We start from the raw sequence: 72089 nt of genomic DNA, 5'->3' as shown, positions 1-72089 counted from the left end.
AAAATAGAGAAGGAAAACAAACTAAAGAGAAAAGAAGGAAGGGGGCTCCCTTTTCAGGTTCTTTTCACAATCTATTTATATCATAGGATATCCAGGAGTTTGGCTAGGTTTTCACTAAAAATTCGACTAGACAGGTGTCCAAAACGCAGTTTTGCAGATCCAGCCACGGGCAGGCTGCAGCGTGGCATTGTAGGCCGCGAGCAGGAGGCGGAGTGGACTGTTTCTTTGCTTATTATTGGCCTTGAAAGCCAAGTCGTGGAGTGGCAGCGGGATAGTTTCCTTTGCTCGTTTCGCGATATAAGATCCTCCTAGGAATGAGTATCTCTTTGACATCGTGCTTGACCATGAACGACTCTACAAACATCCTCGCTAACGCCTAGCAACTCGAGCCAATTCCTACAAAAATAAAACAAAACGAACCCGAGGAGAGAAATATCGAAAACAAAAAATAATAGCTCTAAAAGATTAAAAATGCGAAGATAACATGAAAATAACGTATATATATAGCATATAAAATGCATATATTATTACGTTATCATTCAATAATTACTTTTTGTATAAATTAGAAACTTTATTTATTATTATTAATAAAATTTATTGCGAGATGTTATTAGAGGATTACAAAAAAAGTATAAAATGTAAAATTATAAGATTATAAAATTATAAAATTATAAAATTATATTAAAACAAATAAAATGATATTAATATATTTGATAATAAATTATTAATAAAATAGACCACAAAAGAATTGTTTCCACTAATATTTTCTTTTTTTAATCCTTTGTTTGGGAGTAGAGGGAAAATGGAGGGAAGAAAATGAGGGGTTGAAAGGGAGGAGAAATTGCTAATAGAGAAAAAAACGAATTTTCTCCCCTCTCACTCTCTTCCTTCCCCTCTTTACTTTTATCACAAACAAAAGAATCTTTACAAGATAACGACCTTTAGCTGCCACTACCTTCTCTCTCCCTCTAACCACCACTACCATCTTACACTGCTACTATCTATTAAATGGTCTTTCCACAAGGATCCAAATTCTTTAATGGCTGATGCAAGGTCTCTAACCTTCTGTTCTTGCGTTCACCCTCCTAAGCCCATTCTCTTGCCTTCTCTTCCTATTTCTTTTTCTTCCTCAAAACGCACTTCTTGTTTCTCTTTCAAGACTGTTTCCACTCCTAAAACTACTACTTCTTCTTCTTCTTCTTCTTCTTCTCTTTGTTCATCCCGAGATTCTGTTTCTGGAGATGTTGATATCATTTCTACTACTGGTATGCTTCACTTTCATTGTTTAATTTCCTTTTTGATGGTTATGGTATGGCTTGCAAATGCTATGCTGCTAAAGAAATTACTTTAAATTTATATTTGGTACTGTAATTCTTATCCAACTATATACTTCAAAATGTTAAACAGAATATGTATTTTTTGTCGAAGTTAACTCACTGTAGAATTCTTTATCTCATTGAAATGAAAATGGTGTTATTTATGGCAGAACACTCGGATGGCAGTCTCCTTTTCCAGTTTGGAGAATTAAATGAGATTTCTGAGAATGTTAAAATAGGAGAATCAAAAGTTACTCTTAAAGATGCTGAACTTGAGAATGCTGATGAAGAGGTTAATAATCTTTCAAAAGAGGAAGCTACATCCTACAGTGAATTCGTTGACGGTGTTAAAGAAATAGGCTTGTGTGGAGAAGGTTCTAGTGACAATGCCAATGGTTCGGGCGAAACATTATCCGCAGATGCCGTTTCAGATGTTCAATCGAGTGATGAAACACATATACCTGAGATGATATATTTCAAGATTTTAACTCCAGTTAATATATCTGAGCTTGAATATGTTGTAAAAGATGAAACTAGTGGGAACAGTAACACTACTTCAATTTCTGTTTCGGGGTTAGATATGGTTTCTTCTCAGGAACTTTCTCAAGAGGAAAGCGAGGGTGAAATTGTAAGTGATATGGTTGAGCCAGATGTTAAAGTGCACTCTAGTTTTGCATCTCAAGCTGATACTACTACTAAGGATCCTACTGTGCAGCACACAGAAGAAAATTATAAGATTGATTATGGTGGCGATGGTGAAATTCATGAGGCGGTTCCTATTTCTAGTTCCTGGGAGGCTTCAGTCATTCTTGATAATGAACTAACTCATATTGCAGTGGATGAAGAAACTGTTGAGGAGCCAACTCATAATGCTGTAGATGAGAAACCGACTGAGAATGCAGCGGTTGAGGAACCAGCTCATACTCTAGAGGATGAGGAACCAGCTCATACTCTAGAGGATGAGGAACCTGTTGAGCAACCAACTGAGAATGTGGCAGATGAGGAACCGACTCATACTGTAGAGGATGAGGAACCTGTTGAGCAACCAACTGCTAATGCAATGAATGACGAACCATCTCATACTGCAATGGATGAGAAACCAACTCCTAGTATAATGGATGAGGAACTGACTCAAAATGAAGTGGATGAGGAACCTGTTGAGCAATCAACTCATAATGCAGGGGCTGAGGAACCAGTTCATGATGCACTGGAGGAGGAACCAACTCTTAATGCATCGCATGAGGAACCAACACTCAATGCAGTGGTTGAGGAACCAACTCATAATGCAGTGGAGGAGGAACTAACACATAATGTGGTGGATGAGGAACCAACTAATAATTTAGTGGATGAGGAACCTACTCATGTTATAGTGGAAGCAGAGTCTGTTAAAAATGAAGAAGTTGAGGACTTGAAGATGGTTAGTTGTGATTGCCTTTAATTTTAGAAACTAATATTTATGCTTAATGCACATATATATTTAGCATCTTATATACTTTAGTTAACACATTGTAGCTTACCATACCCAGATCAATTATGATAGATTATATTGTCTCCCTGTGGTAACATATGAACTATCATAATCTTAAGTTCTTTTCGTTATGCATGTGGTGGATTTGGTGTTATATTCGTTGCACACTTTTTGACCTCCTAAAAAGTTGTGATTCCTTCTCATATTACCTCTGCTCTGTTGCATCACTGGTTAAATGGAGAGCTTTGCATACCAAATACATTAGATGGACATGTTATGCATTTACAATGTCATGGCAGCTGATAATTGTCTCTTTTCTCTCTTCTTTGGGTTTATCTGTGAGACGATGAAATGGGGGTAGTCCTCCACTTTACAAAACCTTGGAATCCTTTGTAGCAGGTCTTAAACTTAGGATGCCCAAGTTGTAATATTGAGTTTTAACCAAAGAAGCGTCCCCTTGAATCTCATTTTCTTTCCAAGACATCCTTGAAGTAGTGTTATCATATTACCTCTTGAATGTCCTCCTGTTGTGAAGTTTATATGACAAGTTCACCATGATATTTTTCTGAATTTATAATCTATTTTGTGGTGAATGGCTGTTATTTTCTCTTTAAACCATAAATAAATGGCTATTATGTGCTCTTTGAACCATAGATGCTTCCTGTTCTTCAAAATTTAAGGTTCCTTTTGAGCTTGTAGCAAATGAACTATAAAATAATCCATGGGACATTGATATTTAAAAGTAAGACTGCTGGGTGATTTTTTTTTGTTTTAGAATCACAATAGATATCATTCTTCTAAATCAGATGTTCTATTTGTGCATCTCTCTATTTGGAAGCCTAAGGTTCCCTGAGGGTAAAAATATTGCTTATCAAGGAAGCACACATTTTAGTAGTAGATATGCTAGAACAAATATATACACCAAGTGACCTCAGGATTTAACCTTTCATTTTTGTTGTAGTTAGCGCCTTCATCACATTTGGTAGAAGAGACAGCTGAAGCAGAAGCAGAGAACAGTAGTGATGGGGATGTGTCAAATCCTCATGCAGCAGAAACACGAACAATAGAAGCTACTGAAACTCAGTATGCTACTTCCGTTTTCCTATTTTACCTATCACATATCTTACTTCCAGTCTTCTCTAAATTGTTAGTTAATATTGTACTTAGCATGAGCAATTTACTTCTTAAACAAAATCCACCTTAAATTGATGCAAACAGTTACCGTTCTTTTCCTCCTCACATCCATGATTATTTATTAAGTTGTCCCTCATTATTCTTATTGCAAGTAATTCATGGTGCAGAATGAAGCAAACTTTTTCACACAAATCTCTTACTCTCTCTTGCCCTTTAGTCCTTGTGCAGTCAGATTTCTATTGCCTATTGAACAAATTCATGGCATTTCTTACCTATAACATCTTATGCTTAATTCATCAGGTTTTAATTTTTTCCATTTTCCTAAATGTCAGAATCTTCTTTTTCTTTTTCCAGTGTTCGGGAAATGAATGAATAGAAGTTCCACTTTGACCTCTCAAAAACTATTTATACAATTTTTATAATGCTTTTTTTTTAGTATTAATATTCCTTTTATTTATAACAGAGAGGAAATCTCAATGTCCAGATTTTATTTGTATTCTGGCTCTGCTTCAGTGGCACATCCCTCCAAGGTATCTCTATAATATTGCTAGAACCCCATCAGATTTTCACTACTCTTAATTCTTGTCGACACATTTGACAAATCCATTTCATGTAGGATTTAGACAATTAATATTTAAAGTTTCAGACTAATTATTGAGACTATGATCAAAGTTCCTGAGCTCCCTAAATTAGGCATTGATTTGAAGTTTTTTCTTCTGGATCCCCATGCAGTAATTCTAGCTTTTTGCTCTGTTTGTCAAATATTTAGATTTGCATTATACTGCAGTAAGTTAATGAAATAACTATAAATTCATTGGCTCAAGTTTGAAGGTAGATTTCTAACCTTCACAAGGGACAAAACAGAAATGCTTGCTCTTTTAAAAGGTGAAACAGGAGATACTATATAGCCTTGAGACTTTTGTTTCATGGATGAAGCTGATGTTCAGGGTAAGTAATTGAATAAATAATAAATTCCAGGCATTGACAGGTGGAGAGGATGCATATTTTGTTGACCAAAACTGGCTCAGCATTGCTGATGGAGCTGGACAGTGGTCATTTGAAGGTATACCTTGTCACAATACTATATATAAATATAGCATCTCCATTAGGCTTTCTATATATTCTGCCAAAAGAAGTCCTCAGTCTCAAATATTTAAAGGCTTGCCAGCTTATTGCATGTCCCATATCTCTTGCAGTGATTTATCCCAAAGCATTTAACTACATATATTTGTTTTCTACATTTTTCCTACTCTCACATATACATTTCCACCTATGATGAGGAGGAGAGCTGTGCATTAATATTTAGCTTTGATCGTTTTGATTTTGCATTTCAAATTTACATAAGGTGATCTTTTGGTGCATGAGGAATTGAAATCCATTGCCAAACTACGAAATTCTATATGAATGCTAAATGATTGGTTGAATTTATTAACAATTTTTATACAAATAATTATTATTATCTATTATTTCCAATAATTTCCAATACTGTAATTGTTTTTAGTCTCTATTCAACAAGTGCTCTTAACTGGTTTTGCATAACTGCATCTGGGTCGTAGAAATGGCAGTCCAATTCAAAGCTTATGCAGCATACTTCTGAAAAACTGATGTAATGGGATTTTAATCTTTCTACAGCTAGTGAAAGACAGCTCTGATATCTGGAAGTAGCAAGGTGGCTGCAGAACACTGCATTAGGCTAAACTTGTTCTCTAGGCTATATCTCTTAGGACTAGATTTCTGGGAATTTTTAAGGATCAAAATCTGGTTCCAGGACCAACAAAGCAGAAAGATTGGAGTTTTCAGTTAAATTTTCAGTCTTGAAATAAAGAATCTAGTGCCCCTGTATAAAATTCTTTTAATGCTATTCTTTTTAATGTGGATTGCCTTATTTCTGAGTAATCTAAGGGGGTTCCTCCAGAGAATTTGACTGAGAAGCAAAGCTACCCTGGAGTGAAATGCTCTGAAGGACCAACCATCATGCACATTTAAGAGATTGCTGAATCAAGTGCTTGCTAACTACGTTATAAAGTTTCTCCTTGGAAAATACAAAACAGATAGGTTAATAAAACTTCCATCTAGGCTATTGTTCAAGGACCCAAAAAAAAAAAGAACTATTAAAGAAGCCTGAGAGTTTGGAATGAGGAGGATAAGGTATTATCTTTCCAACCAAAAAACATTTCATACTTTGGTACAATTTTCTGGTCTCCTTCGATACTGAGTTGAAATGCAATATTATCATCCTCGATAATGCAGTCTAGGCTGGATCACAGTTGTTTACTTTATGTTACAGGGATTACTGCTGGACTATATGCTCAAGAGTTGATAAAAAATCTTGGGAAAATTGTGGCTGATAGCAAAAGCAATCTGATGACTGATCCAGTGGAAGTTCTTGATAAAGCTGCAATGGAAACACAATCTAGTGGATCTTCTACAGCTCTGGTGGCTTATTTTGATGGTCAGGTAGGCTTGTTTGTAACTTGATTCCTTTCCTTGAGTGTAACTTTTCAAACTGGAGTGGCACGATTTCCCATTTCATATGTGGCAATGTATTTGAAATGTGAGACAGGCTATTTTTGATACTCAATACAACATCAAATTAATAGTGGTATTATTTAAGAGCTGAGAATGTAATTTTTCATGGTTCTTGATCTAAATCCTATCATCTATTCATTGACACAGGCTCTCCATGTGGCTAATATTGGAGACTCAGGAGTTCTAATTATAAGAAATGGCACCATCTTTAAGAAGTCCTCTCCAATGAAACATGAATTTAACTTTCCATTACAGATAAAGAAGGGAGATAATCTCTCTGAACTCATAGAGGTATGATAGATTGAATTTCTTGTCCCACTGAGACTTTTGTTTTGTTGTTACATCCATAAAATTTAATCAGAATAATGCCTGAAATTTGTCTGTCCCTGTGCTTTCTATAAATGATAGGAGTGGTTTATATGCTACTTGCTGGCATGTAGCATCATAAAATCTATCTTTACATACTTTTAATCTTTCATATTACATTTTTTAGACTCTAGTAAAACATAAAATGATTCACTCATAAAGCAGCACTTGTTGATCAAAGACAACCATACACTTCGCTCATTAGGAAAGAGAAGCTGAACTTCTATCTTACTCATTTTTCTATACATACGGATTTAGTTTATGCAAAAAGGAGCTTGCAGTTATAAAGATCTTTCAGAATGTAGAAAATTCTGTCAAGGGGAAGGAAAAAACCAGTATGAAAATGGTGAAATATGACTGCAGTATCCGAGTCTTTCATAGATTTTGATTATACTAATAATCTTTGTTTCCAGGTATATGCCATTAATCTGGATGAGGGTGATGTTGTTGTCACTGCTAGCAATGGACTTTTTGACAATTTGTATGAGCAAGAAATAGCTTTGATCATCTCCAATTCACTGCAAGCTAGTTTGAAGCCTCAGGTGCTAATTCTTTAGACCCACTTTCCGAAATTCTTCTGGGCTTTTCTTAAAATGTAAATGTTGATGAAAATGATGTTCAGCTGCCTTGTTAAACTTGAGCTTGAGAATGGCTTTTTAAGAATAAATTGCATCAGTATCGACAGTAATTATGTGGATGGCCATCCATTGTCTATTATCTTTTCATGATGTACATACTAGATCTTCTACAATGGAATCAGTTCTATTTATCCTTACAACTTACAATGACAAACTCAATTTCTTGACTGTATAAAACTGTAAATTTCTCCCAAGTGAAATTGTAAGTGCTCGACTCAAAATGATAAGCAAAGCCCCGACATGTTGCTAGCAAATTCAGGTAGCTTTTCTGTTGACTGTATATGGTCTGCACTCTGAAATGGTATAACACATGTTTCTTTGTGTTTATGGTTCAGGAAATAGCAGAACTGTTAGCCAGGAGAGCACAAGAAGTGGGGCAGTCGACGGCTGTGAGGTGTCCATTTGCTGATGCAGCTCAAGCTGCTGGTTATGTGGGATATACTGGTGGAAAACTTGATGATGTTACTGTCATTGTGTCTTTGCTACATAAAAGTTCAGCCTCTCAAATGCAATAGGTATTATCCTATATATATATATATATATATGCCTAAAATGTAATATTTAATTATTATTATTATTATTGTCTATGCCATTTCTACTGCTTATTTTTACCAGATTTCAGCTCAACTCCTTTGATGGTAAGTTGGTGATTCTACAATGTTGTGGTTTACACTACTGATCTTGATTGATCTTTTGTGGATTCAGGAGCACAAGAAGAGGAACGCCTTTTGCAGCTCAAACCGCAGCAGGAAATGCTCGTTGGTTAACCGTATTTTGAAACGCGGGAAAAAATCATTAGCGAAATGTTATGTACATGTTGGTCTTTAATCAAATTATCTATTTTAGTCAAGTTAGAATTGGATTATTAGGTCAATTGAAGTGAATCTCTTTTAAACTTCCATAAACTTGTCATATTCAGTAAACATATTTTGTTTATAGATCATCAAAATCAGCATGACCTTATTATATAAGGACTAATTTAACACATTACTTGTTAATGATAAGTATCACAAGCTTTGTATTATAGCTACTTTATTGTGCACACACACAATGTTCATCTCGATTCAGTGTATTATATATATTTATATATATATAACATTTCATATCATAATTATGATGAGGAATCAGCTTCAATTGAGCATTGTCATATATATATATATATATATATATATATAAGCACATAGTTAATTAATGGATTTATTCATAAGATGGGAACTTTTATTTTACTTCAGCAGTAAGAAATATATTTATATAATTCCTCTACTAATGACATAAATTATATTTATGATAAGTTTGAGATGAAACAAGAATTTTTATAATATTTCGTTATAGTTAAATAATTAAAAATTAGAATTTATTATATTCTAACAACATAATATACATATGTAAATTAGTGTTTATATATTATTAACTAAAATGATAAAAATAAGTAATATTTTCTCTATCTAACTTTGACAGGTTATTTTTATTTTATATAAAAAGTAAAATTATATTTTTTTTTCAGAAAAAATATTAATGAACTTTCAACTTATTTATAATTTTTAAAATTTAAATAAAAAATTTTCTATTGGAATTCAAAAAAATTCTATAGTAATTTACAATTTCAAAATCAACAAGTAAAAATTAATTATAAATGTTAATATTTATGTTAATAAAGGGCATTTTAGATATTTAATCTTTAAATTAACAATTAAAAAAGAAAAATGACTTGTATTTTTAGACGGACTAAAAAGGAAAAATGATAGAATAAATATTTTTTTAAGAATATAAATTATAATATATTTTTTTTCTACTTCTTTTACTTTTAGATTTAAAATTCATTTCCAGCTAAAGATTGGCATCTTTGAGATTAGGATGGGTCCCTAAAGAAAACATGCCAATCCAGCATGAAGAATCAATTTTTAGTTTGGTATGCCACAAGGCAAATGGAGAGATCATTACATGATTTTGTAAAACTCCTCTCATCACCACCAAAAATATAAAAAAATAAAAAAATAAAATAAAAAGTGAGAATATTTTAAGAAAAGAAATTCAAAAAGTATTCCCATGTTAATTTAATAAAGGCCATAGAAATTTTTGGATGATGAATCCACCAAGGCAACTGCCCCCAAAAATATGCTTTTTCATCTGAATTTTTATTTTGAATAATTTTTTGAGTGTTAAAAATTATTTGTAAAAATAAATAAATAAATATTTTCTAAAAAATAAATTTTAAAAGAACAGTGTATCAAATATTAAAATATTAAATTAAAAAAGAAAAAAAAGGGTTGCTATTTGATTTTCTTATGCAAGCAAAGCAAAGGAGTTGATTCTTTACCAAAAATGGGGTGGCCTACATTATCTTTTAACAGTAACATGTAACAGTCTTATTTATTGTGGAGAAAATCAATAGCAGAATCCATTACATAAAAATAGAAAAACATAATTATAAATACTTCTTTAGAATTTGTCCCATTCTACATTTTTGTATCTTTTCTGTTGAAAATATGGATTTTGATTTCCTCATATTTATAGGGTACTCTACAAAATAGGTTTTATGTTGGTCATCCATTAGATAAAGAATACAGAATTGGTTAACTTAGTAAGGTGTTAAATCTATAAACTTTTTAAAAAAATTTTAAAATAAATAAAAAAATATAGTTTTTATTGTGTTAGATTTTTTTCAAAAAATTATTATTTTTACTGTATAAATTTTTTCTTAAAATATTTTTTTTTAATTTTTTTAAATATGATATGGTTATTTTTTTAGTTAGTTATTTTTTTATTTTTCTTTAGTTATTTTACCAAAAAAAATAATCAATACCGTATTTTGAAAAAAAAAAACTTAAAAATCGTATTATTGATAGTTTCACACAGTAAAAATAAAAATTTACATTGTATTTTTTATAAAAAAATAAAAATAAAAATTTTTTTACCATTATTTTTCCTTAAAAGTAAAAATAAAAAAATTTACATTGTATTTTTTATAAAAAATAAAAATAAAAATATTTTTATTATTTTTCCTTAAATTTATTAGAAAATTTTTTTTATATTTAGATATCAATTCTCTATATAAAATAACATACCAGATTTCAAACTGTAAGATAATATATATATCTAATAGTATTATAAAATCGATCCTCTTATATATAACATTAAATAAATTAATTATTATATTATTTGATAATTAATCGATTTTTTATAATTAGTAATTATTAAAAATATTTTAAGAAAAACTAGAATATGAACAAATAAAATAAATCTATTTGTTATTCATTTAGAAAAATGTCAAAAAGTTAAATTTTAATATTATTTATTAAATTAAAAATTAAAATAAGTTAGAATATAAGTCCCTTAAATATTGAATTAGAATATAAATCCCTTTTTATATAATAACTCATTAATTTTAAATCTATATAATATAATAATAATTATTTAAGTTTTCGATTATGTAGAAGTAATAAATGAATACTTCTAATATTTAATAATTTCTTAATCTGTAAATTATATTAATTGTTTAAGGATGAACTTTAGTTGATATATAACACTGACGTCTATAAGAGATGACTCTCTATTGACGTGGAGTATTAATTCGAATGGTAATTGGTAGCAAAACCATCAAAATATTATTATTACAATTTATTAAATTTTAAACGCGAGCGAGCACATAATTATTTTATTTTATTTTATCTAAATTTTTAATCTAAATTTTTTATATTTCATCTTATTTTATTTATATTTAATAAATTTAATTATAAAAATTAATTAAATTAGACTAACTTATTATTCTATAATACTATAAAATTAATTACACTGTACTAATACAATGATAAAATAATAAAAAATTAATGATATATCGAATATATAAAAATAATTAATAATTAAAATTTTCATTTGAAAAAATATTTAGCATGTAATAAATAGAATAATATTCAGAGTTAAAAATCACATTTTAAATTTTTTATTTATAATTTTATTCATGCCTCTTCAATTGTCTGGATGCATAATCCACTACCTTACCATGCTGCATCAGAACGCAACCCAAACTCACTTTGGAAGCGTCACAATACACCGTGAATCAGTCCTAGATGGTAAGATAACGCCGGAGCTGAAGTCAAACAGTCTTTCAGCTTCTGAAAACTTCTTTCACATACGGTAGTTCATTAGAACCTGACATTTTTTTAAATAAACTTAGTCGGATAGTGGTAGCAAAATAACAGTCAATTCACACTTATCAGATAATAGATTTAATCATTGACAAGTTAAAAGAACTATTTTATTTAAAAATTTAACTTGTTAAATAAAATTTCAACATAATATTATATCTCTAATAAATATGCATAATTTTAAACTATTTTCTTCCCGAGAGTTCAATTAATTATTTTATTTTATTTGTTCTAAAAATAGATGATGAAATTGTGCAATTGCAAGCGTATGGAAGGAACCAATAAGATGGGTCCACATGAGTATAAATTTAAAAGATGTAAATCTCAATAATAGCAAGACTGCATGCCTTTAAAGACAGAGAAAACAGGCGGAAAGAGAGAGAGGGGCCACAAATCAAAAGGTAATTGTCATTAGGGAGACTTGCTATAATCATTTCTTTTCCATTTGAAGGGAGGCTTTTTGCGGCCGCTAGTTAGGGTTTTTGATTGAACTCAGTTCAAAGCTTTTTCAATCAAAGACTATTATCTTTTTAATTGACTGGAGGAACTACTTTTCTTTTTCTGAAAATATTAAAAAATATAATATTATATAAAAAAAGTCAAAAAGTAGTCACCATATTTTTTATCTTTTTTTTAAAGAAGTTTTCTTTTAGTCTGCGTCATTAGTTTATTCTCGTAAAAATTGTGACTGTTAATTTTTAATTATAAATATTTTATAAAAAAAAAATTTTCAAAATTGAAATTTAGCCGTTTTATCGTTTGAATTTTTCTCTTTTTTAAAAAAAAAATACATACTTCAAAATGTTGATATTTGAATTATTACATTCATTGATAATAAAAATATATTTAAAGATAATAATAATTTTAGTGATTATCTTAAAAATATTGGTAATTGTATTTTTTAGTTTGGTGAGAGATTAATTCTTATATTCATTTTTAAATTATTATATTTTACTACTAAATTAGAACACTACATGATAAATTTAATTATTTTAATATTCTTGAGTTATGTCAAATTATACTAGTAAATCATTATATTCTTAACAATTATTTTAATATTTTTAGCTTTTAACTCCATTATACATTATTTTTTTAATTCAAAAATAGATATTAAATCTGAATAAAATGTTTAATATACTCTTAATGGATTAAATATTTTAACATCCCTGATTTTTGTTAAACTATACTAGTAGGTTTTCTTTATTTTCATAACTAATTTTAACATTCTTCTTGTTTTATTACGATAAACTATTACATCATTCAGTTAAAGATAAATATTAAATAAAATTATAATATTAATTTACATTCACTAATATTACTATATTAGTATCACTGGTGATAATTAACTCTAAGCTTTGTATATATAATTCTTTTATAATTTATATGGTTAAATTATAAATTATTTGAACTTAACTTAATATCAATTAACTTGATTAATTATAAAAAAAATATTATTTCTAAATTTTTTACGTAATTTTATATAAGAAATTTTCTTTAGTTAAAGTATAAGAAATTTTCTTTAGTTAAAGTATCTCGTGCAAATCTTGATTTCTTTAAACTTTTTTAATAAATTATAAATTTAACTTTTAAATATTGAAATATCTAAATTTTAAATATAAATGTGTCAATCTAATAAAATTTAAATTTTCTATTTAAAATTGTTAAGATTATAAATTATACCAAACAAATTCTGACCTTTCACGTTTTTAACAAATTTAGCTAGTTATTTCAAAATTTTCAAAATTAGACCAACTCTTTTAATTTCTTAATAAATATACCATCCAAAATTTTTTTTGAAATTTCACGGTGAGGCTATTAACGCAGAATGCTGACAGTATATATTAAAAAAAAAATATTTGAGTCGGCAAAAGAAGCTCCTAACTCACCACTTGACGAAACAGTGTTGTTTCTTTACAAAAAAAAAAAAACCTTTATGAAAGGATTAAAACTCTTCATCTTATAAATTTTATTTTTTAGATTTTGTAAAGTTATCAAAGCTCGAGTCTTGATAGAAACTAAATATCGAAAGGAAGCAACAAAAGTCATAGTTTCTCTTCCATAATTCATCATTTCCTAGGGCTGTATGCAAACATGGACCCTGCGTGTTGCTTACATCGTAGACCCTGTATGCAAACCCAGGTCGAAAGTTTCTTCGATGTCCAAATTGGCAGCAAGTGAGTTTGTTAGTCGCAGTTTTAAGTTGTTCGGTTATTTAAAATTTTTAACTGATTTGAGATGGTTGTTTTGAATCTTTAGCCTGGAGATTGTCATTTCTTTGAATGGGTCGAAGACAAGTTAACTGACAAGATGAAGGAAGCTTTACTTAAGTTGGTGAGTAACAAAGCAGTCTTAGATGAGAAATTAAAGTTTGAAGAAGCAAAGAAAAACGTACTAGAAGAAAATCTTAAAAAGATTGAGGCTGAGAGACGAGCAATAATATGCGAACTGTATGCTGAAAATGAATCAAAGGCTCTAATGAAGATTGAGAGAAATTAGTTAGTGATGGAAAATATTAACCTAGAGTATCAGGTGGATAAACAGAAGAGAATCTTAGAGTTTGGGAAAATGTTGATAGTTAGGTTAATGATGATACTATTTGTTGTATTAGTTAGTAGATAAGATAATGGTTCCCTTAATGTATTGTTGCTGCCATAATCAATTTGCTCCTCAAAGTGTAATTTGCCAAAGTTTGATGAATGAAATCAATTTCTATGTTATTAGCAATATGTTGTACTATAAAAATTATTACCATATAAAACTGGCAAAAATATGAACCACTAACTTAGTTGCATAATAAACCATAAAAATTGTCACAAAAGAGAGGCAAATAAATGCCTATGTTGTTGGATACAAAAATAAACTGGCAAAGTTGCCACAAAAACCTAATTCAATTTTCTACTATATTGCAAGTATCATTGGCAAACATGCCACAAAAAATATTTCTACCTTAATTAACTTGTAATAATTGTTCAGTTTACTTGGTAAACATGCCACAAAATAACATCAACACTAAATCTTCATGTATTAAGCACCACATTTATCTATTGATCATTGATTGCTTGTTGTTCTTGCTTTGCATCTTTAGTCACCATTGATCGTTGACTGCTGATAAAGTTATCTACTACATGTTGACCTAATCCTCTAGTATTATTATTGCTTGGAAATAATTGTCTAGCTAGCGGTCTTATCTTGATGTGGGTGGATTGACCTGTAGGCTGTGTTGATACATGCTATTGTGGATGTGGTTGGACTGATGTGGAAGTTGTAGCTGTTGCAACTGCTCTAACACCACTAACAGTCCTTACCCTTATTTCACCAAGCATCTACAACACAAGGTCAAATAACATCATAACCATATCAGCCACATACAATGTTAAATAACATTATAAATAATCATAACAAGTCCTATACTTGCTCTTATGAATACATTCCTAAAGTCAGAAAAAATTCTCACACCATAACCTTGTCTAGTCTCCATGGAGAAGAAAATAAACTTAAGTCATTATACAAGGTCATACAAATACTTCATTTCTTGGAATCAAAAGCACCACTAACAGTAAAATATCAAATTCCTTTCTCTAAACTCCGCTGCCACTTCAGGATCAACTTGCCTTTCTAGTTTTCTACGTCTTTGGTTGGGCATTCCTTGGAACTTCTCTCTTGGTCTTAGGTGTCACGACCCACTCTGTGGACCCGTGACCAGCACTAGGGAATGGGTAGGCTTAAGGCCACCGAATCCCGTAGTAAGCCTGACACTCACTAACTCAATCAAATCTCATCTCAAATTAATATTATTAAAGCCATAAATTATCTTAATAGTTACATTTTACATAATTATTTCGGTCTGCCAGAAAAATTAGGCGAGACACGAAACTTATAAAATTTACAACTGATACATCTACTATTACTACTGCGGAGAATCTAAAATTTTACAATTAACATACCAAATCAAATACATCACCCAATGATGAAGGAGTCGGGTTACTAAATAAGAGTCGCGGGAAGACTAACAGTCACGCATCTGAAAAAAATAAATAAATTGAGACTGTCAGTCTCGAGAGTGAGTTAAAATCAAATAATCTAGAGATTATTGTAGTCTTCACGGAAAATATTAATTATTCGAATCAGTATATCAAACCATGCACGTAAATACAACTCATATCATGATCATACCAAATAAATAAATAAATAAAATATATTTTTACTTTTACGGGACGAGCGGCTCAGTAAAACCCTAATCCCTAAATTCTAGTAGCCTTTTGGCTCTCTTGATCCAATAAGACTGGCGCTCAGAGAGCAATGCTCGACCAGGGACCTTACCTCCAGTCTAGTCACTTAAGTTCCAAATAAGTCGGCGCCCAGAGAGCAATGCTCGACCAGGGACCTTACCTCCAGTCTAGTCACTTAAGTTCCAAATAAGTCGGCGCCCAGAGAGCAATGCTCGACCAGGGACCTTTACTCCGGCATCTCATTCCAATAGGACTGGCACCCAGAGAGCGAAGCTCAACCAGGGTCCTTAACTCCAGTCCGGTCACTTAATATTCAAATAAGCCGACGCCCAGAGAGCGAAGCTCGACCAGGGTCTTTTACTCCGGCATCTCACTCAAATCAGCCCAGAGAGCCATGCTCGACCAGGTTAAAACTCATAATAATTTTATTACCGCAATTTACTCAAATCAGCCCAGAGCCATGCTCGACCAGGGCGAACTCATAAAAAATCTTATTACCTGTCCATGATCATTACCGGTGCGCACGCGGTCCTGATGTAACCCATCAGGTGGCATGTTCTATGAAAGCCACATTTCTCAAATCGCAATCATCACATTTAAGAAATATCATTGTCTAATTAAATCATCCAAAACATTATCAAAATAAAGATTAAAAATTTAGAGCAAAGCAACGTGCAATTCGTAAGGAAAAATAATAACGTTTGTATTATTATAACATTACTAATAATAATATTTATATTATTTTCAATAATTAATTTTCAAGTGAAATCATTTATATTGCGATACTAATAATCATATTAAGCATAAATTCTAAAATAGCATATTAAAATCAGAGTTAGCAATAGTGCAATGATTAAATGACTTTAACTCACAGAATTGGGCGACCTCCTAGCTCTACTCCGGTGCCTCGGTTGGAGCGAGCCGAACAGACAGATCATCTAATCACAGAAAATAATTTATCAAAATGCTGAAACAATCGATCATTAATCCTAGGTCTAGACTCCTAGGACTGACTGTCTAAGAATCTCGACTCGGGAGAATTCTACCAAAAATCCGGCAGAAGCTCCCCTACAACACGGACACTACCCCCCGTAAAAACGGGTCCAGGACCTGCCAAAAAAACACTTCATATATTCAACAATTTAAACAATGGGAGTCGAGTCCCCAAACTTCACTATTTTCCCGACTCCACTATACAATACAAAACACGAGGCAGGCAAACTGACAAACAGTTATTTTTGACTCACAAATATCATCAAATACTCAATACAATCAATAGACACACAAATTAAATCAAAGAATTCCAAAATTACGGGCCAGAGAAAAATTATCAAGACGCTCGGTCGACTCGCCTCCAGCAGCCGGAGTCCGATTGACGATCCGAACTCACCATCAGACTCGAAACGACGCGCTGATGACGATCCCCACTTCCGATTTTCCGATTTGACACCCGATCATCCGAAAAAATTTGCGGATGATCTCGACCGTCGATTTACAAACGAAGCCCGATCGCCACAAAACCGGTGCCATGCGAAGCTTGAGCTGAGGAGAGTCGGGATACGTCCTCCGATCGTCCATCCTCACGGGAGCTCACGGAAAAGCTGGAAAATCGAACTCTCTCCTCCGGTACCAAAACCGACGCCGCCACCTCCAAAATGAAGCTCTCTTCGAGGGGAGCCGATCGCCACCAAGATTGGTTAAAAGGCTAGGAAATGGCGAACGCCTTGGCCGCCCTCATTTTTTCCTTCTTTGCTAACGCCGGCCATACTTCGGCCCGATGGATGAATCCGCCGACTCTTCCTTCCTCTTCCCGACGTCTCCCTCTCTCTCCCCGCTTCTTTCTCCTTAATCCTTCTTTCTTTCTTTCAATATCGACATTTGACCCCTGAACTTTTTCTTATTACAATTTGGTCCCTCAACTTTCTTAATTACTTACAATTTCATTCTGCAGAAATCCAATTTAACCCCTAAACTTCTTTTTTAGCCTTTCAATTTAGCCCCTAACTATTCAATTTGGGCCAAATTAGAATTATTGAAAATACACAATTACATAAATACTCCCGACCGACATATTTATTTATAAAAATACCAAACTCACAAATTTCCATTAAAACTCCATAAAAATAAAATTATACTTCTAATCCTTATTCCAAAATAAACTTCCAATTAAGTCCTACACACAATTAAATTAAATAATCAAATTACTAATTATTTTCCAACTTAAATTTTAATACCACTAGTTAATTAAAATACCAATTTCCCCAGAATTCTTTATAAAAACATCCTTTACAATTTCTTCCAAAATTTTTCAATATATATAATTTTATTTATACGATACATATACATTGGGAAAAAATTAGAATAACCAAAAATATATTCTACCCTTCAAATAATTTACTTAATTAATTCTTAAAATTTCATCTAATTGGGTATAGAAAAAGTAATTCATTCAATTGACTTATATTAAAATTTCCATTGAATCTTTTCAAATTAAACCAAATAAAAATAAAGCTAAAATTAACTTAAATAGAAAATCATTATTAAATATATAAAAATTTCGGGTATTACATTAGGTGCTTGAATTGATCCTTCCTTTCTTAGTCTCCCATGCTTACCTTTATATCCATGCCAATAATTAAAATAGTATAATGTTTAGTTCAACACAGAAAAAAATGGAAGTAGTTTGAAGTTGCTACATACTAACCTTTAGTGCTTTTGCAATATGACTCAGCAACAAGTGCTTTACAGCTTCATTTATTATGTCCAATTGAAAGTATTTTGACTTGATTCTTTGCTCTTTGACAGCCCTAACAATTCATTTGAAGCTTTCAGAAAAGTAAGGAGTCAAAATCAAGCCATTGCTAGCCTTTTCCTCATGGAGGGACGAGACGAAGCGCGCTACACTAGTCCAGACTTTCAGCAGGTAGCATATGGAACCCCTCGCTCGCCTAGGCCTGCTGACACAATAAGTGAATGAGGGTTCCAAACCTGCTTATGCAAGCAAGGACCGCTCAGCTAGGGTATGCCAGAGGAGCATAGCCACTCAACCAGCACTTGAACCTAGCCCTCGGAGCAATGAGGATAGGCAGCAAGCCTTGGGAAGGCTTTCTTCGTATGATCGGTTCTTGCTGAGCCAAATCTTCTTCATGTAAAACCTGCTTTATTTAGATCGGGAAATTCATACACTTTTATGAAACCATGTGCTATGGCTCAAATCCGTAGTCAATCCTATTTCCGATAGGAGCAGTTAATAATTGAATTCAATATTTTCCATTATTTTTTTATCTGTAATAGTTTGGAAAGCACTAAATGACTTCTATGACGTGGCAGAAATGATCACCGTCAAGCACAAGAGCTGCAATCTTCCTATTCTTGTTAGTTGGCACAGAGCATCCTATCTTGTTGATTCTCCTTTTCCACTGCCTTGAGCTTTCGCTTTTAGGGTGGATACAAAAGAATTTTACTATGTAAATCTACATGATCCGTTGCTCACGCATGAGACGAGTTCGAAATCTCACAACCTCCTATAGTAAAAGTGTTTAGTATGTATAAAATTAGTGACGAAGCCGGAGTCATTTTTTTACAGTGAAAGATTCTCAAAAGAAAGTGATTCTTCAATCAATCCTCTTGAAGTTGTCCTTTTTAGGCTAAGGCTAGTTTAGAAATGGAGGCATCTTAGGCTAGCACGACAGTTCGTCTGATAGCGGGTTTGGAACCCTCTAGATAAGTAGTGGAAGATGGAGTTGTTGATGGCGGTCTAGTGCTAAGTGTTTCGATATTGGTCCATTGTAGCTTCATTGCATTGATTTTGAGTGCTAAGGTAGCTTTAGGGAGTGCCCTTCCATGTCATTCTATTCCTTCTCCTTGCAAGCTCCTCGGGTCTTTATATTAGTCACTTCAACAGTCTTCGATGGTTATACAGGTATTTAAAGTACGAACAAGATGAATGTTTGTTGTCCCAACCATTCTTCTTAGTCCCGATTCTAATAAGGAAAAGGGAAATTTATAACAAAGGTTTCGTGTTGTTGATTCTTAGACGTAGTGCTATAATCCACAGAAGGTTTTCCTGTACGTTCATCGTAAAATATTTCTAGATCCCAATACACCCAATGCCAAATAGCTGTCAAGAAGCACAAGCCAGAAAACGCACTTCATTTTGATTCTTGTCCTTAGAAGTTTGTGTGGGTTTCTCTTTTCTTTCTCATACCCTTTTCTCCTTTTTTTAAGGCCTATTAGGTTGTTTGACAAACATTGGTGGCAGAATTGGCGTTTCATTAACTTATGGCCAATCCTAAGGCCCATTTAATGGGGTTAAAGCATGATGATATGCCAACATACGGGTATCTTTATAGTAAAAGCCATCTACATATTTCACAGGGTCCTTTCTCTTGTAATGTATGTAAGAAATTGCATGACAACCAGGGAGGTCGGTTAACTCCCAAGCCCTGTATAAACAACTCTTCCCAACCAAATGCACAATATAAATTTCTTCGAAAAGTTTCACTTCATATTTGTTTCCTACAACTGGCTTTAAACTGCAATACTTCACTAATCTTTTGATCTTTCTAGTTTCTTTCTAATCCTAGGGCAATATCACATCTTTGCATTTACTAATCTCCCTAACGGTATCATTCATCCTTACCATCAAATGCATCCTAATATCCTCAAGCATGTCAATGATTGCATTTGTCCTAGATTTAACTATGTAAACAATTAAAGGTTTCATATATGTTATTGTCTATTATATCATATTTATTCAAGCTTGAGATTAGAGACTTACTGAACATATGTGGATTTCTACTTACAAAAGCTTCCTCCATAGATTCATCTTTCATATCGTTCAGCCTACTGTGAAATTAGGATTCACAAGTACTCTTTACTGCATCCCAGAATAATTTTTTGTACTTTGGACTATTGAATACCTTTTTTCAGTTGTCATAAATATGTCATGCACAATTCCGATGTTCCCCATTTGGGGCCAGCATTTATTAGTCCCTGCCAAAAGTGGTTATACATATAAATAATTAATAATGGATACAAATATAGCTCAAAAAGTTGTTGAAATTTAAATGTAATTACCTTTTGTTGATCACTGATAAATGACCAACCAAGACCATCAACTACATCAAGTTCCTCAAACAAAATTTGTACAAACCAAGTCCATGTGTCTTCATTTTCGTACTCTACCACTGGCCACGCCACATAATACATCTTATTATTTGCATCCTTAGCTATTGATGTAACTAAAGCCCCCCCTAATACTAGTTTTAAAAAGCATACATCAAACCCCGGGACATACCTATATCCACCTAGAAAACCCCTAACCCATGAACTAAACCCCATATAGAACCTTTGGAAAGCACAATTTCCATTACCATCAATCTTTGTCTTCAATTCAAATATATTGTCCTTATCCTTCTTTTTCATTTCAGCTTTATAAGATCTCAGCTTGGCATAGTGTGCTGGAAAAGATCCTATCAGGTTATTTAATACTTTCCATTTTGCTTTGTAACATGTCATCAATGTTACATAATGTCATATGTTAACTTGACATCCTCCACCATTTGCTTAGTTGTGTAGTTAGGATCTCTTCTAAAAAGCTATAAAAACTCCTTTGAAAGCCATTCAGAGTTAACTTGCTTGTTAGTTAGATCCCTATAGCAGTTGTGCTCACTAATATATATCTTAATCACAAAAGTTTCCTCATCTTGAAGTTTACTGCCATGCATCCTCCATGGGCAATCAATTGCACATCTAATATCCAACTTACCCTCACTACTCCTTTGTTATATAATATTATGCCTATTAAAGATTATCCATATTTGAACTGCATTCTTGCATTCAACCATATCTTTGAATCTTAACCCAATATAAAGCTCCAAACTTTTATGGTCACAATTAACAACATACACCTTTGACCTTACCTTTCTCTTTCTATGTGGGGACAAATCACCTTCATCACTTGACACTAGAGTCAACACATACTCATCTGATGAAGAATAACTTGTGTCATATCTAATATCCTCTTTCTTATTACTTTTTTCTATTGTTCCTTGGAACCAAGAAGGGGGGGTTGAATTGGCGACCTTAAATTGCGGAATTGAATAATTTTAGAGATACACAAGGATTTAAGAAACAGTAAAGAGAATTAGAGTTAGAGAAATAGACATAAAGGTTTATAGTGGTTCGAAAACAATCCTCCCTACATCCACTTTTCAAGATCACACTTGAGTATTTCACTATAATCTTTAAGGTTACAACCTTTGGGTTTTACAAGTTCACCCAACAACTTGGTGTTTTCCAAGGCTAACACTTAACCTCTTCCTTAGTGAACTAATCCCTCAATAAGTCCCTTAACTCTTGAGTATTAATGGTTACTCAATAAAAAATTTCTTGTAATTTTAATACCTAGGCTCACACAAAATCCCTTTAGAGTTTTAGTTAAATAATAGGATTCAACTTAATATACTATACAAAGAAGAAAGTTGAATGTAGAAAGTTGAGAAATAAATTTGTAAGAGTTTGAACATAACACAATCACTTTTCTTTCTTTTCAAGTCTTTATAAGGGGTATTTATACTCACAACTACCTCTTAGAGACGTTAAAAAAGGTCCCAAACACATTTAATACAAATTCGGTGACGTGGCAAAAGTTTTCTTGTTGTCATAAAAAGTGTCCTCGCACTTTCTAAAAAGAGTCGTTGTGACTCCAACGGCTCCAGACACGTAGCTTTGACTTGGTGGCTGATGTCTCAATGGTTACTAACATTGTATTAATTGCGAAAACTACCCTCGCCCCTGCATAGCGCCCTCGCGCTTGTCTTATTCGCGCTCAGAAGTGCCCTTACGCTTCTCATTATGAAATCATATGCCATTTTGAGTCTTATGCTTAAATTATAGCACCCTTGCACTTCTTGAGAATTTGACCCTTTGGCTGTCAAGTGTCACTTTATCATTGGCGAATTTTCAGATGGAGTTTTTAGCGATCAAAATAGAGATCAATTAACTTTTAGGTCAACATCTTCTAATATTAGTGTATTGGTCTATCCTTTATTCACCTCAGTTGTATTCCTATTGTCTTTTTTATTGTTAACTTTAGTAGCATTTGCCACTTCATTTTCCTTGTTTAACTAAGCAACCTTTGCTTTTGCCTTTTCTTTCCCTTGCTAAAATCACCCTCCTCCAACCACTTATTGCTCAAAAGACTCAACTTCTTGTACCCTAGCCTAACTAAAATTTCTCCTAGCTTCAAGGTGCTCCTCATCTTCTAAGCTAAAATCAGAATCTTCAATACCATCATTTGTCTTACTTACTTCTACAGGCTTGTAGTCACTACCTTTGCTATCATTTAAAATGTCTTCTTGTCCAGCCATATCATTTGTTTGACTACCAACAATTGCAAAAACTTCAATATCACCAACTTCATACTTACCAGCCTCTTCTGCATTTTCATTTACTTGAGCACCTTTATCCATCACTCTTTGATTCTCATCAATCAACTCCATTACAGCCTCCCCTTCACAGTAAACTAAAACTAACTCATGATTAATTAAGTTTAATATTTACATGCATCCTTTATGCTCTTTAAAAAAATAAAAACCACCACCTTGAAGTTTTATCTAAGCTATTTTCGAAATCTTAGACTCCCTAAGTCCTTTACAATGCCCTCCATGTCAAAAAAATCAAAACTTGTCAGGGTCACAATCTCACAAAATTCAAATCCCCCCAATATATTCTATACCCTGGTCAGCTTCAACAAATACCCTACCATGATGCATTTATATGCTAAACATATTTATACTGCAAGTTATTAATAATATTTGTTAGACACTACATGCACGTTCACTAATTTTTAAGTTTAACAATTGTTTAACTTATTATAATGGAATATTTTATCTATAAAGTTGAAACCCTAAAATACAACAACTATAACTAATAAATATTCTATGTACCAGCATTATAATGGTACTTGTGTAGATGTTGCTTTGATTGGGTCTAAAGGGTTCAAATCGATTGACCAGTTATAACTTCAACTTTACTAAATTCAACAAACGAGGTTCAACAATATAGGAGACCACAAACCCTAGCTTTCGAGCGAGTGGACTCCACAGTAAATAAAGAACTTGCTTTTCTTATCTTCTTCTCTATAAAAGTTAGGGTTTTAATCTTAGTTTAGGATATGAGGATTTGAGACAAAAGTTTAAGATTTTTTATCTTTTCTTTTGTTCTAAAGAAATGACACTGTTTCATCAAGTGGCAAAATCAGCAGCTTTTTTGGTTAACTCAAATTTGTCTTTTTTTAAATATACACAGTCAGCATTTTGCGTCAGCAATCTTGCCGTAAAATTTCAAAAAAAACTCATTAGATAGTATATTTGTTAAAAAATTAAAAGAATTTGTCTGATTTAGAAATTTTAAAACAATTAACTAAATTTGTTAAAAACGCAAAAGGTCAAGATTTATTTGGTAATTAAGCCTAAATTTAGATTAATTATTTTAATATTTTTAAAATGGATGTTATAATTATTATTGAAAATAAATGACTTATTAGTATAATTTGATAAAATTCAAGGACATTAAAATATCTCTATTTATAAGAGTAGAGGTGAAATATTAAATGAAAATAACGGTTGATTAATAGAAAAATATAATAGTTAATTTCGTTAAATGAGAGAAATGTTAAACTTAATTATTAAAAACAAAAGGACGTGCTAGTCTAATATAACTAAGTTCATGAATGTTAAAATACTTAACCCAAAATTTTTTATATAATTAAGAGTTTTGTTAGAATACCACTTGATATTCTACCATTATAACTCTATTTTTTAATTATAGACGATAAATCAATACTATTTTAAATTATTAATAAGATTTATAGGACGTTCTACTATTTTAAATTGCAATTGAATTCATATATAACTTCTAATTATCTATACAAGTTAAAATTATGAGTCATTTAAATGTATCATAGATATACAGTATCTTATAAATTAATAAATATTGATATTATTTTAATTTTAATAATTTATTAACATAATTAATATTAAATTAATCAATTATATATAGTACTTAATTATTAATCAGTTAAATATATTATTTTTATTTATTAAATATTTATCTATGTTTAAAATTTAATTAGGGAACTTTGACATTTATGAAATTCAACTATAAGATTTTGACTCATACAAATAATTAAAAATTATATATAAATTTATTAACAATCTATATTAGTAGAAGAATGTATAAATAAATAAGTTATTTAAAATAATATTAGTCAATAGTATATAATTGAAAAATAGATTCATAATAGTAGGATACCACAATAGTACTCTAGTAAAACTCCAAAGTTGTATAGTGAATCTCATAGTTGTCAAGTACCACTTATTAAAATTTAAAAATAAATAAAATCTTTTAAATAAATAAAATAATATATTTAATTGATTAAAATATAATTAATATTTTTTTCATAAAAAAAGGTTACTATCTTACTACCAAAAAGAATATAAGAACTATTCCCAATTCTCACAAAATCCAATCTCCCCCTAATAATTTTGTATCCTGGTAAGTTTCAACAAATACCTCACCATGGTGCATTTCTATGCTAAACACATTCATACTGCAAGTTATTGATAACATTTGTTAGACACAAAATGCACGTTCACTAGTTTTTTTTATGTTTAATAATTGTTTAACTTATTATAATGGAATATTCTATCTATAAAGTTGAAACCTAAAATGCAACAACTATAATTAATGAATATGCTCTGAACTAGCATTACAATGGTACTTGTGTAGATGACGTCCTTAATGCTTCGATGGGGTCCAAAGGTTCGAGTTGATCGACCAGTTATAACTTCGGCTTTACTAAATCCAACAAATGAGATTCATCAACATGGGGATCACAAACCCTAGCTTTCAAGCGAGTGGACTCTACAGTCAATAAAGAACTTGCTTTTCTTATCTTCCTCTCTATAAAAGTTAGGGTTTTAATCTTAGTTTAGGATTTGGGGATTTGAGAGAAAAGTTTAAGATTTTTTATCTTTTCTTTTGTTCTAAATAAATGACACTGTTTCATCAAGTGGCCAAATCAGCAACTTCTTTTGTTGGCTCAAATCTGTCTTTTTTTAAATATACATAGTCAGCATTTTGCGTCAGCAACCTCACTGTAAAATTTCAAATAAACTCGTCAAATAGTATATTCGTTAAAAAATTAAAAAAATAGAAATTTTAAAACAATTAGCTAAATTTGTTAAAACGCGAAAAGTCAAGATTTTTTAGTAATTAAGCCTAAATTTAGATTAATTATTTTAATATTCTTAAAATAGATATTAAAATTAATTATTGAAAATAAATGACTTATTAGTATAATTTGATAAAATTTAAGGACATTAAAATATCTCTATCTATAAAGGTAGATATGAAATTTTAGATGAAAATAATGGTTGACTAATAGAAGAAAAGAATGTAATAGCTAATTTCGTTAATAGGAGAAATATTAAACTTAATTATTAAAATAAAAGGACGTACTAGTGTAATATAAAAAAATTCATGAACGTTAAAATATTTAATCTTAAATCTTTTATAATAATTAAGAATTTTATTAGAGTATCACTTAATATTTTATAATTATAACTCTATTTTTTAATTATAGACGATCAATCAATACTATTTTAAATTATTGATAAGATTTATACGACTTTCTACTATTTTAAATTGCAATTGAATTCATATATAAGATCTAATTATTTATACAAGTTAAAATTACGAGTCATTCAAATGTACCATAGGTGTATAATACTACATAAATATAAAAATATTGATATTATTTTAATTTTAATAATTTATTAACATAATTAATATTAAATTAGTCAATTATATATAGTATTTATTAATTAGTTAATATATTATTTTTATTTATTAAATTTATTATTTATGTTTAAAATTTAATTAGTGGTACTTGATATTTATAAAATTCAACTATAAAATATTAACTTGTATAAATTATTAAAAATTATATATAAATTTATTAACAATTTGTATTAGTAGAAGAACGTATAAAATAAATAAATTATTTAAAATAATATTAGTTAATGGTTTATAATTGAAAAATAGATTCATAATTATAGGGTACCACAATAGTACTCTAGTAAAATTTCAAAATTGTACAGTTGAGTCTCATAATTATCCAGTACCACTAATTAAATTTTAAATACTATATATAATTGAAAAATATGATATTTATTAATATTCTAGATAAAATAATATCAATTTTTATATATTTATATAGCCTCGTAAAACAATAATCAATAATTAATAATTTTTTCTTAAAAAAGATTGCTATTCCACTACCAAAAAGAATATAAGAATTATACCAAAGACCACTAGAAACTCATTTATATACCATAATCAACAACATACTTAGGCTTTAAATTATATAATTTTTACAAAAGAAAAAATATTTTAATTGTTAAGTGGGTTTTCTTTCCTACTTGCAAAGATTGCAACTAAGAAAAAGTCCAGCACTTCAACAAACCCATTCTCAATTTATGAGTGCATTCTTATAATTAATAATTGATAATGTATAATCTTATAATGTGATTAATTGTTAAGATTATATGTGAATCCAATGAATCAATGTGCTACTATAGCTTTCTTTTTTTATAGACCATTAACTTCAAAATAATAGCTTCTATTAGAATTGGTGATTGAAAAATTAGAATTTGAAATTTTATTTTTTATAATAAATATAAATATAAAACATTATTTAAATTTAGATTAATATTTATAGATATATATTTCAATTTAAATAAAGTTTCAAATTTAAAAATTACTAAGTTAAGTTTGGTGATTAGACACAGTACAAATATATTTTATATTTTTAATTCTTTTAATTTAATTTATTAAATTTTTTAATTTTTATTTATTTTATTGAGTTTTTACACTTTTACTTTTACTTGTATTAAAAATTTAATAGTTTTTAATTAAAGTAAAAATAAAAAATAAAAACTAGATAAAATAAATAAAAATTCATAAAATATATGTAAAAAAATCTTTAATAAAATTAGAAATAAAAATATAACAACTCAATAAATAAATTAATATTTTAAAAATTTAATAAAATAAAACGGTAAAATTCAGAGATAAAAGATATAAACCAAAATATTTATTTAAAATAGTTTAATTTAATTTAAACCTATTATTTTTTTATTTTAAAACAATATAGGGCTTTACATGTAAAGTTCTTTTTAAAAAATACTAATTAAAAATGAAAACTATTTAGACTAATAATATTGATAAAATAATAACTTTAAATTTAATTTAATTTAATTTTAAGACTTGTTGAAAAGAAGAGAAAACATGTGATGTGAGTGAGGTTGTCCTTCAGTTTCATTTGCCACATTACAGACTGCTCTTGTCATCATTGCCTATTTGGAGAACAACTACTAATTGACTTAACACTCCAATCTCCTCTAGAATCTTCTGCCCATTTCTTATCAATAATAATTTTTATTTTTATTTTTTTAAAAAAATTACTTTAAAATGAATAATGAACTATAAAACAATAATAATTATTTTTTATATTCATTAAAAAATATAAAAGATTTATTATTATTATTATTTTTAATTAGAGAATTTTTTACTTTCTTATTTTCTAAATAGAAAATTAAAATTTTAAAAAATAAAATAAAAAATTAAAAAATTAAACTACCTTTTTACTAGCCAAATATAAATATAAGTTAAATTTATAGATTTTACAAAATTTCTCGCCTAAAGATTTTTCAGTCCAAATAGTTCTTTAATACATAAAAGATAACTTGAATTTGAGGTTTTTCAGTCTTAAAAATAAAATATTTTTATTATTTTTATAAATAAATTTTAAATCATTAAAATTTTGATATTTAAGGGGAAAAAAAGCATGTGATATAATAAAATAATTGATAATTTCATTAGTGTTCGAGACAATTATAATTTAAAAAGTTAAATTTTTTTTTTTTAAATTGACCGAATTTGAAACTAACTGAATTATTATATTTTAATATTCCTTTGGATGATTAAATTGCATGTTTTAGGTAATCTTAGGCTGTTAAAACATAGTTATTCCGTAATACAATTAAGTTTATGACCTTAGATTTAATTGATAGTATCATTACGTTACTTAGAATAGCACCTAAATTTGTAACATATTTAACTTGCCATATTTGCATTTATTTTTTGATAATTAAAACTAAGAAATTCTCCGTGACTCTTATAACAATTAATTTGGTGTCATGTGAGACAGGTGTTACATATATTTTAAGCATTAGATTTATTGGAGAAAAATTACTAATAAAATAATATATTACTCTTTTTATCTATAACATGCAATATAGATAAAATTTCAGTAATATTTATATTTTATTCCATTAATTATATAAATTTTTAAAAATAAAATATCACTTTTATATTAATTAAAAATAAAAATTTTATGACACTGCATCACGTGATACTAAATAATGATATGATTTTTATGTATATCTTTTTAATTAATTTTAGCCTAAATATGTAAACATCCCTTTATATTTATCCTATTTTCAGAATTAACGTTCTGAATTGAACTTTGCTTTATGCAGTTTAGCCCCTCACATTAGGTATGCAGTGTTCTTTCCATGACTGTGAGTGTTGATTATGATGGAGATATGTATGCAGTTTCAGACAATGATGGATGCTAATGTCAAGAATGGCATTGCTAAAGGCAAAAAGAAAACCATATGGTTACCTTTCTCTCCCATTTCTTTTTCCTGCTTTTGTTCCTAAATTTAGAATGTTTGATCTGAAATATGGAAATGTAGTGACTAATAGAAGTGATTTTTTCTTTTAATGTGTGTTTAATTATATGTTAATTATATCTGATTTATTAATAAAATATTCAGCTTAATAATAAAATATTAACATAATGTGCTTCTGATAATAGTAAGAACGTACAATTCGTAAAATAGAGGAATCCAATTAAAATAAAATTTAGTTGAGGAAACTAATTCCAAATACAAAATAAGTACAACGACTATTTATATATTTAGCCTTAATTTTATTATTAAATCTTTAAAATTAGACATGAAAATGATACTTTATTATGTTTCTCCATTTCACCTTTTTCTTTTTTATATTTGTGATGTATTTCAAAAAATTATTTTAGTTCTTTTAGATATAAAATTTATATATATAAATTTATTTGTTTGTGTGGAAAAGTTTTTATTTGATTATTATTATTTGTTACATAATAATTAAATTTAATTATTTAAAATGTATAATATTATCATATGCCAATTTCAATATTTCATTCACCTTCTAATGTGTGATATTATGTAGTCTTTTCTTGTAATAGTTTAGTGTGCAATGAGGAATCGAGCCATATGTTATAATCTTAAAAACATATTAATAATTCATAATAGTTTACTAAAATAAAAATAAAAAATGAACTAGTTTAAGGTTTAAAACTCTAAACTCACATTATATTACTATACTTATAAATACTAGATAAAGTTGTAAGAAGAATTGGCAGCAAGAAGAGCAGCTGCATACAATCATTAATTAGTTAGTGAAGTAGCCAATAGAAATTAAGCTTAATATACATGTATTTATTAGTTAGTTTTTTGTTTTCATTATGAATGATGTATATAATCTAATATGATGTATTTTTTTGCTTGAATGAATGATAATCATCAATATTCTCCAAATCACATGGTATCAGAGCTTTTGGAAATCTCTCTAAAAGCTTGATGGTTATCTTTCCTTCATTTCATTTTCTTCTCTTATCTTTTTGTTCAAGTTTTCTTAGCTGCATCAAAGGCGGCGACTCAAATTTCACCTTCATCTTCAATTTAAAACCTCAAAGAAGATACTTCTTCACCATTTTACAATTATTCTAGTGAGAATGATGGCTCAATTATAGTCATACCAGAGTTGCTCTAGTCAACTATCCCTCATGGAAAAAATCCTTTCTACTTGCTATTTCAATTCGAAATAAGCAAGGATTTCTCGACGGTTCAATCAAGAAACCATCTCCAGATGATCCTAAGTATTTGTCATGGATCAGATGTAACAACTTGATTGTGGCTTGGTATTGAGATCGATTTCTCCATCTATTGGATCCACTATATTTTACATGGATAATGCTTACCAGATCTTATAGAAGCTTCATTATAGGTTTTCTCAAGCTGATGATTCCAAAATATCTCATTTGCAATAATTGCTTGCCTCCATGATTCAAGGTAGTAAGTTAATTGATTCATACTTCATTGAACTTAATGGAGTTTAGGAAGAATTAAGGAATTTCATGCCTCTTCCTTATTGCTTGGGAATGCAATGATGCCTATTTTCAGCACTTTGCTGATTTACAATACAAGGATTATAGATTTAAGTTTTTAAACGGCTTGAATGAATCTTATTAGGCATTAAGATCACAAATTATTTTGATGAAGCCTTTACCTAATCTTAATCAAATTTACGACATATGGCCCTGAGGGAAGAAAGCCAAAGGAATTTGATTGTGCAGAATCCATATATTGGTGATTTAGCTGTAATGGTTGTCAATAAAGGAAAATCTAATATTGTTTGTAGTCATTGTAGCAATATAGGACATCTAAAGGAGAAATATTTTAGACTAATTGGATTTTCTCCAGATTTCAAGTTCACTAAAGAGAAAAGGAATGTTCAAGCTCATAAGCAAACTATAGGTAATGCTAATCAGGCAGGAAGTGTAGTGAATTAATCTAAAGTTTCTAAGAGTACTAATTCACTTTCTCAATTGAATCTGAATAATGATCAAATTACTAAACTTATGCAACTTCTTAATGACACCAATATTACCCTAGCTATTGTTTTAAATCCCATCACTAACATGGTAGGTATAAAACCAATTTCCTTTTCACCTATTATTCTTTCTGCACACTCTCTATCATCTAATTCACAAAAATGGATCTTGGATTCAAGAGCTACATATCACATCATATGTTCCTTGCATTATTTTCATTCATATAAGCATGTTCATAACTTGTTTGTTACTTTACCAAATGGGTCAAAGGTTCAAGTCACATGTACTGGATCGGTTGTACTCAATTCTTTTCTTTCCTTGCACAATGTGCTCTACATTCCATCTTTTAAATAAAATCTAATCTCAGTTAGCAAATTGACAAAGGACAATCCAGTTGATGTAACTTTCTTTTCTAATCATTGCATTATTCAGGACCTCTCATCCAATAAGATGAATAGATCATCCCTGATGCATGAAGGTCTTTACCAATTTCCAGGCTCTTCTGTCAAATCATCTACTACTCATCCATTAAAAGTGATTTATGGAGTTTTCTTAGACATTTGGTATTATCATTTAGGGCATATATTAATCTTTGAAATATTCCTACTCTGAAAATTATTTTTCCAAAGAATCAAATTATAAAGAAAGAAAGTTTTCTTACTTGTCCCTTAGTAAAGTTCTTGAATCTATAAATAAAGTGAGAGGATTATTTGATCTTGTCCACATAGATATTTGGGGGCCATATGCTCAAGGTAACCTTAATAGAAACCATTATTTCTTATCAATAGTAAATGATTTCAGTAAATGTACTTGGATTTTCTTGATGAAGCATAAATCAAAGTTAGTTCCCTTGTTCAATGCTTTTATGCTCTTATACTAAATGACTATCACATTTCTACTAAAACCATTAGGACTGATAATGGTTTAGAGTTCTCAATGCCTACCTTTTATGCCTCTAAGGGAATTATTCATCAAATTTCTTATTAATACACACCAAAACCGAATGGTGTGATGGAAATAAAGCACCAACATATTCTTAATATTGCAAGATCTCTTTTATTTCATGCTTCCTTACCCTTGTATTTTTGGAGTTCTCTTTTGTTTCATGCTTCCTTACCCTTGTATTTTTGGAGTGATGTTGTTATGACAACAATATACTTAATCAACAGAACTTTTGGCCTTCTTTTAAACTATAAAACACCTTATGAAATTCTTTTCAAAAGGCCACCTACTTATGACCATCTCATATCCTTTGGTTGCCTCTGTTTTACTGCATATTTAGTCATTTACAAAACTAAATTCGATGTTTAGGGCTAAGAAGTCAGTTTTCTTGGGTTATCCATTAGGTTACAAGCTTTATGATTTGCATTTAAAGACTGTCTTTCATTCCAAAGATGTGAAATTCTTTGAGCTCATCTTTCCTTTCAGAAACACTTCTTGCTCCACACATTTACCATAACATTCTTCTGATCTTATTCTACCTTCATTATCTTTCCTTGATTCAGATTTTTCTTCCTTTTCCTATCCTATTTCACCTCCTTCAAATACTTTTTCTCTTTTGAATAATATCCCTTTACATTCTTCAAATTTTTCAAGTTTTACACCTTCATCTCCTTCCTCTTCCAATCACGAGTCAATTGATCCACCATTTGTATCTATACATTCTCCTAAACCTCTTGTATCCACTTATAATACTCCTTTAGCTCCACTCAAAAAAAGCACTAGAATTGTTAAAACTCTTACATACCTTAATGATTACTATCACACACTAAGAGCACATGTTGTTCAACATTTCATTGCTCACCTTATACATAAATACATATCCAATAACTTGTTATCCATCCTTTCATTACTTTAGCAATTTTGTCCTACAAATCCATAATCCTACAACCTATCACCAAGCTGTAAAACTTGATTGTTGGAGATCTGCTATGAAAGATGAATTAAATGCTCTAATAGACAACAAGACCTGGGTCATTGTTTTATTACCACCTGATAAGTCTACTATAGGTTGCAAGTGGATTTACAGAACTAAATTTTTGTCAGATGGTAGTGTGGAGAGACATAAAACCAGACTTATTACCAAGAGATATACATAGAAAGAAGGACTTGATTATACTGAAACATTTAATCTATTAGCTAAACACACCATAGTTAGAGTTTTTCTAGCTCTAGCTGCCATGTTTAACTAGACACACTCACACTTAGATGTCAATAATGCTTTCCTTAATAGAGAGCTTTCTGAGGAAGTTTATATGGATATATCACCAGGTTATCACCTTTATGGAGACTCTAAACTTAAGAATAGTGCAATTGACAACTTGGTGTTCAAGCTTCAAAAAGTCTTTGTATGGCCTGAAGCAAGCATCCAGGCAATGGAACCTCAAACTTTACTGAATGCTTACTTAGACATGAATACAACCAATCAATATCTAATTATTCTTTATTCATTAAGAAGGTTAATGAAAATTTTGTGGCTCTTTTTGTATATGTGGACAACATCATCATTACAAGCAATAACAATGATTTATATGAAGAACTAAAAGGAGTTTTAAAGGCTAGCTTTAAATTGAAAGATTTGGGCAGTCTGAAATATTTTCTAAGACTTGAGATAGTTTGGTCAAGAAAGGGAATTTCTGTGTGCCAGAGGAAGTATACATTATAATTATTACAAGAATATGTTCAGTTGGGTTGTAAACCTAGCAGGATTCTTTTTGAATTAAATCACAAGCTTGTAAACACTGAAGAAGATAGGCTTAATGATCCAAGTTTCTATAAATAGTTAGCGTGAAAATTGCTCTATTTAACCTTGACCATACCTGACATTTCTTGTAGTGTACATGTACTTTCTTAGTTCATGGACAAGACTGTAAAGACTCACTTAGAAGTAGCTTACAAAGTGCTTAGATACTTGAAACGGTTACTAGGTCAAGGCATTTTGATGTTATCAACCTCAAAATTGCATTTGAAGGCTTACACTGACAGTTATTGGGCTTCTTATCAAGAAATAAGAAAATCAATCTTTGGATATTGCGTTTTTATATTTGATTTAATGGTAAGTTGGAAGACAAAGAAGCAAAACATTGTGTCGAGGAGTTCTGTAAAATCTGAATACAGGGCTATGGCAGTCACCATGAGTGAAGTGTTATAGTTAACGTATCTGTTGAAGGATTTTAAAATGACATTGACTAAACCTGTTGAGCTTCATTGTGAAAACATTTCTACTTTTCACATAACCAAGAACCCTGTCTTCCATGAAAGAACAAAGCACATTGAACTTGACTGCCATTTTATTAAAGAAAAGATCATCTTATGCATCATTAAATCGACTTACTTAAGAACTTCTGAACAGATAGTAGATCTTTTTACTAAGGCATTGCATCCTACATGTCTTGAGTATTTACTCAGCAAGATGAGCATTCTTGACATACATGCTCACCTTGAAGGGGACTGTAAGAAGAATTGGCAGCATGAAGATTAGTTGCATACCAGCATAACTGGTAACAGCTCTAGTCAACAATTAGCTAGTAAAGCAGTTAATAGAAAACAAAGATCCTAGATTTTATTATTCCCTTATAGCCACCAATATTCCTACAATGTTTCTTTTTTCTTTTAAAACTATATAAAGAGATAATAACTTTATCTATATGTATATATAATAGATATCCTAATATTAATTATTGAATAATATAAAATAATTAATATAGAAATAATAAATAAAAATTTCTTTTAAAATTTATCTTTTTATCTTTTTAATATATATATATTAATTGTTTAGTTTAGTCTTTTAACTAATATATATATATAGACTTCAGACCTAGCTCAAATGGCAAAAACGTTTATTTTTTAGAGTGAGAAGTATCGAGTTCGAGTTCTCTCCTTTGCACTAGGTGAGTTTTCACTTTTATGGCGAGAATATGGGAATGACTATCTCCTGCTGTATAGTCCATGACCTATTAGCCCTCCAATAAATAAAAAAAAAATTAAAATATATATACATTTATTATATTTAGTCGGGGACTAAATGAAATCACTAATTAAAAAGTTAATATTTGGTTTTTTATCCTTAATTTATACATATTTTTATTAAAAACTAGTTGTTAAAAAAATAATTTATTATATAAAATAATAAAAAAGAATAAATTGTGTCTAAATTAGTTAGACTTGAAATTAATCCAAAATATATATAAATTATGTTACATTAGAATATATAACAAATGCAATATTTTGTTTTAAATCTTTTATTATTGTGTTCATAATGTGGTACAAAACAACTAATAATAATAATAATTAAAATAAATTATGATTTATTTTATTAATTTTAAAATTACAAATTTAGAATTTCATCCATATAAAAAATTTATATGTAAAAATAATAATAAATATTTTATATAATTAAAATATTTCAATATTATTATAATATTAATTCCTTCACAAGATTTATTTTATTTCCATCTATCTTCTAATTCGTTTGAACTAATTAAATTTTTTAAAAATATATTAAAATTCTAATTATTCATATAATTTTATCAAATTAAATAAATAATCTTTATTCAATTCATTTTAACTTCTACAAATAAATATATTTTAAATATTATAATTGTAAAATTAGAATTATTTTATTATGTGAAAAAAAGAATAAATTTTTTTGAAATCATGTAAATTTTAAAAAAAAGATTGTAAAGATTTGAATTTTCTTGATAAGGTGAAAGACTCAAACCAGTGTTTTTAAGGCAATAAAATCAATTAGAGATTCCATAGAAAAAAATAACAAAAAGAGAACAAAATTAATTGCTATAAATTAATTTTTTTATTTTTTGAATTTAGATTAAAAGATTTTAAAAAGAAAAAAGCCAATGCCCATTAAAAGTGTAACATGGAATGTTTTACACGTATCCAATTCTCTCTTCATTGCACCGACTTGCCTTTCCACACGCCTCTCTCTCTCTACCCTTCATTTCAAAATAAATAAATAAAAGAAAAACCACTTTCTCTCTCTAACTTTTGTATTCACACCCCTCCACTTTCTCGCATTATTTATCTCCCAAACAAAGCCCACTCCTCAATTCTACAAAAGAAACAACCAAGGAGCAGAGTCACTCACCCACACTACCCAAAACCCATTTCCCTGAAAATATGGCATCAGCTGTTGTTTCTGCTGTTCTTTGCATTTTCTCAATCTGGGCTGTTGTTGCTGTTAATGGTGCCACACCCCACCATGCAGCAACAGCACCAGCACCAGCACAAGCACCTGCTTCTTCATCTGGTGTTGATTGTTCTACTTTGGTGTTGAATATGGCTGATTGTTTGTCTTATGTGTCAAATGATAGCACTACAACAAAACCAGAAAAGACTTGTTGTTCTGGCTTGAAAACTGTTTTGAAAACTGATGCTCAATGCCTTTGTGAGGCTTTTAAAAGTAGTGCCCAATTGGGTGTTGTTTTGAATGTTACAAAGGCTCTTTCTTTGCCTTCTGCTTGCAAAATTCACGCCCCTTCTGTTTCTAACTGTGGATGTTAGTCTCTCTCTCTCTCTCTCTCTCTCTTCCTTTTTTCTGTTGTGGGTTCTCTTTAGTTTATTGATTTTGTTGGTTTTTTTTTTCTTGGGTTTTTGCAGTGGCTTTGACTCCTGCTGGTGCTCCTGGTATGTTCTGATCTGCTTCTTGATTATAAAAATGGTTTCTTTTTGTTGGGTTAGTTATATTTAATTGTAAAAATGTCATCTTTCTTGCAATTTTCCATTCATGCATTCTAAGAGTTGAATAAATATGGTTTTAAAGACAATTATTTACTCTTGTGTTTTCTTTAAAGAAAGAAATTTATTTTTTCTAAAGGTTTTTGTTGCTGCTATAAATGTTCTAATTTCTGAGAGAGGGAGACAGAGAAAGGTGTAACTGAATCTGAAAAAACAATTTCAATGTGTTTTTTTTTTTTTATAGAATAAATGGTATTTTGCAACAAAAGCTTCAAAATGAATTGGCTACTAGAATTCAAAATCTGTTTCATCTCTGTTTCATTTTTCTTAAATCTATTTTTATCTGCACTTTTCAAGAAAATAAAATGAAAATAATAAAATGATGGTGATTTTCTTTGACACTTTGCTAGAACAGATTTTGGATTATTTGGGGTATGTGTCAATAAATGAACAAAATGTCAGTTGGTCAATATATTGAATGCTTTATCTGACTCATCATTGTTATAGTGAATTGTTTTAATGGGAATTGATGATTGCACTGCAAATTTAGCACTTTCTTATGGTAAAGTTGATAACTTGTTTTTTGAAATTGGTTAAATTGGTGTTTAGGTGCATCTCCATCTACTGCTTCTGCACCTACTGTGTTCCCAGGAGCAAATCAGCAAGCACCAGCACCATCTCCAGCAGAAGGAGGTGCCCATGGACTAACAATCTCAGTTGGAACTCTAGTCATTGGCTTTGTAATTGCATCCTTCTCCAGTTTCTAAAAAACCATGGTACCATTTTGGATTCTGAGCAGAGAGGATATATCATATGAGGAACTTACTTGATGTTAGCTTATATTTGGGTATTTTGGGTTTCTTGAAATCTTTTGCAGTAGCTCTCTTGATGAGAGTGTGACTGAAAGTAGATATGAATTATTTTGTGGCTCTCCCTATAACTTGTGTTGTGGTATATTATGGTACCAGGTTCATGTTTTGTTCATTTATTGATTTGAGCTCCTTCACATATCACATGCATTTGATGTTTCTGGTTTTTAGTGTAGTTTTGGGTGGTTTGAAAATATCACAGCCAAATTGAACTGTTTTTGAGTAAAGAATTGGAACCAAATTAAGTTGAAAGTGAGCTTTTGCACAATTTTTCATGAACAAATTTAAGAGAATCTTTTTGAAGACAGGAAATAGCATCAGGTAAGCGTTGATTCAAAGGGGTAAAAAAAATGGCAGTCCAAGTTACCATATCAGAATTATGATAGTACTAATACTTTACTCATTGCATGTCTCTTACAAAGTAACTGCAATGATGGTAATTGTTACCAAAATGGGTGGATTTTACCTTCCTATTTTACTTTTGTCTACAGTGAAACTGTAAGCTAATTTGGGGGGAAAAAGGAACCCTTTCCTAAGCATGGTCTAATTTTACACCAAGGTTACTTATTTCAGGGCCACATCTTCTGTCTGATGCCTGATATAAGAGCTGTTTTGGCCCTTCCCACAGAAGATAAATTTTAGCTGTTTCAGTTTATGCTGTTGTCTGTTATTTGGTTGGTCGCTTACATGATCCTTGGTTCGCTCTACTTTAATATCAAATAATCCTTTGTAAGGTAGGTCTACTTGAACCTTCGCATGCTCCATCCGAATATCAATCCTTGGTTCGGTTCGGTCCATCTGAATGTTAATCCTGGGTTTGGTCGGTGGACCTTGAACCTTCGCATGCTCTATCCGAATATCAATCCTTGGTTCGGTTCGGTCCATCTGAATGTTAATCCTGGGTTCGGTCGGTGGACCTTGATTCAAACATATTCAAACATTTGATTGATGTTGATAAAATTTATAAAATTTATATGCTTTAAAGGTTAAGTTATATAGTTAAATTATATAAAATTAAATATAATTAATTTAAATTTTTAGAAAAATAAATAAAATTTATTTAGAAATTTTATATTAATTTGTCAATATATTTTATAGTATTAAAATTTTTTTAAATTTTATTTTAAAATTTTATTTTTTTATTTTTTTACTTTTTATTAATTACATTTTATTTTAATATTTTTTAATTTTACTATTTACATTTTATTTTTGAACCATATAAATGTGTCAATGTGAATGCTAAAATCTTGTGTTCTTATTACCACTCCAAGGGCCAGGAAGTTCACTGTATTAGTTCTTTTGGTGTTTATTTTGTATTGTCAAGTTTTATGGAGATGTTATGAATAATGCATTTTGGCAATGACCTTATTATTGCTGTTGCACCTATTCTCCATAAAATCTGTTTGGATTCAAATCCAGTAGAAATGATAATAGAAATTAAAAAGAAAAAAAAGAAAAGGAAGAATGGAAATAACTATGTTCTTTTATATTTTGTTTGGTTTAGTGTGATTCAAGGTTGGCAATAGATAAAAATGAAAAAAAGAATGAGAATCAAAATGATTATTTCTTTTTTATATATTCTTTTATTTAATGTGAATTGAGAATTGAATTTTTTTATGGTTTATGAATAATAATGTCCTAATTTTTGTAGAAAAAAATAATATTTAATTTATTATAATTGTATCCAATAAATAGATAATATAATATATTAAATAATAATATTAAGAGATCCTCTATTTTCCTTAATTATTGTTGGGTCTTGTTTGGTCCAGCTAAGAGACAGCATCCCTACTGCATGACCTGACATTGAATGGTTTGTCATGGACTAATTTGGTGAACTTCTAAGGAGAAGATGTAATCCTATTTCAAATTTGACAAGAGAAACTCAGCATCAAAAATTATAGAACCTATAGCAAAGGAAGACATGAAGTTGGGTTTTCCATTATTAAGGTGGGTGGACATATTTATGGGCCTTGTTGCCTAAAGTTCCAACAATTTGATGAAGGGAGTGGGAATGAGCTATAAATTATACTATCTTAATAAACAATTACAACTCTAACCATTCCCTTCATTCTCAATTTGGCTAAGACATTCCATCTTAATATATTTTGGCAAATAAGTACCACCAAGTAATAACATAAATTTTAAAAAGAAAAAAAAGAAGAAGAAAGAAAGTATTTGATTGATCAAATATTTGATTGCACCAATTGGGTGCAATTAATTAGTATAAGATTCGCTTTTGTGAAGTTTTGAGTGCGAAAAAGACTGTGAAGTCTGGAGTTCAAATTTACAAAATGATTGAGATGGTGAATATTGCTATGAAAGTTTCAGGTTGACTATATGTATATATATAGATATATAAAATTTATCCAACGATGTCAAATAACATGCATAGGATTCATAGCACAAGGAACCATCAGAGAAAGTTAACAACTTCCTTGTTTTTGTCTACCACAAAGAACATTAGCTGTAATAGGCATTTTTTGTTATTTTTTTTTTTGTCAAAAGCATTTTTTGTTAGAATATCTGTCGATTCCACCAAGTTTTCAAAACCCATTATTACTTGTTGAAAATTCTTGGCAAACAAATCAACAGATGAAATTTTCACTTCAATTTACAAAATGGGTTTTCTTTCAATTCTCAGATATTTCTTTTTTCTGATGATACTACTTTGTTCATTTCGCTGCAGTCCTATTAAAGCTCAACTTCAATTAGAAAGAGATGCCCTTTATGCTCTTAAGGCTAATTTCAATGACCCTTTTCTGAATGTTAATTGGAGTGGCTCTCAGTGCCCTCGTCGGTATCCTACTCAGTGGTATGGAATTATATGTGCCAACGGTAAAGTTAGTGGAATTTTTTTGGAAGATATGGGCTTAACAGGTACAGTCCGTTCTGATGCATTTTCTGTCTTCACTGAACTGACTATCCTGAGCTTCAAGAACAATTCAATCTCAGGAGAAGTAATGAATTTCTCTTCGAATGCAAAAATGAGAGAAATCAATTTGTCAGGCAACAAGTTTCAGGGTCCAATTTCGCGTTCGCTGCTTAGTCTTGTTTCCTTGGAGTCATTGCAGCTTCAAGATAATAACCTGACAGGTTCTATCCCAGAATTTAACCAGTCTAGCTTGAGAGTTTTTGATGTTTCTAACAACAATCTTCAGGGTGAGATCCCAAAAACTCCAATTTTGCAATCATTTAGCTTTGGTTTTTATTCTAGTAATTCTGAGTTGTGCGGTCCACCCACAAACACTGCCTGCAATAATCTAAATGACACAGCTGATAGTAACACTACAGCTCCTTCTGAACCTGAAAAAGATAGTTCTTCCAAGCCTAATAAACTGGGAACTGTGTTCTTACTTTTTGATGTTGCTGGTCTACTCGCCGTGATTTTGCTCTTCATTCTTTACTTCAGAAAGGCTAGAAAGCTTAAGAAAATATTGAAGAAACATGGCACAGAAGAAAGAGAGCAGAAGCAGTCGGCAGATGAAGATTACGATGATTTCGAGACTGAGCAAAATAGAAGTATGAATGTGGCGGCCATATATGCACATGGAAAGGAAGCTGTTGTAGAAGGAGAAGAGAAAGGAAACCTGATATTCTTGCAGGAGAATGTAAAATTCAAACTGAATGATCTTCTAAAAGCTTCTGCTGAAGGATTAGGCAAAGGGGTTTTTGGAAATACTTATAAGGCAATGATGGAAGGGATGCCAGCAGTTGTTGTCAAGCGTTTAAGGGATTTGAAACCATTAACTAGTGAGGAATTCAGGAAGCATTCGAATATAATTGCGGATCAGAAGCACCCGAATCTGCTTCCCCTTCTTGCCTATTACTATTCCAAGGAGGAGAAGTTGATGGTCTACAGATTTGCAGAGAAAGGAAACGTCTTTAACCGCATTCATGGTATTTTATTTTCTTGCATCTTCTTGTTTATTTTTCTATGCATCTTTGTTTGGATTGTCTGTGACTGTATTCTGAACTAATTGACAATAAAGGTGGAAGAGGCAACAATGACAGGATCCCATTTAGATGGAATGCAAGGTTATCAGTTGCTCGAGGAGTAGCAAGAGCACTGGAATACCTTCACCTCAACAAGTCACAAAGCATCGTCCCACATGGGAACCTGAAATCATCAAATGTTCTTCTGGATGAAAACGAAATGGTTCTTGTTTCAGACCATGGTCTGACTTCACTGATAGCACTTACTATTGCTTCCAACCGTATGGCTTCCTATAAATCGCCTGAATATCATACTTCCAAGAAGGTTACTAGAAAATCTGATGTTTGGAGTTATGGCTGCCTTCTTTTAGAACTCCTGACAGGAAGAGTATCAGCTCACTCAGCTCCACCTGGAACTACTGGAGTGGATATCTGCAGTTGGGTTCACAGAGCAGTCAGGGAAGAATGGACAGCTGAGATATTCGACATTGAGATATCAGTGCAAAGAAATTCAGCTCCTGGAATGCTAAAACTACTGCAAGTTGCAATCCGCTGCTGCGAAAAGTCCCCTGAAAAACGTCCTGAAATGACACAAGTAGTGAAAGAGTTGAATAATATCAGGGATGCTGATTCCGAGGAAGAAGACCTGTCATCTTTCGATCAATCGTTGACTGATGAATCTTTGTCAACAAGTGCATCAGGTATAATTGGTAATGAAAGATGAGAAAATTCCTCACCGTTGCACCACGGAAATCGTAATAATAAGACATCAAATATAGATGAATTTGGATCAATTTATGACATCTTTAGATGATAAACAAATGCTATTCATTTCATTTGTAGCAATTTATTTTTCTATTTAAGGTAGCATTATTTCGTATAGTCGTAGCTATTTCTAGAAATATGTTGTCTTTTTTTATTATGATTTTTTTTAATTTAAATAATTAATAAAACTAGTCTGTTCATTGCAAGACCGTTATTATTATTTCGATATAAAATAATTAATAAATATAATTTAATAAAATTCTTAATATTTAACATTAATTAATAATATTTAAAAATAATAGCAAACTAACTATTTTTAAATATTATTCTTAATTTTGTTAAAATTTTAAAAATTTATTAGTGTAATAATATAAAATTATTTGAGAAATATTTATTAATTGATTTTAGTATTATATGAATTAATACTATCAATGCAATTGATATTACTATCTTTTAAATTAAAAATTTATTATATAATTAAAAAATAATTTAGTATTAAGTATAATATTAAAATATAATTTAAGATAATATTTTCTAAAATTAGAAAATTAATTTATTAATTAATAAAATATTAAAATGTAATTAATATTCTACTTTTTAAGATGCAATTAATATCGATTATGTGTCAAGATATATACGTGTATTTCTATAAAGGACAAACATGATAAATTTATTAAAAAAACTTTATACAACAAATCTGTCTTATTTCCACATTTTTAAATTAAAATTTGATGAATTTAATTGAACTATTTAACCACTCATCTCCTTTATAAATTATAGTATATTATTTTCTCCATTTTGAAATAACTATCGTTTTAAAGAAAATTTTTTATTTTAAATTAAGTGTTATTTTAAGCAACTAATAGAATATTATTAATTACTTTTTTTATAATTTGATTTGTATTCATTGTGAGAGAAAGTATTAATAGAGTAGGAAAAGAAAAATTCAATAAAGTGAGAAAGAATTTTATAGAAATTTTATGTATTTTAATAAATTCATATTTTGTTCATATAAGATTATTTTTAATTATAATTGAAATAATTTAATTTATTTTTTAATCCTTGTGCATTAGTTTTAAGTGGACTTATTTAAGAATAAAGAGAGTAGTTTTTATGTTGTCAAATTGAAACTTCTTAAGTTTCACATGTATTGGAATTTAAACTTTCTGTATTTTATTAATTAAATATTTTTAGAATTTTATTTTCTATTTAACAGAGCCACTGATGTTCGGTTCCAATTGATTTAATTTTTTTAATTTTTGCCACCTTTTGTTATATGGAATAGATTTTCCAAAAGATACTATGACTAAAAAAATTTCTTCAAAATTTATGAATTTTGAAAATGGCAAAAATAAGCAAGTATGATGGTCCAAATATTTGTTAGTTTATTTATTTTTTCTTTTCTTTTTTTTGAAATATAGGTTACCTTGCTTCACAATTTAATATTTTAATTTGAAAAGATATTTATTTAAAATTTTAGTTAATTAGTAGATTTTCGTAAAAATATTATTGGACCTTTAAAAAGAAGATTTTCGTAAATAATTCAAAACAATTTGATGAGAAAGTTAATTAGTAGATATTCATATAAAATTTAACCCAACTCATACAAATAAGGGTAATTTTCCTAATACTCTTTTACAACCCATATATCTATTTTATTAAGTGTGTATATATATATATATAATAAGAATGGATTAAGATGGACAAAAAGATAAGGGTGAAATTTACCACCTGTCATCATGGAATACCAAATAATGGCCCAGTTAGTACTATTAAGGAGTAAATTATGTCAGCGGTGGTGTCATGTGACGCCAGAAAACCACCCATATATATTAGGAAGTCAGCTCGAATGAAGGCAAATATTACGGCTGATGTTGGGACCTAAGATATCAAATGTTCCATTTGCCTTCGTGCATGTCAGGCCATTGCAAGTCGTCAATGTAATGACCTGAGCCCTGTGTGCAATTATTATGCTGCAATCACTTGATGTGGTTCATTGTACAAGATCGACCCGAGTAAAAATCTTCTCTAGATTAATATACATATAACACTTTAAAGAAAACCAAAGTTAGAGCAAAAGTCAAACTAGAGACTGTAAAAGTGTTTACTGGAAGGCAACCCAATGAATTTCTATTCATTTTTATCTTGTTGCTTTACTAATTCCGTTTTCTTTTAATGATGTTTTTAACGTAAGTTTTTAGGTAGCCACTACAAGAGAAGTCCTTGGGAGTGAGGGGAATGATTGAGATTGGAAATGAGAACAGTTAAATGTTTCTTTCTTCATAGTCTTCCACTTTGGCGGTGACTGTCATACAGATCCATTGTAATTCAATATAGATGCCCCGACCCTGTAATTGCAACTATTATGCTGCAGACAGTTGATGCCCTTCATTGTTTAGCTCCTTGTGTACAAAACAGGAATGTCCAATATCGTACAGGAAAAGAAGTGGTTTCCAGGTGACATTTTCGCCCAAGAAATGCAGAAAGTTGGCAGATCAAACTAGGAATCCTGAACTGGTCCTCCTAACAGAACACAAGCACCATATATTTCGCTTGAACAGCATGACTAATCAGACAAATTATAGGATAAGATGAGCTCATAATCCTCTTTCAGCACAAACGCAGTATCAGACAACGTGCAACCAATTTGACAGGCTGATTCCTATTAAATAATGTTATGAGGTAGGAGGTATGCGTCTGTTCCTCCATATCCTAAAGAAGAGGGATGTGAATTCCTAAAGATCAAAAGGGAGAAAGAAAAAGGTGATACTGATAATAATACAAAACAAAGATTAATGGTCCTACTACAAGTCCTATTGACTCCTCTCTTCCATGTTAAATTAGTACACAAAATTCCAGCCCAGAAAGCATCACGGCCTACAAATAATATAGTAACAGTCATTACTGCCTGGAAGGCAATGCGCCCTAAGAATTAAACTTCAGAATCATTGTGGATGTTTTCCTGATGTTGCTAGTAAATTGCCTTCACAAATTCCTTCATTGCAGTGCATAACATTATCAGATAACTATCCTACAACACCAATAGTAACAGCAAGCTGCTAAAAGAAGAATCAGCGTCAGGAATGAGGTTGTGGAAATAAAACAAAGCAGAATATAATGAACAGAACTGTTTTGAGTTCAGATCAGCCAACTGGAGTATTTTGGGTAAGAATCCTCTTATTGATAATCATGCCTTTCAAAAACAGCAAGGATATAATTCAGGCTCAAATGAGGTTTTGCATCCTGCCAGCCCCCAAGCTGACATATAACAGGCAGTCACTTTAATCTTACTTTTTAATGAAACACTAAAACAACTTAAGAATAGTCTTGTGAGCCAGGGTTTAGCTTTTAGCAAGCACAATCACATTGCATCTTTAAAATTACAAGTGATCTGCGGACATAACTGCTTTTAGCTTAGAAGTTAAGCAACAATAATTAAAAAAATTTTGTTGACAATTGAAGCTTAATTAACAGCTGTAACTGTTATATAATTAATGTTATAACTTTATCCATGCTAAATAATGGGCACAACAGTAACTGAACCGAAATCCTTTAAGAAAACAAAAAATAAGATAAGAGGAATTTTATAGCTGCTATTTTAACATGGATAACTTAGGCTGGCTTTGGGGAAAGGAAAATGACAGGTAACGGATAAGCTAGTGTATGATAAAATAACAGGATACCTGGCTTCTCGTCTCTTCAAGGTAGAGTCATAATTAACATTTGCTGAACACTTCCAAAGAGAAGTACCAATTTGAATTCAGAATGTCTGATGCATATTTAAATGGGAGGCAATCAATTAAGACATATTTGATCGAAGTTGAATTTGGAGCACCCAATACCTGGTTCTAGCAACTGTGTGTCAAGAAAAACGAATTTTCTTGAAGTTCACTTTTGAGATGAACAACAACCTTCACCAGACTGTCCTCCATTGTTAATGGCGCTATCAGCCTTTACCCTGCGGTAGAAAAGAACATATGCAGCAGCCGACTTCACATCTTCTTCATTTATGAGTGATATGTGGCTGTCATCAAAGTTGTACCACCTGTTTTCATCCAGAAGCTGCAAATTAAAGAAATGGTAACAGAGTAAGAAGAAGCAAATGAAACATTCTAGAAAGGTTGACAAGTTGATCGATGGCAAGCAATGCCTCAAGGTCAAACTAATTAGACAAAGCAATATAACTTAATGCAGGCCAGCCAGAAAACTGGAGCTATAGGACTGGATTTCAGTCGATATGAAGAGTAGGAACTTAAGTGGACAACTAGACAGGATCTAAAGACTAGATTCACTACAGGTTCAGCACTGTAAATTATCCCTGCAAACAGTTCCTTGGGAAATTTAATGAAGAAATTAAGCAGTTGATGCGCATCGAATAGCGAACCACATTACAATATCTTCCTTTCACTGACAAATTGAGTTCTAATCTACCCCATTTTAGCTTCTACTGTAGCAAAAGATTCACTATCAGAAAATATAATGTCAAATGCTAATGCAGTTATGCTAATCATTGATAAGCAATAAACAAGCATAAATTTCATAGTCAAACAGACAACATATCAATTGAGCGAAGAGTTGACACAACTCTTCATTCAGTTCTTAATAACTGTAGATACCCAACTGGCTGAGATATTTTGAAGAAAACACATGGATAATTCTTGAAAGTTCTTAGAGAACTTCAAAATTATCGAAAACACAAACACGACACTATTGTAAGTTCCACCTCAATGCAAAAATACCTTCTCTTGAACTTTGATTTAATCATAGTTGAGCTAGTGTTTTTTTCTTTTATCTTTTCTTACATTATAGTTTATTAGATAATACACAAAGGTGGCCAAGTATAGAGCTACTAAAGAAAGAAGCACAAAAAAGAAGATGACAAAATGTAATAAGACAAGGAAAAAAAATCTCTAGGACTTCAAGAAGTTTGAATGCACCAAAGCTACCCGATTCAGCACAACAGCACATCAATCTTTAGAATCCTGCACCTACTTATGAGTTCTATTCATACTGACCTTGATACGTGCTGTGTAGTGCCCACTTCCCATGCCACCATAATGGTTGGTTAAAGCATAAAGCTCATAGAGCTGACGCCGTATGCTGTTCTTGTTGGCTACATAACTTGTCAAATCCAAATCATGAATGGGGAAGTTGACAAAAGTTTCCAGTTTATGCTTCATTGACCTGCTATATGAGAATCTCTTCAAGTGGATCACTAAAACTTCAGGAAGCCTCCATAAGTCAAGTTTTTTACTTGCTTGCCGACGTTCTTTGCATTGTGGGCAATACCTTTATAACATAAATTCATTAGGTGTTTAGTGAAATATTCTTGCATGAAGAATAAAGAATTCATAAATGATGTCCACTTATATAAGCAATATAAGAAATTTAAGTTAAAGGCATGCAGTAAATAAGACAATAATGAACATGCAACATTCTCCAATTAGATGTATTTTTCTTTTAACTTTTGACAAACTAAAGTGGCTTTACAGTATCCAATTCCGAAAGATAAATGTAAAAACACTCAAGGATTGGTCAGCACTTGGACAAAGTAACTTATGGTGTGAAGAAAGAAAAAAAGAGAAAGGAAAACCACTAACCACATGTCTTCAGGTACCAAGGGCTCTTCACGCAGAAAAGCTTCTAGACAGGTGTACAAGGAGAGAGGTTCAGTACGAGCTTTCTTATTTATAGGTCCATACTTTAGCACTTCAGGCAAGTTTTCCATGTAATTCATATCATATTTCTTTAACAGTTCCTGTGACCAATCTAAATATACTACTATTGATGTTGTTGATGAGGACAATTTAATCGCTTTCTCTTCTCCCACTGAAAGATCAATGCATGCATCACTTTCATCAACCAACTGAAGAGGTAGTTTTAATAACATCAATGCCTTGGAACTACTACTGTCCTTATCTGACACAGGATCAGTACTTGCTTCGCCACTACTATCATGGCATTCATCTGATGCTGATACCAAGGTGTTGGAATCAGCAATGTCATCATGTCTTAAGCTCTCAGCTCTCAGAAAAGGGGAGAGCATTTTGTGAACTACAGTCTGTACATCACCTCTTGTAATTACATCATCACATGGAATTGATGATAAAAGAGGTATTCCACAAGGTTTCCACCGTGTTGCAGTTTGGGTATCATTAGTTTCCCTATCATACAAAAATAAGAAACGAAATGTCACTAGACACAGGTGTGCAGAGGAATGAGGAAAAAAATAAAGATAGCACACTGTAAACTAACAAAGGAAAATGTGTACAATCAGAGCAGGATTTGAAATCCAAGTGAAAAAAAACATACCGATCTTGGTGGCGATGAATCAACCTTAGTATAAGTTTTTTCTTTGATGACTTTGGAATCTTGTAGGCAGCAAGATGATCATCGTCTTTGATTGTGGATAAAGATATTAAAGGGTCTTCAAGAAACCTTTGAAATAAATGGTTTCTTACCTGTTACCAACACGTTTAAATAAGTTAATCCAATAAATGCAGAATATAAATTCCACTAATACAAGAGTCATACGTGATAAACCTCGGCAAGTTGAAGATCTTCATTGTTCTTTAAGGAGCAAGAATTGCTAAGTGCATGGATCAAGTCCCTACAACGTCCCTGCTTCGGAACAGTGACTGTACAAGGAAATGGAAGAGTGCTTCCATCACCAGTAAAAATTGTCACTGTAATAGACCGTGTAGTAGTGGATTGGAGTGGCAAAGAAAGATACATGAAAGGATCAAATGTGACGGAGACTTTGTTGCACACTGGGCAAACCAAAGTTGACTTGTATTGACCCTGTCAAAGAGCAAAGAGAAGGTTATGGAAATGGTTCAGAAATCATGCAGATGCTGGTATGCAGGCAAATAATTGAGATACAGATATATATAAACCACTTATGATATTCTCCATGGCTATGGAAATGCATACCAAATTAACAAGGGCAAACTGTTTGGGTTAAAACAAATTCACCAAATTTTAAGAATCTTGTTGGAGACAAGGGTCGGGAGTCCATCAGAGAACCCTTCACCAAAGAAGAGTGAAATAAAACAAAATGAAAATACTTGCCACTTGTACCTGACTATGCTTATTAAAAGCCTTCTTAAAAACCCAGAAACTGTCAATCTATTGGTGATCCGTCTATTATAGTTAATTCAAGAGCAGTTTCAGTGGACATAAATGTGGACTCCTCATAGAGTAGCAAAAATTTAAAGCTTTGACAAAGAGAGCACATAAAATACAAAACAATTAATTATTGAAGTTCATTATACAAGACATTTTTATTTAAAACATTTCAGGTATGCTTGATTTGGGTAATACAAAAGTGCTCTTGACCTTTGGATAGGCATACACTTGGATTCTCACTTTTCTGAAGTTGGGTTCAATGGTCCTCAGCACTTTTATCCTTTTGTTAAAATTATATACACTTCAGACAAGAACCGTTCAACTCACTTTAACAATCAAGGACTCTTATACCAAGAGGGTGTTTTGTGATATGCCCAAATTTTTAAAGGGCATCATGCGTCATAGAAAAGAAGATAAAATAGTCCCCAAAATTCTTGGATTGAAATGAAGAACCACATATAAAGAACGAAAGAAAGAATCAGCTGAAATTTGTAAGAAACTGAGGGCTTGTTTACTTGTAGAGAACTTTTTCTATTTTCATTTTCCAATTTTTAAGGAAAATGAAAACTTCTCATTTTCATAGAAAATTTGTAAACATGTTTACTTGCTACTATATAAAAACTTTTTATTTTCTATTTGGGTAAAATTTTAAGGGCCTATTTACTTATAAAAAACTATGTTAGTTTTCTAGAAAAAATTTCAAATGAAAATAGAAAACAATTCTTTATCTTTTCAAATTATAACTAAACTTTTAAAAACAAGTTTAACATGTTTTCTATGTTTTTCTTCATATAAGAAGTTACTTGTTTTCAAATAAAAATAAGAAGTTTTCACTTTATTTATTCCAAGCATACCCTTTATACTTAAAATATTACCTAAATAGAAAATAAAAAGTTCTTTTTCCTAAATATTACAAATTCTCTATGAAATGATTTTCCTTAAAAATTAGAAAATGAAAATGAGAAAAATTATCTATAAGTAAACATGCCCTAACTATAAACTTGGAAAAAAATAAAGTGAAAACTCATTGGTTTCATTTGAAAACAAATGACTTCTCATATAAAGAAAAACACATAAAACATGTTAAGCTTGTTTTCCAAAGTGTAGTTATGATTTTGAAAACATGAAAAACTGTTTTTTATTTTCATTTTAGAAAAATAGCACAACACAAATTTCTATTTTCTGTTTTCACTTGAAATTTTCTAGAAAACTAACATAGTTTTCTATTAGTAAACACACTCCAACTGTTTTCAGCCGCAAGCTCCACGAAGAAACCATTTTTATGAATATAAAGAAATTTTATCAAGAAAACTGGATTTTAGTGAAGATGAAAAAAATACTCCACACAGTAAAAGCAAAAAGGGACAAGGATGTTGTGAGATGTTAAATATGAGATAATAATGAAAAACAAAAACAAAGCATGAAAAGACATAAAATAGAAGAGTAATGCCATGAATTATTGTTGAATGCTCCAATTTGAAAGCTCTTGAAAGATAAGCTAACAAAGAATCCAAATTAGCAATTCATCCCACAACAAAATAACTAATTAGTAGCTAAAGATGCATGCATCCTTATCAAAATAATCATCGACTCTACAAACAAAGCACAAGTCCAGCAAGCCTTAGCTTCAACCTACCACCAAACCCTCCATTTCTAATCAAACAAACAAAAAGCCTCAAGGGAATCTAGGCATGCTCAACTCTCCTACAAAGAGACAATTTTGAAAGTCCCCAGGGTTCTCATAATGCAGAATGTGGGGAGAACAAGTTTCACTATATTTGAACACATAAATCACAATATGTCTCGTGAATTGGGACAATCATTTAATAATTACCTTATGAAGGACAAGAAAACCTTTTACCTGATGTAGCATCCTAGCTTTCCCAAAATTTCATTAACTATGAAAGAGTACAGATCACGAGGGCATATGAAAGAAGAAATGTAATGCATGAAAATTGAACAAGAGTAATCCAAAGACTCCTCCTATGTGCTAGGCGCCAACAAAAGAGTCCTGGAGAATAAACAGCAAAAATAGTTCTGCATTTCTCTTCCAATGGGAGTTTTCAACAAAACGGAAGTCCTAGGAGAATGTATTATTTCCATGGAACAAAAACCTAAAAGATAGGAGCTTGGTTCAAAGTTGAAATTCTATAATGATGGAAAGCACAAGGAAGATCTTGATCACACCAAATGCCCTCCCAAAAGAAATAAGGCTCCACCATCAAACACGAACAAAATAATTTCTAGCTCGTGGTAAAAATGGTGCAAAGGTTGCAAGTCATGTAGCCAATAAATATCCATCACATGATAATGATGCAATTATAATGCACTTTTTCTGGTGTTGCTAGAAGTTCCTCCTTCATTACAGTCACTCAGGTTGTTGATGTGAGAACTGAATTACTTGACTAACAACTTGGTTTAAAAGAGCTCACATGTATTAGAAGTTAGGTGCACTGCTGCTGAATTCAACCTTGTGACAAAGTGCTCTCCCCTTTAGATGCCACTAACTTCTTATTATATGGAATAAACATTTGCCTTGTTCCAATGCTCCATCACTGGACCAGGCAACAGGCAAAGTTGTCTTTATCCCAAACTTCTGAATTCTAACAAGCGAAAGCATATTACACAGTAGCATCAAAACTCGGATCTATGATCCACATAAAAGAATCAATATGCCTTAACTTTTAGCTTTTAAAGTGACCTCATATTAATCTTTAACAGCAAAGGATATGACATGTTTAGAGACCATACTGATTCTCTAATTAAATTAGGCTAAGTTGCAAACTATGTAATACCTTCTTGACTGAAAACACCAAAAGAATTCAGTGAAGTATGCCTGTAGCTATAAGGTAAATTCTAATAATGTTGTTTGTAGCTGTAAAGTAAATTCTAATAATGTCATCAATGTCACTCAATTATAAAAAGGTTCCTACTCAACTTCTATGAAATCAAATATACTAAACGTCTGACCAAAGAATAGGGAGAGATAGAGGTGAACAATTTTCACACAACGCTGAGAAGCCAAAACACAGCAACTCATCATGGATGATCACTGTATTTTGCGACTTCCAAATTCCAATTCGTTAGAAAAGTCAAGTTTTGAAGACAAAGTTTAAAGTATCAACGTGATACTCACTTGGCAAACGTCAACTATTATTGAATCATTACGAGCAATGTGATTTGCCCAGTACTCATCAGCAACTTCTTCATCAGGACGACCATCAGCATCTTTAGACTTTATGTAAGGTTTATGTTTGACACGATTCAGGTCTTCATGAAGGCCATCTAGGAGAAACGCTAGAAGCTCCTGAAACAGTGGAAATATTTCAAACTGAGCAAAGAGCAAAGAAACTACAGAATTAATGAAAACTTCATTTCACTTGATAACCTGAGAATCATGTTGATTATAGCCACTAAATTGAGGTGCAAAACGAGCCAGCTTGGCTTTAAATTGGCGAGGAGGAACTGGTGCTCGGCCAGGTGCCCATAGCTTTCGCAGTAACTCACCAAATGCTATTGCTAGCTCACCCTAGAACATGACCAGTTTAATTTAATTGATTTTAACTCAATAGTGATACAAATAGCTGCCACAAACTTTTTTCCACAAGAAATGTCAGCATACAACAATTATAATTTTGGTAAATCATCAAGTACATAGGCCTATACTCAAAGAAGTTACAGTAAAACCTCTCTATAGTCATGCACTTGCGAACAAATAAAAGTTATAAGTATGAGGAGATTATAATTTAATGGAGGTTTGAGTACTAAAGTTTTTTTTTGGACTTCATATTTAATATTTTTGGTGAAATGATCAGAAACTAAAGATAAGATATGTAAATATCTCTTCATACTATATATATATATATATATATATATATATATATATATATATATATATATATATATATAAAAGATATTTTTTAAAGCGGGACTTAAAACATATATAACTTATGACAATAGAGAATTTATTCCTATTTATAATTGGCTCAAATTGGGACCATAATTTTTTATCACTATGTAGAGGCTATTCCTATATAGAGTATAACTATAGAGAGGTTTTACTGTATATAATTTCACACCTCAAGGTTAGTCTGCAGGATACTGGCTCTATATATAGTGTATAATCCAAAAATGCTTATTGAATCTACAGCAATATACACTCAATTTTGAAAATTACTCAAGTCAAGGATCGAGGTTGGACTTATTCTACTAATTTGTCCAAAACTACAAGACTGAGCTCTAGTCAGAAGTAAGAACTCCAGAACATCTTCAGTCATATCCCTCGAACCCTTAACTCTAGATACTGCAAACACAATCTCACAAAATATATTCCCATAACACCTCAAGCAGGCCTGAACAAAATGTAGGTTTACATGCTAAAAGGCAGAAATACTTTTTTAAGCCCTGTCTGCATGGGACTCTGGAAAGTTCCAGCAGCCCATGTACAATTCCTGCTAACTCCAATTATATGTTTGCATATTGCAGCTCTAAATGCAGGCATATTATTTTGACGGCCTAAAGACCAAAAAGAGCCAAACATCTGTGACAATTATCAAATGTAGCCAATTATTATAGTTTTATCACCTTGTTCCTCAACCTTACCAGGGTTTTAAATAACAGAATCATGATTTTGATATCAGAATCAGTATTAACTGTATCAGACAGTCTCACTTTTCTGAACATGATTAGTCACTGGCAAGTACTTGCTTTAAAGAAATGGATTATTTCACTATTTGATGATAATGCTGAAAATTACTTTCTGGTTTCTATTGCTGCAGAAAACCATGAAAATATTTAAGCCTACGAGGACTCCATAATTCTCTACATGAATTTAATCAACCTGAATTGAAGAGAAAAATTACAGAAGGTAGTTGCCAACAAGAAGCAACGGCCAGTGGCAACTTAGTGACTGCCCGTGCCAGTCCATGATGAACGCTAAACTAATGCACATGATTCTTGTACTGAGAACTGGAAGTCAGTTCTTTCCTAGAAAATTGCTTGCTTATCCCTCTGACCAGGAAACATTTTCAACTAACCAATTTTCTTATGCAGCCAAACACCAGAAAATCCAGAAAATGATCATCATGAAATTACTTTGCAGCAAAAAAAGAACCTTGAAGTATACTAATCAAGATGGGAAAGATAATGTAGTAAATACTTGTCATCAGATTTCAGTCGTATTCCAAACTTACCACCATTCCCAAGGGGTTTTGCCAATTTATCTCTTGATGATAATCCTCCCGGAAGTATTTAACAAACTCAGGAGTATGAACAAGGCATTGTATTGCACTATTCATAAAGCATGTGTTTCCTAGGTTCTGCAGCCCAGTCAGGCCACCAGAAGACCCCCTTGTACTGACACCAGTAGCTCCATATGTGTTATCCAACTCTCCACCTGGAGATATCAGGTTCTGGCCTTGTGGCACCTCCGCAATGCAACTTCTAGAACCACCCTTGCTTGCAGATAAACCTCCTGCAATTGATAAGCTTCACTTAGAAGGTTCTAAAAGAACAGAACTAGCTTTCCTCTGAGTAGATCTCAGTAGATCCCTTGTCCAGAATAGAATTCATACAACCATTCAATGCAGTACCATTGACATTGTTAAGAACCTCCACCAGAATCTGTATATATAATTGTAGAACAAAACAAAAATAAAAGGTTAAAAGGAGAAAAGTACCAGAAAATAAAACGCAGGACACAGATTCTGAAGGAACTCAACAGCAACGCATATAAGGTTTCATACTAGCTACTTTACATGAATTTGATCAGTTCTTATGTTTCATGATATCATATATAACCACTTTTCTGCAAGCATGCAAGTGACACTTCACACAGATGTACTACAGAGATATCATTTTTCTCTATCAAATTAAGTACTTAGTTATTCTGAACCCTCCTATAAATGTTGCAAGAGAATAAAAATATGAAAGAATAAAAGTAGCTACTTCTCTCAGTAATAAAAAGCCATCAATGCAGTTACAAGTGCTCTAGCCATTTTAAATCAGTAGCCTCATATAAAATAGGTGTCCTAGTGCACAATCCCTTGTTGCATGATATAGGGAAGGCTAGATGTACACAGCCTTCCCCTTCCATTACAAGGAAGTCTTTTCAGAGAGTTGAGGCCATAATCGCCAGCTTAATTGAGTATGAAAATACCTATTTGTAAAGCAATTGAAGTACATTATAAGAAGATTGTTTCTGATATCTCTATTGTAAATAATCTATTTGCAGGACTTGTGTTGCAGTAGGAAATGTTGAAAATACCAAAGTATGTAGCACGGTACTCGTGAAGCAAACAATTAGAAAGTTAGTAGAGAAGCATCATAGATACATGTTAAAAGAAGAGAAGAAATCCATGCAGAGCAATACTAATATGTCCTTTTGGATAATGGAATAAATGCATGCCAAAAAGATACTTAGGAAATAATCACTTCCTAGTCATATCAGGATTCAAGAGTCCTTCACATCCTTAAATAATTCCAATTATTCATTTCATCAAACCCACATCATCCTTGATGAATGATCTTTTATCAAAAATTCCCCTACATGACCTAGAAAACTAGAATTAGTCATCTGACACTTGCCCATTAAAGGAACCATTACCAATAGCTACTAGAAGCTATAAGATATACCATAGAAAGAAAGGATTACCTATCGCTTGTCAATTTCATTGGAAGCAATATAGAAAGGAAAGATAAAGAATTGTTATTCAGAAGGACAGTAAAGTCTTTTAAAAGCCTTCCACATGAAATTTTCTAGAAGACAGTTGTCATTATGCTTAATACAGAGGACAAAGACTTCTACCACAAATATCCAGATTATCCCACATCATTCACTTCAATTAACCATCAACCAGATACAACCCTAACAAATTTATTCTCTTCACTATTTCAACATCTTTTTAAGATGAAAATGATTTCAGGCATCAAATAACACATTCGAACATGGACCATGTACAACTGTTAAAAAGCATCTTTCATATGAATGTAAAATAGGCAGAACTACATTATACTAATAGGAAGCCAGTTGCATGCACACAAAATAATTCCTTAAGCAAATGAAATACTCCTAAAACAAAATAAGCAGCTCGATATACAAGAGACTTACATCCTGATCCATCTGTATGTTAGCATCATCAAGTGTTTTATCCATATCATTCATCAAGGCATGCTTTCGCTGGCCATAATAATCCCAAATGCGCAACTGTCAAAGCAATAGAAGAAGTAGATCCTTAGATACTGAAAATGAGGCTGCCAAAAGCCAGTAAACATAAAACACACTTTCTGCCAATTTTCAATGCTATAAAAGGAAACCACAAAAATTAAAGAAAAGAAAGAAATAATTCGAGACCGTACTTGTTCTGAGTTGAGATCAAAGATCTCACAAGCTCTTTTGTGAAGCTGTCCGATCGTTTCCTGCCAATTAATCAAGTTTTCAGATAAGTGAATAGAGTATGTGTCTGTGGACTGTTTGCTAATATCAAAGCTTACAATAATTTAAACCTTTTTAACGATAAAAATGAGTAGTTTTGAATTTTGAAATAAAAGCATAGCTATTACTGTTTGATAATCATAACCTTGATAAGTAAATGACAAAATTACAATCATTTGAACAAAAGCTACTGAGGCAAAGGCTTGAGTGTTGGCAATACTACTAGTTGTGATGGCATTACTAGCAACCTTAAGAGCTACAAAAGATATTCTTTGCTAAATGTTTTAAAGGGTTTTACTTATCACATATCAAATGCTTATCATATTAACTATTGAAATAAAAAATAAATTCTATTACATCTAAATCATCAAGTGCACAATTTTTTATATTTTCAGTGACAGAGCATCAAACATGTCATGGCAGTATCTTAGGATATAACATAGTTGCTCAACAAAGTATATATGATGACAACTCTCAAGCTCATACCTTCTTGCTTATTCTTATCGTAGAACGATCACCCTTAGGCATAACCAGCAGTTGAAGACGGAGAGGATACACCTCAACAGCTAATTCTGTCCGAGAAAGACCTGAGCAGATTACTTTACGTGCCAATGTTGGGCCACCGCCATACCTACACCGCCAACAAACACCATTCTCAGTACTGTAATACTCCATATTAGAATTCAACTATAAAATATATCTTCCCCCCCCCCGATTTGTAAAAGCAATTCCATCATTTAGTTTTTATCCAAGCTGACATGGGTCATTGTAAGACATCATAACCTTTTATAACCCAGAAAGCAAAGGGAAGACAAATATACAAACCTCCCATCGAAGTTCTCTATTCATTTAGACAATTCTTGCCAGAAGTTCAAACTTACACCCGAAAATGATTCATTTAATATGGATTCAGAGGATGCAAATTATGATAAAGAAAGCAGATGCAAAAGAGAAAAAGACCAAGAATCTAGTGAAATTTCATTGCACCTTACCATGAATATAACTGTTTCCAAACTTCTTGCGGAAGCAATACATAATCACGGCCTTCTAATAGACTATCATGAACCTCAATGCCGGCCACATGGGAATCATCTATCGTGGTTGCATCATAAATCAAATCGGAATTATCAATACTAGCAGGCTTCTTTGAAGAACCAACCAAATCACAATACTCGGTCGAAGAAGAACCATCATTTGCAGTATTTGGCTGCTCATGGTTCACATATTCAATCCAATGTTGCCACCATCTGCCCGGAACCAATACAAAGTTAACATTCTAAACTTTCACAATGAACTTTGAAATATAAAAGTGCAAAAGCAACCAATTTTATCACAAAATTGCCTTGTTAATTGAAGTCGGAATTTTAGCAAGATTCCATCTTTTTCGAAGTAACTTGTTTTCTCCAAATTCTAGCAATATAAGTAAAATTACACTAGAAAAAAGTTACATTCAAATTTAAAAAAAAAAAAAAGAAAATTGAAGCAATTAGGGTACACCTCTGAGTGATTAAATAGAAGTAATCGCCTTCTTTGCTATTAGATTCGGCAGCAATCGCAATGTCCCTAATCAAAACTCTCTCTTCCTCTGGCGTCAGCTCCGCCTTCACATTGCTGCTGCACATTGATACCTCTGTTCCCATCTTTTCCTATCTACTATTTTCTTTTTTCTATGATCTGGAAAAGTTAACACTATTTAGAGCTTTAAAAACTGCTCCTAAACTGTAGCCAAACAAGGTCTTTAAAACAAACTTTTAAAGAAAAATAAAAAAGAGTTGGGTCATCAGTCAGCAGTCGTCATGTGTGTTCGAAACCAGACACGGGGCTCCGAGCTCCGATTTCGCGATTGTTCCAAGGCGACGAGACGACCGATCATATGGGTTTCCAGTTAGGCGTTTACAGAATTTCTCCTACTCTTGATCTCTGGGCAGGCCCAGCCTGGCTTTGGTCCGGGTAAATCAGATCGATCTACACCATGCACATTTCTTGTATCCACGCTTGCCAAACCCAATCCATTCCTATTAAAGTAATGTACTTTTAGTATTTAGAAAATATAAATAAATTAATATTATTACTACGAATCAAGAAAATAAAATAAATAAATAAACCATAGTACATATAATATGTTTATAAAGTATTAAATTACTATTTGTTATCTAATATAAATTAGTCTATATATGTACTATAAGAGTTTTTCACATCAATAAATTCTTACCAGTATATAATATAAGTTATAAGTAACATATGAATCTTTTAATTTAATAATAAATAATTTGAATGCGGGATCTCTAAATCTAAATAAAATATTAAAATAAAAAATATAATCTTGTAATTTCTAAATTAAAAGTACTGGCTATAATTTTTTTATTAAAATAAAATAATACGGGCGGCGATTTTTGGCACACACCCAAATATTTTTAGTGACTATGGTACTGTAAGATTTTTCAATCTAATATGGAACGTGCTAACTAGTCACAAAGACTAACGCGAAAATAGGATACCTAGGTAATTCACTGGGACATTTTTACTAATGAGTGACGTTTTTCGAATCTATAAAGAAGTTTACGCCATAAATTCAGAGATAGATCCAGAAGCCAACTTTTTTATTTGTATTTCTTTGTTTTTAATTTTAAAGAAAATTTCACAAATACGGTAACTTTTAAAAATATTTTATTTTTACTGTAGCTTTTATGTCTTTACGGTGTCAGTTTTTTTTACATTTTTTAAATTTTTTATTTCTTTTTTACGGTTTTCATTCTCTTCTTCCATTACTTTCATTCTTGTGCACGATTTCCTCATTCTAAGCTCTGCAAAAAAATTTTCCTTTTTTCCCATTGTTCTTTCAGTGCATGGGTGATTTGATTTTGTATGAATGTGTTCTTTTATGACAGTTTTTTTTAGTATTATTATGGTTTGCACTTGTTTAATCAAATCTCCAATACCTAAAAGCACTTCCCAAATCTTGAAAATATTGAAGTTTCCAATTGCTAAAGACGGTATTTCAGTTCATTATAATGAAATAGGTAAGAAATGTGTTGCTAGTTCTTCGAATAAGGAATATAGTAAAGGTTTGAAGAGTAAATAAGATATATAAGATTCTAAAAAGAAAGACATTGCTTTTTCTTCTTCTCTTATAAATCTAAAAAGAAGTCTTGTAGGAGGAGAGATTTTCTTGCTTTTCCTTTTGGTTATTTGTAGGAGTTCAAAGAGGAATAAAATTGATGTTAAAGAGACGAGAAAAAGTAGTTCTGAGGTATTTATCTAGCTTTTTTTATTTATATTCAAATTTTTATGTTATTAATGTTAGAAATTATATGCATATAATGACATAAATTTAGATATTAAAGTTTATTATTATATAATTATTCTTAATTGATTTAACATATAATAATTAGCTTAGGGTTTGTATGTTGTAGAAACTATTGATCGAGTATTAATGTTTAGATTTCTATTTGTTGTTTTATAGTTTTTATTTTTTTATACTCTAGTTTATGTTGTTGTTATTTTATGTTTTCATTTATTTTTTTAATTATGCTACAATTTTCTTTATTGTTATTTTTTGTTTTTTTATCATTTTATTGTTTATGTTTTCAGCATATTGTTTTTTGAAAATTTTGTAATTTATTATTTATTTTTTATTTTTATTGATTTATATTTTGTTATGTTATAGATTATTTATTATTTAGTTTGTTGTTTTACTGTTTATTTTTTATTTATCCTTTGTTTTTTTGTTTGGTTTTTATTTATTTCTATCTTTTATTTACTAATCTTTTTTCTTTATATTGTAGATTTGGGAACTTAAAGCATCATCAAATGAACATTTTAGAACAAGATATGTGAGATGAGGTATTGCTGAATTTGAAGTCAAAACTGTCAGATGCTCAACTTGAACTATTTAGAAAAACTTATTTTCGTTATTTTCTTGATATGCTTGACTATAAATTCCAACCTTAGCTTGTATATTATTTGTTGGTTAGGGAGTTAGAGCAACCTCATGGTAATGAGTTGTGGTGTTGTGTTGGTGGAAAGTGTTTAAAATTTTCTATTCAAGATTTTGCTCTTATTACTAAATTAGATTGTGTTGGGAACATAAATAATCTTTCTTTTGTTAGTGGCAAAATTATATTATTGAGCAAGTATTTTGGTGGTGTGAATAAAGTTAAGAAGTAAGATATTGAAGATTGTTTTATTTCCCAAAAATGAGAGTGCGATGTGGATGCTATTAAACTTGTTGTTTTGTATTTTGTTCACTTGTTTTTGTTTTCTTCTCCTAAGGAAAGACTTGTTTGTAAGGAGGATATAGATATTTTTTATTGTAAAAGATTTGACAATTATACTTGGAGTAAGAATGTTTTCAATTATACTTTGGAATCTTTAAAAGGGAAGATTGATAGAGTGAAGAACAATGGGATAAGTCATTTTATAGGTTGAGTGGTTTTCCATTAGCCTTACGTATTTGGTTGTTTGAGTGTTGCCCTCATGTTAGTGGGAAGTTTGCTATTTTAAAGGACAATCATCTTAGTCTTCCGCATATTTTAAATTGGTCAACATCTCTACAATCAATTTATAGTAATTTTTAGAGAAATTTGTTTGTTATTTATGTTAAAAAATTAATTTTTCCTTTTGTTATTTATATTATTTTGTTTATGTTTATACTGATTTTTAATTTTTAATTTTTTTTTATAGCTAATATTGAAAAATTTAAGTTCCACTGCTGATAAAAAATTAAACTTGAAATTAGAAGAATTTTTCAGTAAGGGTAAAGCGATTGTTGTTGAGAAAAGTGTTATGAACAAGATGACGATGATAATAATTTCGAAATTTCTATCCGCTTAAGAGCTACTAGAGTGTCTATTTCGAGAGAATCAGAAGTTGTTATATCAAATTATGAGATTAAGAAGCAGCTGACCAAATTTTACGACAAGCAAAAGAAACTCTCTTATGATTTTTCTTCTTTTAAGCTATTTTTGGAGCAAAATATTATTGTAGATTTCTCATCTCATAAGAATTATGTTGAACAGAAATTAATTGAGTTGTTTAATTCATTGAGTTTTATTAATTCTAAGTTGCAGATAGGTGAAATTCATAGTTCTACTTTTGTTGATAAGGATTTTGAGGTATTGTTAATTTTTTTATTCAATTTATTTTATTTTGTATTTACTTGTTTTAATTTATTTTTTCTTTTTTTTCTTTTTTTTTTCAATAGCCTATTGAGAAGTTTAATGAAGAGACAAGAACTGATGATAATGAGATCGTTAAGGTATTGAATAATAGTAAATATTTTGTTGTTTTATGGATTTTATCTAATTATTTTTACTGTATCTTTTAATTTAATTTGTAAACTATATTTTTGGTTATTTTTTCTTTTTCTCAACAGTCTATCGAGAAGTATAGTGAAGATATAAGAGTTGTTGATAATGAGGTTATTAAAGTATTGAATAATAGTTAATATTTCATTGTTTTATGGTTTATTTATGGTTTTTTTTTACTTTATTTTTAATTAAATTTGAATATGTAATTTATTTAGGTTTCTGATATTGATACTCATGAAAATTCTGAGAAAGAATGTAACAAAATATTAATGTTGATATTGAAGGTAACAGTAAAGACAATAAAAAGAAATATAAAACAGAAACAAATGAAGAAGATGAAGATAGTGATGATGATGATGGCGGCAGTGATGATGATGCATAAGATAGTAATGGAAAAGATGGTGATGACACTGATGATAATGTTGCAAATTCAGATGATACATATGTTGTTGGTGGTGATGATAAAAATGTCGCCGATGGTGGTAATTTATGGATAGAGGAGAGTAATTGATGGTTGTGGTATAAGTCATGTTGATAAAATATTTGGCAAAAAGGGAGGTATTTGAGAACTCGATAGTGATAAAAATTTTGATTCAAAATTTCTTGATCATATTAATTTCATTGTTAATTCAGCTATTGCTTCCAAGGGAACTAAAGTAATTTGTTTTGTTTGCTTATTATTGTTTTTTTATTTATGTCTAATTGTTTTTTAGTAATTTTAGTTATATTTTATTTTTAACTCTTTTTAAAAAAAAAAATTCTATTTTTTTTTCAAGGCACCTCCTATTGAATCTAGAGAGGTTGTTCCTTATATAGATCCTAATGTTCAACCATGTTCTATTACAACTCTGAACTTACAAAAAGGGCAAATTAAGCCAAATTTTTCATGAAATTTCCATATTTTTGAATGAATTTGATTCTTCTTTAGATTTGGATTTTAAGGAACGAAAGTCTATTGTTAGTAGTTTATCTCCACTAGTTTTGGTGAGAAACCAAATTTTGAGGATCATAAAGCTTTTGATTTATGGCTCGATAAAGGGATAAACAAGCGAAATAATTATCTTCCTTTACTGTTTATCTTTGTGTTTATATTTTTTTTGTGAATTATTCTTTACTTTTTTTTTGTAGCAAGAAATTATATTCTGATGTAGACAATTTGATTTCTCTAGCATTAAATCTTGGAGTTGATTGAATATATCAAGATATGGTTTCATGCTTTGCAGTATGGTGGCCAACCCATTTCTAGTTTTGTAAGTTTGTTTATCTTTTGTATTTTATAGGTTTCTTTAAAGTTTATTTTTTGCTAATCTATTATTTTTGTGTTGTTTTTTTATTTTTTTTTATTTTTACAGTATATATCTATTTAATTTTATTATTTAAAAAAGAAGATAAAATATTTTAGTATGTACAATGTCAAGTTCACCACTAATAATTTGTTTGATCAACACATATAAAATATATATGCGTCATATTTCAAGAGTGATAATATTGAATCAGTAATTTATGTTGATGAGTTAGTAGTTAAGTATATTCAAGGCTACTATATATACTGCAATACTCTTTGGTTAGATGTTAATCATGTATTTTTTCCTATGTTTATTAAGAGTGAAAAATATTGGTTGCTCGCGTTATTGTGTTTTATAGATATATGCATTTTTGTTTATAATTCTTTAAGGTCTGGTAGGAATGATAGGTTGCTGCTGAAGTAGTTGAACCTTATAATATACTTTGTCTTATTATTTTGCTAAGCTAGAAACATTCTTTGGAAGAAGTTATATTGATTCTCATGTTGGTGTTTACGGAGCGGAATCTTTAGTCATCCGTTTGATGTGTGAATGGTTGATGGTTTACCTACTCAAGTGGACAAGTAATCTTTTATTATTTTTTATTTCTATTTTTCATTTTAGGTTTTTTGATTTTTTTTTAACCTAAAATAATTTTGCAGTGATTGTGGTATATTTATATTTTTCTTTGTTGAATATTTCATTCTTGGCAAAAAAATATATGTTGCTGATTTTAATATTGAAATTCACTAAAGTAAACTTGTTATATTGTTGTACACCTACGCTAAACGAAAGGAAGATTCTGGTATTGAAAGTGAGTATGAAGTGCCTCGAAGATTGAAGAGTATGAATGATTTGAAAAAGAGAAAAAGAAAAGCAAAGGCAAATGTAGTAGCATATTATTGTTGCTATTATAGTTTGTTTATATTTTATAATTTAAATTTGTAGACTTAGATGGATTTTATTAGTTTGTTGATACATTATATTTTTATTTTTAGTTTAGTAGTTAGTTATTTTATGTTTTAGTAGTTTTTAATATCTTTGTAAATATTTTAATGCATTATTTATATTTTTCTAATTTATATATTTTATGTTATGAGTTTTCTTTAATATGTTTATTTTTTCTTTTTTAAGTTCATGATTGGATTGAATGATTTTTTAGTAATAATAATATTTTTTCCTTTCAGAATGTTGTATTTTGGTTGATTTCTATTTGATTTTTTTGTTGATAATTGCTTTTTAGTTTTCTTTTTTGTTTACTTTTATATAACTAAAAACTTTTTTATTTTGAATTTCTTGGATCTTTATATTTTCAGATTTGATGTTTCGAAATTATTTTGAAATGATTAAATGAATTTCAAAATTGTATAATTGTTTATTATCGAAATCCAATTTATCTAAGTTTATATATATGCATCGATAGTTTTTGGATGATGCAAATGGTTCTTTTTAGATTTGCATAATTAAAAATGAATATAAAATAAATTATCAATTCACAAAAAAATTACAAAAAATAAATCAATTTATGCATTTAAAAACTTTATAAATATATGCGGCATAATATTTATTTTTTTAGTACTTTAATTTTATAATGTTTTTATCATTTAAAGGTTATAGTCTTTTTTTTTTGTTTACCTATAGATCAACCAAAAATAAAATGAAAATCAACTAGAAACCAACGTACTAGAACTTTTGATCAAAGTGATCAAAATTATCTTTTCATAATTTCTGTGAAATCACTTTAAAAGTTGTAAAATGAACAAGAATAATATTAATCAACCTAGCAATATTAGTATTATCTCATTGTCTAAAAATAGTGTTTGATAAGTTTTTTTCGTTGACTTCTGCATGTCTTTCGGTTTTGTCCAAATTGCCTGCATTTTCCATATTTGTTTTGAATTTTGATCTCTCATGCAGCTTTAATTCTTTTTCTTAGGTCTTCCAGCTTTAATTCTTCATTCCAATGGAAAAACAAGTATTTCTTTCACCTCAATTGGTATATCTTATGTGCTTTAATTTTCTATTGGATTTACTTTGCTTCATATGTGTTTATCAATTTCTCTTTTTTATAAAAACCTTAACAATATTCATAATGGTCTTGATTCATTTCCTTCAATATTGCAATAGCATGCAGACATGGTAGCTCATGTATATCTTTTTTTATCACTGTTTTTATGCTTTCATGCTTGTCAGAAATTATGCACATACTTTCTTTATAGCCAAATGTTTTTCTTATTCTTATAAACAACCATTCTCAAGATGCATCATTCTCAGAGTCAACTACGCAAAATGCGAGAGAAAAGATCTTGCCAACACCATCCTATGTTACTGCCAAAAGAAGTGTTCCTCCATATTTTGCTTTAAAAAAGTTCCAGCAACTACCATAATAGGTTTGCAGTGTATCCAGCCTTTTATCAAAGCATCAAGAGCAATAAATTCATACAGAAAAGTACTATTGTCTTTTATTTTCAACTCAATAATTTATCCGAATTTTTTTTCCATCAACATATGTAAAAAACTTGAAATCATTGAATAAGAATTTTTTGGTTTACTACTTATTTCCCCCATTGCTTTCTCATTCTTTCTCTATGTTTATACATAATTAAAAGTAATACCATATTTTTCTTTTATATCTCTACTAATGTCTAATGGAGTGTATATGATTTTTGTACTCAGATATATTATCCGATATAATCTACGATAACACTTGAAGTTGTTTGGTAGTTGTTGCTCATCCTAATTTTCAGAGGACAACTATGACTTTTGTTGAATTTTCTAACTACAAGCATGTTTGTCCTACTATTTCTTAATACTCTCAAGTACCAGCTGCACTTTTGATCGACACACTTCACAACATATCCCAATTGATATGATTTCTTTATTTTATATTGAAAATGGTTCTTTACAGCATAGATACTCAATACTTTTATGAAAGTTTCCTTACTTTTGTAGATTTGTCCTTCTTTGGTTTTTGTGTGTCTTATATTACATATTATAGAAGATTTTATAGTCTGATATTCTTCCTCTTCTTCTTCTTCTTCAATTTTGTTGTTTTGTTCAATTATGCTTTTACCTATAAGATTCGTAAAATTAATACAATCTTTAATTCCATTTTCTTCATCTGCAGCTGTTGAATTTTGTATACTTATAGGGATTGAATTTTCTATAGCTGCTGCAGTTCTTGTAATTTCTCTATTTGATCTTGAGCATGATCCAAAGTATGTATCTTGCAATCTTTTATCCAAAATAGTAATGCAAAGAGTTATAAAATCTATTTCTTTCTTCTTCAACTCCAAATAAAATTATAGATTTGCATCATCTTCTATCTTTAATGGCGAATAACCATTTTTAACTTGATATTGAATCTGCAACATCTTTTCTTTCTCTTTTGATTTTGAGTTGATTTGATATCATATCTAGTAAATTTTCAAAACTGCAGTCTCTTTGTATAAGAATACCATTGACTTCAAAGTCTATAAAATTCATATTTTGATCCCATTTTTCATTATGTTGAATGAACAATGGTATTGCCTTCATATGTCCTGAAAGAATAAAATTCAATTTATAATTTTATTCAATATACATATTTCACTGTTATGTTACTTTTTGGTTTATTTTTAGTTATTTTTATAATAACATATTAATATTTTTTTCTAGTTTTGTTGTTTACCTTGTTTTTCAAATTCTTATAAATATGTTGACTTCATTAATATTAGTATGAAATCGGTCAAAACAAACAAGAATTTCAAGAGAAACAAAGCAACATTATGATATTTATAATTTCATTTTAGAGATCTAAAATTTACCTTTCTTTCTGTTTTTTTTTTTAATATAGTTGTCGATTTTGGATTCAAAATCATTTTCTGAATTAGTGTTGCATCAATCAACTTATTTTTTATTTATTTTAATTGACTCTTTGTTGATTTCTTCTTTATTTTTAATATTTTTATTATAGAAGAGGAAGTTGATATTTCTGAAATTTCTTTTATAACTGTTAGTGTTTTTGAAATAAACTTTAAGATACTATATAATTAATATTAAGTATACTATTTTCAGTATTTATAAAAAAATTTCTTATTTAATGGGTTATTTCTTATAAATGCAACAGTTATATTTCTACATATTAAGCACTACAAGATGTGAGGTCTACATAAGTTTAACCTATTTTATTAAGCCTAATCCGTTTTTAAAGTTATTAATCTAATTTACTAATCAATTATGTATAAAGCCTATTTAGTCTAGCCCAATTACAAATTATGCTTTAAATTTCAAATCTTTAATCCTAAATGGACTACTTTTTATGATAAGAATCCAATTATGTGATCTTAAAATTAATATGGCTAAATTAGTTCAATTAAACATGGCAAAATCCACTAAGTCTATATGGATTTTAAATTTAAGTCTAATATACCATCTTATTAACCTAATAGACTATAATTTTCATGTTAAAGTTCAATTTTAGCCTAAAATCTATATGTCCAATTTTAATTAGGCAATCAAATAGCATATATTTAGCACGTATCCAAAATAAAGCAAAAATAAAATGCAAGAAATTAAATCTAGCTATTACAATCCTCTTACAACTAAGAAATTAAAGATAAAACACCTAAAACTAAGTAACAATACACAAATATCCTAAACATTCATATAAGACTCGGAGTTAAGGCTAGGAGGTGAATAGTTGATAAGCTCTAGGGCTTTGATTGGCATTTTTTGCAGTTTTTCCTCAATTCGATAGCCTCTAAGCTAATTCCACATGCATAAGAGATAAAAAAATTAATTAAAAACATATGAAACTAATAAAAACTTAAAGGATTAAAATTAAGTAGAAACCCTAAGCAAATCATGCAAATTCTAAAAATAAAACTGATAATAAATGAAAGCAGCAAATTTCAGATTTTAATCATGGAACCCTAAAGACCAACTTAATTACAAAAATATAAAAAAAATCTACAAATCCAGCATGCAACCTAATCATTTGACTAATCAAATCTAAAACCCAAAAGCAAAAATATTAACAAATTCAAAACCTTACATGTTCTTATTATCATATCCAATTCCTAGCAATGTTCATATTATCAGATTCAATGCTCGATAGTTTATAAGCATGTTCATTCACAAGAAATCATATTCTATCATTTAAAACACATAAGAAAGCAATAAACAAAAGAATACCTAATCATGTTTCTAGAATCATAAAGGAGAACAAGAACCAGTTTAATAGGAAAGATGATGTTGATGATGCTAGATGTAGGGGAATCTTCAGGCTGTCACCTTAGATGGTTGTTCTGCGAGTCTCACGAGACGATAAAGCATTGAATTAAAGATGAGTTGAGAAACCAGTGCTACTTGAGATTTGGAAAAGTTACTATTATTCTTAAAAAATTTCCTAATGTATAATTCTTTTCTTAGTGACTTCCAAAAACTCTCTATGCTCTTTTAATGTAGGTTTTTTTTTTAGCTTTGTGAGAATAATTGGTGGTTTGCTAATAATTGCTAAGAGTTGGTAACCTAGACCTAAGAGTTAATGATGTATATATAGAGCTCAGGTTAGGAAAAACCCTAGAGTAATAAATAAGTTCTTATTAAAAATTTAAATTGTTCTTTATCTATCATTAATATCAAATAAATTAGAAATAAAAATCTTTTAAAATTCTAATAATTATAGTTAACAGATCTTTTAGAATCTTATTTGCATTATTTTTATAATTTTAAATCAAAATATGCATGAAAATGACATTCAAATGGTAAAATAAGCCAATCGGCACTGTGTAGAGTCGGTCGACTCTATACTAAGCTGATGGCTCTGTGATTCGGCTCTTTGTTCTAGAGAGCAACGAAGTTTAAAAATTTTGTGATTTAGTCATTGCACTTGTAAAAACTGTCGTTTCATCTCTCAGACTTAATTTTTTATGACAATTAAATCTAAATTTATTCTAGATAAGTGATCTTAACTCAATCATTCTCAACCCTAATCTCGAATTCGTCCGCCCTCAGTCTCTAAAACTTGAGAAAAGCGGTAACTTTCATCATAAGGTTTACCGTAATTCTTTTGATATCTGAATCCGAAAAATGGATGCTGAGAGCTGCTCCCGGTTTGTCTAAATTTATAAGCATGCATGTGATTATGTAAATTGAGACAAATCATAGACATTAAGGATATGATAGAAAAAGAGTGTCTTGATGAGTTGTAAAGGCCATGCCCCATAAACTTGAATTTGATATTATAAAATTTGACTCGATGTAGGGACCATGCCTGCTTGAATTTTGAGGACTTCGCCTACTTGAAACTTGAGGACTTCGTCTGCTTAAGTTTTGAGGACTTTGCCTTCTTGAGACTTGAGGACTTTGCCTGCTTGAGTTTTGGAGGACTTTGCGTGTAATTTGAGAATCATGCATGTTGATTTACAGAGGCTTCCCTCTGGCTATTTTTCACTTCTAAATGTAATTATACTTTATTTGCCACTTTGGATCAATTTGGGAATTTTCCATTTCTGACTATTTTTGGTTGAATATTCCCACTTCAGGATGCAATCCGACTCAATTGATATCTTCTGGAAGTTATATTGGTAGTTGGCCCATTTAAGGACTAAAATTTAATTTTTATAGGTCAGGGACTAAAATTATAAATTTTTCAAAATTTCTTCCTCGGGATGCAAATTGTCCTTTCAGATGTCTTTTGGAGAGTTGTATTGATAACTAGTCCATCCAGAGACTAAAACTTTTAGTAGGTCAAAGACCAAAATGGCATTTTTGCCTTTTTTTAGGATCTATACATATTCTTTTATCCATTCAACATTCACTTTACCCATTTATTGTTCCCGTAACTCCACTCTCAACTTGGATTATATATCCAAAAAGGTCCGCTTTCTAATTTTCTTTCAAATCCCTTTTCACTCCTTTAATTTCTCTCTCATTTCTTAACCAAATAATGCACCTCAATCGGACCTAATTAGAAGCTCTCACTTCTGATTTTTTGCCAAAATGATCTTAGGCTTGTCAAATTGGAGGAAATCCCTCTTTTGGCAAAATTGAATACTCACTGGGCGTTTTTGACTATTAGAGAGGTATTTTTCTAGCTTTAAATCTTGTTTCCTATCACTTATATACTTATTATATATGTTATTTGTCCAAAACATATGTAATTTTTTGAAAAGAATGCAAAAAAACTATGCCCTAACCAATAAAGTCGATCGACTATATGCATAGATGATTTAGCTATGCATACAGCCAATCGGCTTTGTGTAGTATCGATTCAGCTCTGCACAATCCAAATTGACCGTGCATGGACCAAAAATCAGTCTTTTGGTTTCTTTGACATAAAATAACGATAAATTAACAATATAGTTACTTATTTAAAGTCTTCTTATGTGTGCATCGCATTTTCATACCTGCGTTCGTATCGATCTGGTTCGCCGAAAATTGCTACGGGGCTCCCGAGTGATTCAATAAGCTACCGAGCTCAATGCAAACCAGAATTAATAACACTAGTTTCCATCGATTTGTGGCTACGCTTCCATTAGTTACCAAGAGGATAGACCATACCTCGGTCTACGTGTTTCTCAATAGGTGGATGGATACCACCCATACCTTCCACACTCTGGTTGGTGAGTTAACACTATCCCATTCTCCTTTGCTGCCATTACAGGCATTGATTTCAGAGACACGCCCGTGCCTTTTGATGATGTGATCCATGATCAACGCTCCGATGTTCGGGAGCGCTACATTACATACTTACTTGGGTTCTTGCTGGCCTACAAGAATACTCGCTGCATAGCTTGTTAGAGTATTCCCCTTCATTACAAGGGCTTCATGCCTCGAAATGCTCGAGAGGTGGACCAAATGGCTCAAGCCTTCTTGGTGTATCTCTTCGAGACTACTATGTTCAGTAATTCAAGGAATTCACTGAACTTCCATTAGTTGGTCCCACTATAGGTCTTGGACCATGTCTTCTCTTTCAATTAGGGATCTACAGCTCTTGCCTACTTGTACCATCAGATGGACATCACCGTCTGTGGTAGCAAAAGGATCTGCGACTTCTTGCATGCGATACATGTA

The 72089-nt window shown here is 30.6% G+C and overlaps 4 protein-coding genes across 7 annotated transcripts; 3 read left to right on the top strand and 1 right to left on the bottom strand.

Annotated features, from left to right (window-relative positions):
- The first annotated feature begins 920 nt into the window (after window positions 1-920).
- Window positions 921-8480, top strand: LOC8273697 (probable protein phosphatase 2C 62). 2 transcript variants are annotated; one of them, XM_015727976.3, is made up of 11 exons: window positions 921-1265; window positions 1487-2733; window positions 3746-3867; window positions 4382-4448; window positions 4743-4803; window positions 4907-4981; window positions 6206-6375; window positions 6595-6738; window positions 7227-7355; window positions 7787-7966; window positions 8157-8480. In XM_015727976.3, exons 1-10 carry the CDS (start codon window positions 1040-1042, stop codon window positions 7964-7966), a joined length of 2421 nt encoding a protein of 806 aa, XP_015583462.1. In that variant the 5' UTR covers window positions 921-1039; the 3' UTR covers window positions 8157-8480. The 2 variants fall into 2 exon arrangements, with proteins under 2 accessions (XP_015583462.1, XP_002533514.1); XM_002533468.4 differs by lacking the exon at window positions 4743-4803 and having other exon boundaries at window positions 923-1265; window positions 4897-4981.
- A 28102-nt stretch (window positions 8481-36582) lies between these two features.
- LOC8264067 (non-specific lipid transfer protein GPI-anchored 31) lies at window positions 36583-38293 on the top strand. Its single transcript, XM_002530232.4, has 3 exons — window positions 36583-37130; window positions 37232-37258; window positions 37919-38293. The coding sequence occupies exons 1-3, from the start codon at window positions 36752-36754 to the stop codon at window positions 38074-38076; spliced, it is 564 nt and encodes a 187-aa protein (XP_002530278.1). The 5' UTR covers window positions 36583-36751; the 3' UTR covers window positions 38077-38293.
- Window positions 38294-39302: 1009 nt separating this feature from the next.
- Window positions 39303-43079, top strand: LOC8264066 (inactive leucine-rich repeat receptor-like serine/threonine-protein kinase At1g60630). 2 transcript variants are annotated; one of them, XM_048371639.1, is made up of 3 exons: window positions 39303-40128; window positions 40868-42078; window positions 42171-43079. In XM_048371639.1, the coding sequence occupies exons 1-3, from the start codon at window positions 40103-40105 to the stop codon at window positions 42836-42838; spliced, it is 1905 nt and encodes a 634-aa protein (XP_048227596.1). In that variant the 5' UTR covers window positions 39303-40102; the 3' UTR covers window positions 42839-43079. The 2 variants fall into 2 exon arrangements, with proteins under 2 accessions (XP_048227596.1, XP_048227595.1); XM_048371638.1 differs by having other exon boundaries at window positions 39303-42078.
- Window positions 43080-45446: 2367 nt separating this feature from the next.
- LOC8264065 (ubiquitin carboxyl-terminal hydrolase 5) lies at window positions 45447-59467 on the bottom strand. Of its 2 annotated transcripts, XR_007215094.1 has the most exons (16): window positions 58937-59467; window positions 58432-58686; window positions 57926-58070; window positions 57364-57423; window positions 57116-57211; window positions 55599-55629; window positions 55200-55480; window positions 53396-53536; window positions 53144-53314; window positions 49414-49680; window positions 49192-49340; window positions 48480-49043; window positions 47895-48168; window positions 46722-46924; window positions 46563-46612; window positions 45447-45935 (listed from the first exon to the last, which is right to left on the bottom strand). XR_007215094.1 is itself a non-coding variant. In XM_015726037.2 (14 exons), exons 1-14 carry the CDS (start codon window positions 59077-59079, stop codon window positions 46768-46770), a joined length of 2751 nt encoding a protein of 916 aa, XP_015581523.1. In that variant the 5' UTR covers window positions 59080-59466; the 3' UTR covers window positions 46343-46767. The 2 variants fall into 2 exon arrangements, 1 of the variants encoding a protein (XP_015581523.1); XM_015726037.2 differs by lacking the exon at window positions 45447-45935 and having other exon boundaries at window positions 46343-46941; window positions 58937-59466.
- Between the last annotated feature and the right edge of the window lie 12622 nt (window positions 59468-72089).

This window comes from Ricinus communis, chromosome 3 (assembly GCF_019578655.1).
Source record: "Ricinus communis isolate WT05 ecotype wild-type chromosome 3, ASM1957865v1, whole genome shotgun sequence".
NCBI lineage: Eukaryota > Viridiplantae > Streptophyta > Magnoliopsida > Malpighiales > Euphorbiaceae > Ricinus > Ricinus communis.
This window is presented reverse-complemented; position numbering and strand designations above follow the sequence as displayed.

Excerpts from the sequence above, each read along its gene's own strand:
- LOC8264067 (XM_002530232.4), top strand. The coding sequence starts at position 36,752 with ATGGCATCAGCTGTTGTTTCTGCTGTTCTTTGCATTTTCTCAATCTGG. Across the intron at positions 37,131-37,231 it reads TTCTGTTTCTAACTGTGGAT|TGGCTTTGACTCCTGCTGGT; the intron begins GTTAGTCTCTCT and ends GGGTTTTTGCAG. Across the intron at positions 37,259-37,918 it reads GACTCCTGCTGGTGCTCCTG|GTGCATCTCCATCTACTGCT; the intron begins GTATGTTCTGAT and ends ATTGGTGTTTAG.
- LOC8264066 (XM_048371638.1), top strand. The coding sequence starts at position 40,800 with ATGGGTTTTCTTTCAATTCTCAGATATTTCTTTTTTCTGATGATACTA. Across the intron at positions 42,079-42,170 it reads CGTCTTTAACCGCATTCATG|GTGGAAGAGGCAACAATGAC; the intron begins GTATTTTATTTT and ends TTGACAATAAAG.
- LOC8264065 (XM_015726037.2), bottom strand. The coding sequence starts at position 59,079 with ATGGGAACAGAGGTATCAATGTGCAGCAGCAATGTGAAGGCGGAGCTG. Across the intron at positions 57,424-57,925 it reads CGATAAGAATAAGCAAGAAG|GAAACGATCGGACAGCTTCA; the intron begins GTATGAGCTTGA and ends ATTAATTGGCAG. Across the intron at positions 48,169-48,479 it reads TTGGTACCTGAAGACATGTG|GTATTGCCCACAATGCAAAG; the intron begins GTTAGTGGTTTT and ends TATGTTATAAAG.
- LOC8273697 (XM_015727976.3), top strand. The coding sequence starts at position 1,040 with ATGGCTGATGCAAGGTCTCTAACCTTCTGTTCTTGCGTTCACCCTCCT. Across the intron at positions 2,734-3,745 it reads AAGTTGAGGACTTGAAGATG|TTAGCGCCTTCATCACATTT; the intron begins GTTAGTTGTGAT and ends TTTTTGTTGTAG. Across the intron at positions 3,868-4,381 it reads ATAGAAGCTACTGAAACTCA|AGAGGAAATCTCAATGTCCA; the intron begins GTATGCTACTTC and ends TATTTATAACAG.